The sequence below is a fragment of a genome, unplaced genomic scaffold (genome assembly GCF_019419815.1).
Source record: "Pyrus x bretschneideri cultivar Hongxiangsu unplaced genomic scaffold, Pyrus_bretschneideri_v1 Contig269, whole genome shotgun sequence".
In the NCBI taxonomy this organism is placed as follows: Eukaryota; Viridiplantae; Streptophyta; class Magnoliopsida; order Rosales; family Rosaceae; genus Pyrus; species Pyrus x bretschneideri.
In genome coordinates this window covers 141,351-213,439 of record NW_025999578.1, presented here as the reverse complement: position 1 = coordinate 213,439, position 72,089 = coordinate 141,351, and the positions used below count along the sequence as shown (strand labels likewise).

The window sequence follows — 72,089 nt, the reverse complement described above, 5'->3', positions numbered from 1 at the left end:
ATGTGGCTAAAGTTTAAGAAGGTTTCACATAATCGTTACTAACTTATACTTGAAAGTAGTGAAGGTCGCTTGTCACGATCGCGTTAAGTTAATTCTTAGCATGAGTAACATGATGTCATAGTTGCAAATGCTTTGTCAATGCTTATGGTTTTCATTATTCTTAATGATCTTCGATTGTATCTCTATTATGATGACATGTAGGGAACTTTTGAGAATGTTTTGGGTTGTCGAATGATGCCATCCAATCCAATAATATAAGGAAAATCTGAGGGTTAACTAGTGATGTCACGGTTAATTTGGGGCATTGTCGTTCATAATTCAATGAAGGAATAACTGGAAATTGATTCATATGCATAAATATCATGTGTAGAGAAAGAACCCTTAGCTAGCTTCCCATCCATTCATTTCCGTCAAATCCATATTTACAATTGGTTTTGTTTCCAAGTATTCATTTTAGTTTAAATTCGTCCAAATCCAATTCCCCCCTATTTCGTTGAAGTCTTAGTCTTAATCTTTCTTATTTTTAGTTTTGCTTTCTTCGAGCATTAAATAGTGTTTTATATTGTGTTTTTATGTTTTTAAGTCAATTTAGAAGGTTTTAGCAAGCCCTCCTAATCCCCGGTCTAGAACGATCCCTCACTTATCCATTCTACTACAATTGTCAAACGAGGGTTTAATTTGTGCGCGTATAAATCTCGCATCAAGCCCACTGGCTAAAAAACCTGTCTGACTTGCCGACACAAAGGCACACATCAAAGATCTCAAAGAAGCTATTTCTTATTTTAGTAGAATCAATTTGTATATTTTTCAAAAAAACTACATACATGTCATCAATCTAACCCATTCTCAATTATTTTTGCATAATCAGTTTCAAATGCATGCAAGATCAGTTTTGTATACTTTTTAGCAGAATCAGTTTGATATTTTTAGTAGATTCAGTTTATATATTTAAAAAAACAAAAAAAACTACATACATGTCATTAGCCTAACCTGTCCACAACAATTTTTGCATAAGCAGTTTCAAATACATGGAAAAAAAAGTTTTGTAATTTCTTTTAGTAGAATCAGTTTGTATAATTTTAGTAGAACCAATTTGCATATTATCAACACACACACACACACACGCGCCATTAGTCCAACTCGTCCTTAACCATTTTTGCAAAATCAATTTCAAATACATGCAAAATCAGTTTTGTATACTTTTTAGTAGAATTACTTTTTATATTTTCAGTCTAATCAAGTTGTATATTTTCAAAAACACTTCAATAGATGTCATCAGTCTAACCTATCCTCGATTATTTTTGCAAAATCAGTTTTGTATACTTTTTAGCAGAATCAGTTTGTATATTTTTAGTAGATTCAGTTTGTATATTAAAATAAAAAAAATAAAAAAAATAAAAAAAACTACATACATGTCATCAGCCCAACCTATCCTCAACAATTTTTGCAGAAGCAGTTTCAAATACATGTAAAATCATTCAAAAAAACTTCATACATGCCATTAGTCCAACCTGTCCTCAACCATTTTGCAAGGTCAATTTCAAATACATGTAGAACCAGTTTTGTATACATCTTAGTAGAATCAATTTGTATAATTTTAGTAGAATCAATTTACATATATAAGAAAAAATTACATACATGCTATCAGTCCAACCAGTCCTTAACTGTAACATCCCGTCCCGAAACTAACGAGACGTACATTTAAAATGACAATTTTACCCTAATTTGTTTGTGTACGTTAAGTGTTGTGTAGTGTGGTGTTGTAGGACCACACACACACTCACACCTCACCCTCACTTTCCCGGGATTCCCTCCCTCATTCCCTCACTCTTTGTCTCTCTGTCTCTGTCTCAGTCTCTCTCTCTCTCTCTCTCCCCCGAGCCCATTTCTTCTTCTTCTTCTACACACAGACAACACACACATATACTCAAACCTTCACCAATCCAGGAACCAATTACACCATTGAACTCGTGAGGTTGTGAGGAGCACAACCATACCAATTCCAGGTAAGAATTCGAACGTTTTCACGTAGTTTCAACGAGGTCCGATTATTGCACTGTTCATGCAAACCTAAACTAGTGTGTTTTTGGAATTTCTGAGCTTGTAGAAGTGCTTGTGAGGTCCCAAGGAGCTTGGGAGTGGTTCGTTGGGTGAATTTGGACGTCACGATTGTCCTGTGCAAAGTTGGCCGAACTTGGATCGTTGTTGTAGGTGAGATTTCATGGTTTTTAGGCCTTAAAACTAGTCTAACGTTGTTCTACTAGTCCTAGGCTTCATTTTGGTATAAAGAACGTGAAATTTGGTTGAAAAACGAAGGAGAAAACAAGGTTTGAAAAATTCCCAGTTTTCCGGCGACGGCGCCGGCGACGGCGGCGGCGCCGGCGACGGCGACTGGCCGGAGAAGGAAGGGGAATATTCCGTTAAGTTTAACGGAATATTCCTAACGGCAGTGGACGGCGTCAGTTAACGGCGTCAGTTAAGGTTAACGGAATATTCCGTCAGGTTAACGGAATATTCCTGACGGCGTCTGTTGACACCGTCAGTGTGCAGTGCACGTGACTGCGCGTGGGGGCGCGTGGGTCAGTGACTGTTCAGGCGCGTGGGGGCGCGTGCGTGGTCCAAAAATTATTTTAAAAATATGGGTGTGATCCTGAGGTTGTGTAGATCACATTGGTATATTCAATTGTCCAATTTGAGCAATGTATGAGAAGTTATTACGAGAAGTTGCTTAGGTGCTTTTAAATTAATGTTTTCGTAACTTTGTCGCGTATAGGTGATTCGTTTTCCGAGGACGAGCGTACGCACTCGAGGCAGGGGGGCTACGACCCTTCTAATTATCAGTGAGTGGGCTTTTGTTTTCCGTATATACCTATATACAGTTATATTCCCAGAAATTAAATAGAAAATGTTATTTGTTTTATGCCATGCATTATATGAATGTTGTTTACGCATCATTGCATGTATTATTGGTGATATACATACATATATACATGTGTATTTGGTGCGGTGGATGCACAGGTAAGTGCTAGGTAAGCGGTATTCAGGTGGTTATGCATTCCTGTTTATTATGCAATAGTAGTTTGAAATGCTTAGAGAGCTCATAATCTGCACCCCCGGTGTTAGTGCTCCCGTCCAGGGCCAGGGCACAGCCTTCACGTGTATGTTCACCAGCACCGCATGCTCGTCTTGGATCCAAGTTAGGTGCAAGCCTGTCGTAGAGATCACATTAGGTGGTTCCGACTTGTAGGTGACCCGCGATTTATCGCCAGCTTCACGTGATCGTAGCACTAGAGCATACATATATATTACACCCAGCTTGTCGTGCAGACCACGTTAGGTGGTTCCGACTCGTGTGCAGATTCAGTGATTGAGATGAGCGTGGAGCTCTATATGCAGCGGTACATGTCACGTTAGGTGACTCCCGGCTGCCAGTTTATATGTGATTGATGTGAATTACGCTTGAGCATTTATATTTGATTATGAGATTCTGTTGTGACATATTCTCAAGCATGAATGGCATATTGTGAGCATAAATGGCATATGTGGAGCATGATTGACATACCTATACATACGTATATATGTTCATTTTCTGGGAAGTATACAGGTTTTACGGCGAGGGGTTAGAATGTGTTTTGCTAAAGAGTTTTCAAAGAACTTTGTTTTTGCCCACTCACGCTTTTGTTTTTCGCCCCTCCAGGTTCTAGTGGTCTAGCAAGTTCGGTGGTTTTTCCCAGAGGGCGTCCCGGCATTTCTGACAGACACTCACCATTGTAGGGTCACCTTCGGGTGTAAATACATCGTATCTTTTCCTTTTGGACTGTTGTAGACTTGCTCTGAATTGTGTCTCACATACACTAGTACTTTGTATGCTTTTAGGTTTTTAATTATTCGTACTTTTATATTACTATCTTAATAGCTTCCGCACGCGCACATGGTTACGTCACCTTCGTGTGACGGCCAGCATGCCCTGATCTCGGTTGGGGTGTGTCAGCTTGGTATCAGAGCGTAGGTTTGGCAGTCCTGTGTCTTTGTGAGTATTCTAATAGTTGGTGTCTTCTGTCAGAATCATGCCGCCTCGTCGGGAACCACGTCGCTCAGATGAGCCTAGTTTCCCTGATCTTACTCAGTTGGGGGAAGTGATTGCTACAGCCCTTCAAACAGTGATGCGCCCTCCCCAGAGGACTCCTCTGGAGACTATGTATAATTTGAAGTTGGATAAGTTTAAAGGTAATGAGGGTCATGAAGGCGCAGAACGTTGGTTGGAACACATAGAGAAGACTTTCCGTGTGTTACATAACCAGGGGAACCTTCCTATGGAAAGGTGGGTTGAGACAACGTCATGGTTTCTGGAGATGGAGTCTGCAGCTTGGTGGGAGCAAGAACTTCGTATGTTGACTCCAGCTCAGAGGACCGATTGGAATGTTTTCAAGGACGTGTTTCAAAGGAGATTTGTACCCCCTGAGTATATCGATCGTAAGAAACAGGAATTTACTGAGTTGAAACAGCGAAAGATGACGGCTAACGAGTATTATCGTAAGTTCACTGATTTGTCTCGTTACTATCCTGATGTCGCTGGTAATCCGGCGGAGATGCTTCGTCGTTTTCGCTTGGGCACTAAGAAGAGATGGCGTTCTATGGTAACTACTACTCACTGTGAGTCCTACCAGGAGTTCTATGAGATATTGTTGAGGGTTGAGGACTCAGAGAATATGTCAAGTGATAGTGACGAAGAGAAAAACGGTAATCAGAAGAAAGACGACAAAGGAAAAGGTCAAACATCGCTTGGGCCTCGCCAAACTCAGAACTTTAAAAGGGGTGGTGCAAGTTCAAGTTCGTCTAGTGGTGGTTTTAGTGCCTCTGGACAAGGACGCGGAGGTAGATTTTATGGTGGTGCTCGAGGCCAGAGACAAAGTGATGGTGGCCGAAACCGACCCCCATTTTGCCGGAGGTGTAATAACCGACACTTCGGCGAGTGCAGGCAGATCAGCGGTGCTTGTTTCACTTGTGGACAGGTGGGACATAAAGCAGTGAATTGTCCCCAGGGTCAGCAGCAGAAGCCGCAGCAGACCTTTATGCCGCCACCTGCACCGATTCGGCAAATCCAAGGTCCGAGTAATTATGGTCAAGCAGGTAGAGGTGGTGCCTATCACTATCAAGGTGATGTTGTTCCCTATGCTCCAGGACCGTATCAGTACCCCCAGGATCCGTATTCACAAGGTGGTTATCCCCCGTATCCCAGCAACTACATGCCGTATCCTCCAGCTCCAGTTGGTGGTTCTCAGTGGTACCAAGGAGGACAATATCAGCAGAGTGAGAATGCCACTAGTAGTGCAGGATCTTCGAGACAGATGGGTCAGCCCAGTCAGGGGCGTGGAGCTCAAGGTCGCGGTGTTCAAGCGAGCAGAGGTCGTGGAGGACGACAGCAGGGCCAGGGGCGTATTCACAATATTTCCCTGCAGGATGCTCAGAACAACCCGGACTTGATAATGGGTACGTTAAATATTCTTGGTTATTTTGCTAGAGTCTTAATTGATTGTGGAGCTACACATTCCGTTATTTCTCATACATTTGCTCAAGTAACGCAACCTCGCCCCACACCTCTAGGGTACGATTTAGAATTCGCTATGCCTAGAGGAGAGAGATGTGTCGTAGATTGTATGTACCCAGGATGTCCAGTGATAGTAGAGGATGTGGTTATGCCAGCGGATCTTATCCCGTTAGATATTGTTGATTTTGATGTGATTTTGGGCACGGATTGGTTGCACTTCTATCGTGCTAACATTGATTGTTACGGGAAAGTAGTTACTTTTCACCATCCTGGATTACCTGAGGTTACTTTTGTGGGTGAGCAGAGTGGAGTAAAACACGGCGTTATATCGGCTTTGCGAGCGAAGAAGATGTTGTCTAAAGGTTGTCAGGGGTATCTAGCTCATGTGGTGCTAGAGGAGGCCGTTCCTAGCAGAATTGAGGATGTGAGAGTGGTTAGACACTTCCCTGATGTTTTTCCGGAAGATTTACCTGGTTTACCCCCAGATCGAGATGTGGAGTTCAATGTTGAGTTACTTCCAGGTACTAATCCTATTTCTTTAACTCCTTATCGTATGGCTCCTGCTGAGTTAAGGGAATTGAAAGTTCAGTTACAGGAATTAGTGGATAAGGGATTTATCCAGCCTAGTACTTCACCTTGGGGCGCTCCAGTGTTGTTTGTGAGAAAGAAAGATGGAACTTTGAGGCTGTGTATCGACTACAGACAATTGAATCGGGTGACGATTAAAAACCGTTATCCATTGCCTCGTATCGATGATTTGTTTGATCAGCTGAGAGGTGCTTGTGTATTTTCTAAGATAGACTTGAGGTCTGGGTACTATCAGCTGAAGATTAGTAGGAATGATGTTCCTAAGACGGCGTTCAGGACTCGTTACGGTCATTACGAGTTTCTGGTTATGCCATTTGGGTTGACGAATGCACCAGCAGCTTTTATGGATTTAATGAACCGGGTATTTCAGCCTTACCTGGATAGATTTGTTATTGTCTTCATTGATGATATTCTGGTGTATTCTACGTCCAAAGCAGAGCATGTTCGACATCTTACTTTGGTGTTGAAGAGGTTGAGGGAACACCAATTGTATGCTAAGTTTAGCAAGTGCCAGTTCTGGTTAGATCAAGTCGCATTTTTGGGGCACATCATTTCTGCTCAAGGTATTCTTGTTGATCCTCAAAAGGTTGCAGCTGTGGAGAGTTGGGAGCAACCACGAACCGTCACTGAGGTGAGAAGTTTCATTGGTTTGGCGGGATATTATCGGAGATTCGTTAAGGATTTTTCGGTGATTGCCTTGCCACTGACGAGGTTAACAAGGAAAGACGTTAAGTTTGAGTGGAATGATAAGTGTGAGCAGAGTTTCCAGCAGTTGAAGCATTGTCTTACTAATGCACCTGTTTTGGCACTTCCGGACGATAGTGGTGATTTCGAGGTTTATAGTGATGCTTCATTGAATGGTCTGGGATGTGTATTGATGCAGCATGGTAGGGTGATTGCTTATGCTTCGCGGCAGTTGAAACCTCATGAGACGAATTACCCTACACATGATTTGGAGTTGGCTGCTATCATCTTTGCGTTGAAGTTGTGGAGACACTATCTTTACGGAGAGAAGTGTAGGATCTTCACAGATCACAAGAGTCTTCAGTATCTCTTCACCCAGAAGGAACTTAATCTTCGTCAACGGAGATGGTTGGAGTTGCTCAGCGATTACGATTGCACGATTGATTATCACCCAGGTCGTGCGAACGTAGTAGCCGACGCACTTAGCAGGAAGTCACATGGCCGTATCAATGCGTTGTACGCTAGTCGTATTCCTCTTTTGGTAGACTTGCGTGCTACGGGAGTAAGGTTAGAAGCAGAAGATCGAGAAGTGGCATTACTTGCTAATTTTCAAGTTAGGCCAATCTTAGTTGATCGGGTGCTTGAAGCTCAAGTAGCTGATGAACAGACTCAAGAACTAATTCGAGCCCGAGATCAAGGAAGGAGGCGAGACCTCAGAGTTCGTGATTCTGATGGCATGTTGATGTTAGAGGGTAGAATGTTCGTGCCTAGTAATGTGGATTTGAAGAAGGAAATTCTCGATGAAGCACATATCTCGGCTTATGCCATGCACCCAGGGGCAACTAAAATGTATCATACCATTCGACCATTTTACTATTGGCCGGGTATAAAAAGGGAGATAGCTGAGTATGTGAGCAGTTGTGCTGTTTGTCAGCAGGTTAAAGCAGAAAGAAAGAAGCCGTTTGGATTGTTGCAGCCGCTTCCCGTTCCAGAGTGGAAGTGGGAAAATATCACTATGGATTTTGTGTACAAGTTGCCGCGTACACATAATGGCTTTGATGGCATTTGGGTGATCGTTGATCGGCTCACTAAGTCGGCACATTTCATTCCAGTGAGAGAGAAGTATTCTTTGAACCGGTTAGCGGAATTGTTTATCTCGAAGGTTGTAAAGTACCATGGTGTCCCTGTAAGTATTGTCTCGGATCGTGATCCACGATTCACATCGAAGTTTTGGGTAGCTTTTCAAGAAGCTTTGGGTACGAGACTACTTTACAGTACGGCATATCATCCACAGACGGATGGACAGTCCGAGAGAACTATTCAGACTTTGGAAGATATGCTACGAGCATCGGTGTTACAGTTCAGTGATGCTTGGCACCAACGGTTGGATTTGATGGAATTTGCTTACAACAACAGTTTCCATTCGAGTATTGGCATGGCGCCATTTGAAGCCTTGTATGGTAGATCTTGTCGCACTCCGTTGTGTTGGTCAGAGGTTGGCGAAAGAGTCTTGGTAGGTCCGGAGATTGTCGAGGAGACTACTCAAAATGTTCAGGTAATTAGATCTAACCTGAAAGCAGCTCAGGACAGGCAGAAAAGTTTAGCAGATCGACATGCTACGGACAGAACGTATAAGGTCGGAGATTGGGTATTTCTGAAGCTTTCACCGTGGAGAGGTGTTGTGCGGTTTGGAAAGAAAGGGAAGTTGAGTCCCAGGTACATTGGACCGTACACGGTCACAGAACGAGTTGGTGAGGTAGCTTACAGGTTGGAGTTACCTCCGGAGTTGGCTAAAGTACATAACGTTTTTCACGTGTCTATGCTCCGACATTACGTTGCTGATCCATTACATGTGATACCTCCTCAACCGCTAGAGATAAATCCAGATTTGACGTACGACGAGGAACCGTTAACGATCTTGGATTGGAAAGAGAAGGTTCTGAGGAACAAGACGGTGAATTTGGTGAAAGTTCTGTGGAGGAATCACTCGGTTGAAGAAGCGACATGGGAGACAGAAAATAGAATGAGGGACTTGTATCCTAGATTGTTCTTTGACCAGTAAGGGTGTATTTTGGTTGTTTTGAATTTCGGGACGAAATTCTATTAAGGAGGGTAGGTTGTAACATCCCGTCCCGAAACTAACGAGACGTACATTTAAAATGACAATTTTACCCTAATTTGTTTGTGTACGTTAAGTGTTGTGTAGTGTGGTGTTGTAGGACCACACACACACTCACACCTCACCCTCACTTTCCCGGGATTCCCTCCCTCATTCCCTCACTCTTTGTCTCTCTGTCTCTGTCTCAGTCTCTCTCTCTCTCTCTCTCCCCCGAGCCCATTTCTTCTTCTTCTTCTACACACAGACAACACACACATATACTCAAACCTTCACCAATCCAGGAACCAATTACACCATTGAACTCGTGAGGTTGTGAGGAGCACAACCATACCAATTCCAGGTAAGAATTCGAACGTTTTCACGTAGTTTCAACGAGGTCCGATTATTGCACTGTTCATGCAAACCTAAACTAGTGTGTTTTTGGAATTTCTGAGCTTGTAGAAGTGCTTGTGAGGTCCCAAGGAGCTTGGGAGTGGTTCGTTGGGTGAATTTGGACGTCACGATTGTCCTGTGCAAAGTTGGCCGAACTTGGATCGTTGTTGTAGGTGAGATTTCATGGTTTTTAGGCCTTAAAACTAGTCTAACGTTGTTCTACTAGTCCTAGGCTTCATTTTGGTATAAAGAACGTGAAATTTGGTTGAAAAACGAAGGAGAAAACAAGGTTTGAAAAATTCCCAGTTTTCCGGCGACGGCGCCGGCGACGGCGGCGGCGCCGGCGACGGCGACTGGCCGGAGAAGGAAGGGGAATATTCCGTTAAGTTTAACGGAATATTCCTAACGGCAGTGGACGGCGTCAGTTAACGGCGTCAGTTAAGGTTAACGGAATATTCCGTCAGGTTAACGGAATATTCCTGACGGCGTCTGTTGACACCGTCAGTGTGCAGTGCACGTGACTGCGCGTGGGGGCGCGTGGGTCAGTGACTGTTCAGGCGCGTGGGGGCGCGTGCGTGGTCCAAAAATTATTTTAAAAATATGGGTGTGATCCTGAGGTTGTGTAGATCACATTGGTATATTCAATTGTCCAATTTGAGCAATGTATGAGAAGTTATTACGAGAAGTTGCTTAGGTGCTTTTAAATTAATGTTTTCGTAACTTTGTCGCGTATAGGTGATTCGTTTTCCGAGGACGAGCGTACGCACTCGAGGCAGGGGGGCTACGACCCTTCTAATTATCAGTGAGTGGGCTTTTGTTTTCCGTATATACCTATATACAGTTATATTCCCAGAAATTAAATAGAAAATGTTATTTGTTTTATGCCATGCATTATATGAATGTTGTTTACGCATCATTGCATGTATTATTGGTGATATACATACATATATACATGTGTATTTGGTGCGGTGGATGCACAGGTAAGTGCTAGGTAAGCGGTATTCAGGTGGTTATGCATTCCTGTTTATTATGCAATAGTAGTTTGAAATGCTTAGAGAGCTCATAATCTGCACCCCCGGTGTTAGTGCTCCCGTCCAGGGCCAGGGCACAGCCTTCACGTGTATGTTCACCAGCACCGCATGCTCGTCTTGGATCCAAGTTAGGTGCAAGCCTGTCGTAGAGATCACATTAGGTGGTTCCGACTTGTAGGTGACCCGCGATTTATCGCCAGCTTCACGTGATCGTAGCACTAGAGCATACATATATATTACACCCAGCTTGTCGTGCAGACCACGTTAGGTGGTTCCGACTCGTGTGCAGATTCAGTGATTGAGATGAGCGTGGAGCTCTATATGCAGCGGTACATGTCACGTTAGGTGACTCCCGGCTGCCAGTTTATATGTGATTGATGTGAATTACGCTTGAGCATTTATATTTGATTATGAGATTCTGTTGTGACATATTCTCAAGCATGAATGGCATATTGTGAGCATAAATGGCATATGTGGAGCATGATTGACATACCTATACATACGTATATATGTTCATTTTCTGGGAAGTATACAGGTTTTACGGCGAGGGGTTAGAATGTGTTTTGCTAAAGAGTTTTCAAAGAACTTTGTTTTTGCCCACTCACGCTTTTGTTTTTCGCCCCTCCAGGTTCTAGTGGTCTAGCAAGTTCGGTGGTTTTTCCCAGAGGGCGTCCCGGCATTTCTGACAGACACTCACCATTGTAGGGTCACCTTCGGGTGTAAATACATCGTATCTTTTCCTTTTGGACTGTTGTAGACTTGCTCTGAATTGTGTCTCACATACACTAGTACTTTGTATGCTTTTAGGTTTTTAATTATTCGTACTTTTATATTACTATCTTAATAGCTTCCGCACGCGCACATGGTTACGTCACCTTCGTGTGACGGCCAGCATGCCCTGATCTCGGTTGGGGTGTGTCATTAACCATTTCTGCAAAATCAGTTTCAAATACATGTAGAATCAGTTTTGTGTACATTTTAGTAGAATCAGTTTCTATAGTTTAGTAGAATCAATTTATATATTTTGAAAAAAAAAAAAAAAAAAACCTACATACATGCCATTAACCCAATTAAGGTGGTGATGGGGAGGGACGTATACGTAGCTATACGAGGAAGGAGGCTGATGCTTCATCCCCAAGAGTGAGGGTTTGGAGGAGGAGTCAACGGGTTTTAGATGTGAGGCGATGGCAAGAAAGGAGGGAGCAAGGATGAATGATGGAGATAGAAGTGGGTGTTTTCGTAACATTTCTCTCTCCTTGAAAAGTTAGAAAGTGTTGTCATAATATATAATTAAGTATTAAAAATATACTTTTGTATGTATTTTTCTTACAATATACACACTATGGCTATTGAATTTTATAGTAAGTTTTTTTAGTAGTTTAATTCTAAAATCATCAAAATAATTTTTTCTTTTCTTAACAGGTCGAAACAGGTTACTCATAGATTATTCGCGTGTAAACCCGTTATTAACGGATTCTTAACGAATGAACCGATAGCCACTCAATAAGTTATCATGTTGATCCGAATCCGTTATTTTTGTATTATTTTTGTATCGTGTTAACGGATTATGTAATAAAATTGCCTGTTTCCTATCTCGTTTCCATATTTCCCATTATTTTAGTGGGGGAAAAGAAAAAGACTACAAAACAGCAAACAGGGGACGCCCGTCTCTTTTCTTCCTTTGCTTTTCAAAAAAGCAACAAAACCAGGCCCATCCTTTCAATTTGGATAACTAATAAAAAAGTAGGGGGACCACACCAAATTGAGGGCCCAATCTTGGTTTTTTTTTTTTTTTTTTTTTTTTAGTTTAGAAATGGGTGAGCCCCATTTTTTTATTCCAAAACATGATTTTAAAGGTTTATTTTTCAAACGTTTAGGATTTTAAAAGTTTATTTTCAACTACTTGTTTGATTAAGAAAACATATACAAATGACTATTTTTTGTGTTATTAATTAGAAAAAAAATGTTGTGCTTCATGTTTAATATTCTAGAATGAAAAATTCATATAAAAAAAAAAAATGGATGAAATTTAACATTGGTAGTTTAGAGATCCTAACCGAAAATATAAACAAATAACATAACTAAATTGTGATTAGATAATCCAATCCAATGATTGTTATGAAATGAAAATCTTGTTTGATTTTGGAGAATGTGTCAATCAGAGAAATAAACCAATGGTTGTTATGAAATTAAATTTTATCTTGTCTGATTTCATAGAAACGAACCAACAAATAAGATTGAGATAAGATAATCAAAATCAATGATTGTTATGAAACGAAATCTTATCTTGTTTGATTTCATAGAAACAAACCAACGGATGAGATTGAGATAAGAGAACCTACAACGGTGCATAAGTAATGAAATCTAACTTTGTCAGAATTTGAATATTTTTAGGTTAAAAAGTTCATAAATTAAAATTTAAGATAACACTTTCAAAAATCAAGTTTAAAGAAGTTAAGACAGTAATAAATTTATTGCGTAATCAAATTACTGCATAATAAAATATATAGTCCCATATAGAGCTTGAAAGATATATAACCCCTTATTGGGAGATATTCTTTTTTAGAGCCAAAAGATTCCTCGGAGCTCTAAGTTGAGCTATATCCAAATTTCATCCCCAATGGGCTGGAAAATGGGGCTACATCCACCACAAGGGCTAACAACTTCAATCATAAGGTAGCAAGAAGTTAGGCTATATCTAGCCCCAAAAAGTAGGGGGACCACACCAAATTGAGGGCCCAATCTTGGTTTTTGTTTTTTTTTTTTTTTTTTTAGTTTAGAAATGGGTGAGCCCTATTTTTAATTCCAAAACATGATTTTAAAGGTAACCGTTTAGGATTTAAGAGTTTATTTTAAACTTTTTGTTTTGATTAAGAAAACATATACAAACAGACTATTTTTTGTGTTATTGATTAGAAAAAAATGTTGTGCTTTGTGTTTAATTTTCTAGAATGAAAAATTCATAAAAAAAAAAAAAAGAAATGATGAAATTTAACATTGGTAGTTTATAGACCTAAACAGAAAATATAAACAAATAACAAAACTAAATTATGATAAGATAATCCAATCCAATGATTGTTATGAAAGGAAAATCTTGTTTGATTTCGGAGAATGTATCAATCAAAGAAATAAACCAATAGTTGTTATGAAATAAAATCTTATTTTGTTTGATTTCATAGAAACAAATCAACAAATGAGATTTGAGATAAGATAATCAAAACCAATGATTATTATGAAAAGAAATCTTATCTTGTTTGATTTCATACAAAAAAAACCAATGGATGAGCTTGAGATAAGAAAACCTATAATGGTGCATAAGTGATGAAATATAACTTTGTCAGAATTTGAATAGTTTTAGGTTAAAAAGTTCATAAATTAAAATTTAAGATAACACTTCTAAAAATCAAGTTTAGAGAAATTAAGATAATAATAAATTTACCGCGTAATCAAATTACTGCATAATAAAATATATAGCTCCATACGCTCGAAAGATATACAACCTTGTTAGAAAAGATTCTTTTGCAGTCCCAAAATTCTTGGAGCTCTAAATTGGTTATATTCCCCACTTTTCTAGCCTCCATCGTTGGGGATGCTCTAAATACGGGAGCCAAGCCTACATCTGATTCTGAATTCTGATCCAAGAATCTCTCAAATCAAACCCTCTTTGTCTCCTTCCCCATTATTTATTCCATTAAAGCTTCGTCCTCTGTAAGTCCAAGTTTCCCTTTTCTCTTCATTCTTCAATTTTTAACAAACCAAACACCACAGCCAAGGGTTAGCTAGGGTTTCAGCTGGCTTGTCTCTCTTCAAGCTCATTGCTCAATTGGGTAATCGGAAATGTTTATGTTTTCTGTCCTTGATCTTCCCTTTATCTTGTTTCTTAAATATATTTGCTTTTCGGTTGTGGGTTTTGATCAGCTAAGGGTTTTATTTTTCTTCTACATTTTCTGAGCAACTGAGGCATTATTTAGAAACTGATTACTTGAATTAAGTGGTATAGGTTGGTGGGTTCTGATCCACATTTGGTTTTAGGTAGGCAGAGATATCCATTTCACAATTTCATTGTGTGAATGTTCATGTGTACCTTTTGGTGCTTGACACAGTAATTGGTTTGGAGAAATGACGAGGGTAGGCGATTTTGGGGACACAATGCAAAAGGATGCTGTTCCTGCGGTGTCCTCTGACGTTATTTTTGATTCGAGTCGGTTTCCTAATTACAGAATTGGAGCTAACAATCAGACTGTAGAGGGAAAGGATGACCGAAAGGTACTGTCAATGAAGGAAGTTGTTGCACGTGAGACAGCACAACTGTTGGACCAGCAGAATCGCCTTTCCATCCGCGACCTTGCTAGTAAATTCGAGAAAGGGTTGGCTGCTGCTGCTAAATTGTCTGAAGAGGTTAAATGCTTTCAAAATTATTGGTTTTTTTGATAGAAAGTTAGTTTGGTTTCTGACTGAATTATTAATAGTATATGATTTTTTCGTTTATGATGGATATCTAATTTTGAATGCTTAGTATGTTTATTTTCACTGTAGGCTGTAATTAATCTCATCCTAATTTCATTTTAGTTTAAATAAGTTGGAAAATTTTGTGTTAGGCAATGATTGTAAGCAGTGCTTCTTATGCTCTTGCTTGAAAAAATTGAAGGATTAACATCCGAATAAAGTGGATGATTGCAAAATTCTAAACCATTCAGTTATTGAATACAGGCTAGACTTAGGGAGGAAGCATCTTTGGAAAAACACGCCCTTTTGAAGAAGCTGAGGGATGCACTAGAATCACTAAAAGGACGTGTGGCTGGTAAAAACAAGGAGGATGTAGTGGATGCTATTTCAATGGTTAGTTCATTTTGCTTCCCTTTCTTTTTTTGATAATCTGAATCGTTCCTTTCAGAAAACTTGTTCCAGTTGTTAAACTGTTCATAGGTCAATAATTCCTGTCTTATATAATGCAAAATTTTTGAACTTGGGTACCAAATGTAGTATTTGACTATTTGGCTGGACTTCTTGCTTGCAAAAGTATAGGACAGCGTCTGTTTGTACAAACACTGTGTTAAAAAACTGTGGCATTGCAACTTCAAGGGTAAAAGAATCTCCTTAAATTTTAATGTGCAAGCCATTTCAAGTTTTTCCCATCTTGACCTCTGTGACATGCAATACCGAATGATCTTGTTTTATCTTTTCCGACTTTGTCTTACAGGAAAATCATTCGATTTCATGTGAACTTAGCAAATCTCAACATTTTGTTGGAAAAACCAAGCCCAACTTTTACCACGGATCTTCATCTCTTCAACTTTTCAATCATTCCATATCTCGGTTGTGTTACAGGTTTTTTTTGGGATTTTTGGAGGTTCCTGTTTGAATGAAATTATCCGGAACTGCCTGATGCAAGTGACCGAACGAAACAGTGGGCATACCTGTTCCACTCCAATTTTTTCTTCACATTGGTAATTATGTGTGAGGATTAGAGTGATGTAGAGTAAGCATAGTTAATATTTGGTTGAGCATTTTAGACCTAAGTATGGTCTATTGTCAGGTTTTTGGTGGAGGCGCGGGGGGGGGGCGGCGGCGCTGCGAGGAAGGAGTCGGGGTTTGGTCTGGACAAGTGTAAATATCTATAATAACTCCTGCAGTATTTGAACATGAACATGTTATTTTCCTGATTTTTGAATTCCTGACATAAAATGTAATAGGATAACCTATAGAATTTTCGCTAAATAAATTATGACAAGAAAAAGAAGACATATGTAACTACATGTGAAGGCTTATCCACATTATGAGTGATGGAGGAGAGGGTGTGGGGAAAAAGAGAGCGAAGATACGAGAGAAGAGAATCAAAGAAGATTGGCTGATGTGTGGGCGAGGCGTCGGAGGGATAGCCCCGCCTAGGTGTGAGGTTGGATTAAATTTTTTTAATATATATGTTTTATATATTATACATATAATTGTAAAATAATACTTCGTAAAATGAACATCCTTTCTCAATTTATCATTCAAATCCATAGTCATTCAAAAGATAATATCATCGAATTTCATCATTCAAAAAGGTAATATCATCCAAATTCATCATTCAAAAGGTAATACTAACATTAACTAAAATTGAATCAAAAGCTTACATGGAATTTTCTGTTTTTGCCATACTCTTTAGATAGCAAAGAAATGCAGCTTTTTTTTTACTGCAAAATGCCTAATCCTTAATATTTATGCAAGAATACTCTACAGAATTCATAAATAATTGAAAATAAAGAAATTATGTGCATCCTTCAAGATCTCAGGAAAACCAAGATTTTCAAAACCAATTCAATCAGATCTCAGTCAAGTCCAAACCTTTTAAGCAATTTGCTACCTTTACACATTACAGACAAGCTTAACCATTAAAATAAACTAATTTAATCATATAATTCAACTTAATAAACCATTAAAAAATTAGAGACAGAAAGACATAGACAGAGAATACAATAAATTCAAAAAGAATCAATAGAAAAAGGAAATAGAAAGTGAGGATCTAGCATAAAATAAACTATACTACCTTAAAATCCCAGTTACAAAATCTCCAAGAAAACAGAACCGACACACTTTATTTCGACAAATTAAGGAAACCCAGTTCCAGAATCTCGCAGAAAACAGAAAAGACACTTTATTTCGACGAATTAAGAAAATCCAGTTCCCTTTTCAAGCTGAAGAGTCAACAAACATCGAACAGATACTTCTCTTGCACTCTTTCTCTCTCTCTAGAAAAAGCTTCAGCAAGTACAAAAAGAAACAGCCTTGGAAGCTCAAATTACAGACTATGGCTTATACGTAGCTGGTATTAGTTCGAGATTACTTCCATTATATTTAAATAATAAAAAAATAGAGGAGGAGGAGGAAGGAGTTGGGAGTTGAAAGGTTGCATCAAGATAGCTATGGCATTATTGGAAGATGTAGCATGAGAGAGACTATTGTAAAGAAACAAAATGAAGGAGAAGAAGAAAAATGACACCGGATTTGAGATGATATTTGGGTTTGGGAGGGTTTTTTTTTCCAAAAAAAAAGCCAAACACTCTGGCGAAGCCTTCTGCTCACTCCCTCAAAACAAAGGTGGGAACACTAACGCCCAGCCTCCGAGGACGCCTAGGCGCGCCCTGAGGCGAGCCTTTTAAAACACTGGAGAAGATTTATGGGAGTTTACATCCCTCGAAAGAAGCATTTGATGCCACTATTCATATTCCCCACTAATATAATAAACTAATAAGCCTGGAACTAATGGATACTGTCAACGTTGTGTATTGCAACAATTGGTATAATTTCCCTCCTGCCAATTAGTGTCGCCTCTCTATCCAAGATGCTATCAATGCATTCCATTCAAATTGCTAGAATTTAACTTATTTATGTCAAATTACCTCATGGCCCCTCAAATCAAGCGATTTCATATGGAATCATATTAATCTATTTTATCAAAGGGTTATCAATTTATCTTTTTTGGACTTTAATGCCTTTGGGCTTGTTGTCTTATGGAATCGAACTTTTCCACCCATGTTTTCTCATGATAGACTTTCATTTTCCATTTCTGAGTGGGTTTATTCCTCTCAATATGATTCATTTGCCCCTCTGTTTTGATTTTCTCATGTAGTTATTATTGTTTCTGCTATCTTTCAATGAAGCAAATAATGACCAAGAAATTATGATTGCTTCTCTCAGGTTGAGGCCTTAGCAGTCCAGTTGACTCAAAGAGAAGGAGAGTTAATACAAGAAAAAGCAGAGGTGACAAATTTTCTTAAGCAGGTAATGGTTGATATAAGTTAAATGATAAGTTGCTCATTTCAGTTGTCCAGCTTGTGGATTTTGTAGGACAATTCTTTTGGAAGTTAATATTTGTCCTTACATGTCTTAGTCATTAAAAAGATGTAAGAATTTGGCAATGTGTTAAAAGCCGAAGGCGTTTCATGGCCTGGGAAAAAGCCCTGGGGTGTGAGGCTTCAACCCAAAATTTTTAATATAGATATTATATATAATATGTTATTTATATAAAATATAATACTTTGTAAAACAAATATCCATTGTCATTCAAAAGAGCACAAATCACAAGCAAATTTAAGTCACGTCACAAACAAGTTTAAACAAGCAATCAGATTAATTAACCAAGCAAGCATTCTTTGTTGTACTTTTATGCACAAGTGGAAGTGAATTCTAACAAAGTACCAAATATCAACATCGTAGGCTAAAGCTAAAACAAACAATCTCAAAATAAGAACACATGAGAGTAACGTGGTTCGGTGTAAAAGCCTACGGGTGAAGCACAACGATGAATTTCAATAAACAAACAGAGATTACAAAAGAGTGTTTAACTCTCACAACCCAAATTCCACAAATTACAAACCCTAAACAAACAAGTAGAGAACCAAAAACAAACAGAGTAGTGTCTCCCAAATTGCTCTCTAACTCTCAAACTCACAGATTTGCCAAATGAATGAACCATGAATTTGCCACACACTCATGACTCTAAATGGTGACCTCCAAACCGAAAGAGAAAAAACTCTCTAAACCATGGTGAGGCACGCAAAATAAACTAACCCTAAGGTCCTATATATTTATAGTGCATAGGACTTAGGTTACAATGGGAATTCTAATCCTAATTGGAAGTAAATCCAAATCCTAATCAAATAGGTAATTAACAAAATCTCTCCACCAAGCAAGGAATCTAATCAAGAAATCAAATCCAACCAAGAATAACATAACGTAACAGGAAAAAAAATAATAAAAACAAAAAGATGCTCATCTTTTTTTCCTGCTGGCCAGTCATCCTTATTTTTTGAGGTCTAACTTGTATATGAGAAAAAATAATATTGAAAACAAAAAGTCAACAGAAAGGAAGATGGTGGGGTAACAAATGTCAGCAAAAGTGGGGCCAGTTTAGGCCTATTCCTGCTGGGCAAAGGTGTTTTCATCGTTGCCAGCCTCCGAAGCTGCCTAGGCGTGTTTTTTAAAACACTGGAATTCGGTACTTGTTGATCCAACTTGTGTGGTAAATTCTCCTGTGTCAATGTTTGAGATTTGGGAGTACATTGTACATAACTGATGCAGTATAATACAACGAAGGAAGAAGGGGTCTAGTTGCTGCTTTCTGTATTTTTCCAGATTTGGCAACTTTGGAAATTTAATAAATATGGGGTCGTGTACCATCAGATGGTGATGCATCTTGTATCACATGGACCAAGGTGCATTGATGAGTCCATTTTAAAGAAGAATGGATCTTTTATGTTTGTTATTTTCGAACTTTTTAAACTCTACAGTCACATTGGTTTTCGGTACTAGTCATCAGGTTAAAGCTAGACATCTATTAGCACATGATATCTAAAGAATTCATGAATTCCTGCCATGAATTTACATTTTTATCAAATAGGTGACTAGAAGTTTCTAGGAGTTCCAAAATCTCATTTGAGTCACAAGTACTTATGTGGTCCATAAATTTGAGGTTATGGAGACTGCTTATCCGGTTTTCTACTCCAACTGTATACAGGGACTGGTGCACTGGTGCATACCTCCACCAACACTCATGTCTGTAAGGGAGGTCGAGAGTTAGATGTGTTCCACTTTTATTATTGCTATAAAGTACTCATCAATCATTTTTCTATGTACCACACAACAATTGTTCTTTAAACATTTCTTATTTGTTTGTCTAATTACTTAAATAACTTTTCAATTTGAGTCTCATTTTGCAGGCTTCAGAAGATGCTAAAAAGCTTGTTGATGGGGAAAGAGCTTTTGCTTGCGCTGAAATTGAAAATGCCAGAGCAGCAGTACAGAGGGTGGAAAAAGCCCTTCAGGAACAAGAACAAATGTCGTGAGCTTCAAGAAAGCAGGTTTGTGCTACTTGTGAAAGAGAGTTAAGATTGATGAGAAAAGGGAATAAGAGAATATTTATGGGAGCTTTCATTCCTGGAAAGAAGCATTAAATTACCTTGTTCGTATACACCTCTGATTTAATAAATTAACAAGCCTTGGAACTCATGGATTTTGTCAACGTTGTCTATTACAGAAATTGGTTTAATTTCCCTCTTACCTTTAGCTTTCCACCCTCCCCTCTAATCAAGTAGCCAGGCGTGATTTTACTGAAATTTTGGTGGGTTTGGAGATATTTAAAGCCTTGTTGGCATTAAAGACATCAATGTTTCATTGATTGTTATCACTTTTCTTGACATAAGAATGACATTTATGGACATAGTTGCATCTTTCATTTCATGTTCTCTTGGTTATTTTATGTTGAGACGTGAGTAGTAGTTATTGCATAATGTCTGGTGACAAGTCTATAATTTATCTTGGACGTGAGCAATTTCTGTATGATATTTAGGACTTGGAAGAATTGATGAAAGAGGTTCAAGAGGCTAGACGAATCAAAATGCTGCATCAGCCAAGCAAGGTAACTTTTAGATCATTCGTATTGGTTCTGTTTACAATTTTGAATGCAAGTATAGCATCAATTACTTTCATGAGATTGTGTGGTCTACGTAATTATTCATTCTTCCTTTCTACTTTATTGTAAAGAGTTTTTATATAGAATTCAAAACATTTGATGCTCACGAGTGCTTTCTTTGGATTTTCTTTCACAATGTCCTCTCTTTCTGTGGTGGTCTAAAGGTTCTTAGTTCTAAGTTCTGTAATTGTATAATGAATAATTTTATTGGCACCATTTGTAGTCGATTAGCTGTACATTAAAGGACATTTTAGGTTGATACTGTTCTTACTTGTTCCAAGTAGTCAATTGTATCTATGGGATCCTATTTCTGTTCTGAGCTTGACAGATTGAAAGTTGTCAATACTTGGTAATTTTCCAATTTTTTAATGCAAATGTACATGATGCAGGGGAGAATTAAAAAAAAAAATGTTTTAAAGGAGCAGATTTAGGAAAACGCTTTCTGAGATTTATAGATGGCATGAGGCTCAGTTATCCCTTTGATATTTGCTAGGCTTGAGTAATAATTATTCCTAAGGAAGGCCCAATGGCTAAATAAGGAAGTTTACCTGCTGGAGTGTACAATTGTTATTCTGGAGGTGGAAACCTTTGCTGCTTCTATTGGCAACCCTTAATCCATAAAAAGAATAAAATAAGCTAAAAAGCTATGATTTTTGCTGATTAATGTAGATTTGAGGAAGTGACCCAAAGTCAAATCCATTTGTACTGTCTTCTCTCGTATGCCTTGGAGATTTGGGGAGTTATTTGCACAATGTTTGCTTTGGTTTAGATGGAAGTATTCTTTCCTTCTATGGATTTTATGGCGGAGAGGATTTGTTGGTTTCATGTGTCAGGCAATTTCTCCTTGGGTTTTAAAGCTAAGCTGTTTTATGCGTTTCCAAGTTTGGTTCTCTCTATGGGGACTGGGCTTCAGTGTCCACATTATTTAAAGATAGTTCCCTTCTTGAATTGTTTTAGATTGGAAAGCTGCAGTACTATATAGGTTGGGATTGGGATCTTACTGTGTTGATTTTGTTCTGAAGTTTTTTAATTTTTGGATTACTGAGTATTGACAACTTCGTTGTACGAAGCAGAAGTTCCTGGGTTTCATGCTTCTATGCATAGCTAATATTGAATTCATGAACAACTGAAACTGAAATGAGGGGTAGAATTATACTTGCTTCTCTTTAGTCTTCCTTGTCAATACAATTCAACATTCCTTTTGTGTGTTTTCATATTGGTTAGGTTTTTTCATTGGGTTTCTGTGTTTCTTCTATTTGCTTTAGGTGTTTCATGGCCATTTTTCCATGCTTCTTATTCCTTGTGTTTCCCCATGGTAAGGTTTCTATATAATAAATAAATAATAAAAGAAAACCTACTGAACGTTATTTATTTTTATTCATGGATTACATGATAGCAAGTTTTTAGAGACACTTTCCTATTTAATAATGAAGCCACATCTGCATAAAATTAGTCTTTTTTGGACTTAGTGACTCTAGCTTGTGGTTATTTTTTTGTTTCTACATTTTATTTTTTGTTTAATACTTCTTGTACATGATTACATTACACCATTTTCTGGCTATGTTAATAATCTTTTTTCTTTTTAGGTTAATAAACTTTATGTGTAAGAATACTTGATGGATTGATCATCAATTTGTAGGTAATGGACATGGAACACGAACTTCAAGCATTGAGGGCACAACTTACAGAGAAATCTAAGAATTCTGTTCGACTTCAAAAAGAGGTTTATTTATTATTCTAAGTGCTTTTCCTTTTCTGATATATTTGACTTTTGTAATGTGCTGAGATGAGTTTCCATTGCATTACATATGTCAATATGCTTATTCTGAGTGGTTCAAACTTCCATGCATTTTTCAGTATTAGGTGTTAACAATGATGATTTAGTTTTCGATTTATTTTTTTAATCTATTGCATATGCATTCTTGGTACTCTTGTCTTCAAGGGTTTCAGACGTTGGAATTGGATCTATGGTGTATTGAATTCAGTCACTAGGATTTCTCGGCAATTTGGATATGCGAAATGAGGATCATATATGGGTTTTATTTTATGTTAGTCTCTGATTATTTTAGTTCTTAATGCAACTCCCTTGAGGTTTTACGCAGCGAGAATCAATTACTCTTTTGGAACAAAATATGAAGAAACACTAAGAAGAATTGTTTAGATAAAAGAACCCTTTTATCCTTTTTCAGGGATCTTGATGTGAATTTTTTTTTTAATATTATCTGATTCTCTGGTAAAGCAATCAAAAGATTTTTCTGTCAGCGAATACTAAATGCAAAACAAAAATAAGTTGATAGTGACCCCTAAAAGTTTAATTTTTATGAATATAAACCAAACAAACCAAAAAAAAAAAAAAACACTTTCTATAGTTGAGGAATAAGTTCTAAACTTGTGAAGCATAGGATAGAATACTTTGCATGTTAGCAAATTTTCATTTGTATTTTGTCTGCTCCATGTTCCAATTGAACTTGATTATATAATTAAAAGAATTATATTCGTAATTTTCATCTTCTTCTGATTATATAAGTGAAAACTTCCCATACATCTATTTCCGAATGAAGCCAGAAGGAAATGAATTTTCTTGGTCCGGCCTATTTCTGGTCAACCAGGTTTACATCAACTCCTTTATCAGATCAGTGTTCATTAATGAATTTAGACTTCTCAAGTCTAGTAGTATCAGTACTCCTTCGTCAGGGCAGAATTTAGAACTTTGGGACTTTAGTTAAAGAGTTTTGGTCCCAGTAATGCTTTTCCAGATCATCTGTGGATCAGGCTTTAAGTAGATGGGGTAAAACAACTCCATAAGTGAGCTGAGAGTCAGACCCATCCCCAAGCTTCCTGAGTTAATTCACTTATTTTAGTAGCCCATAGTTGCCTACTTCTATGAGGATTAAGATTTTTTCCAGTTTGATTAGGATTACATTTAGTTTCCTAATTCTCTTTTGGATTAGGATTTATTTCCTAGAATAGGTTTACTTTCCTGTGTTCATTAGTTTTAAGGCATTATAAGTATCCATTGTAATTCCACTAGCTGTATGAAAGAAGAGTTGATGAATAGAAAAGCTTTGTTTTTCAGAGATTGGAATTCCTATCCAGCGATGGGATTAATTTGGTGAGATGCCATAATTCTTGGTGAGAGGCCAAGAACGGGTGAGAGGCCCCTGGAGAGACTCTAGTTTTCCTTTGTTGTTATAATTGAAGTTGTCTTTGTTTTCGTTTCCATCAACTACTCTCATATCCCACTGCCCAACTCTGTCCTACATCAAATTGGAACCAGAGCCTAGTTATGTGTTTTTAGGGCTTGTAATCTGCGAGTCTTTTGCCTCTAAAACTATATTATGGATTCTGCCCATATTCAACTTATGGAACATTCGAAGAAACTAATGTCCGACTTTCAAGCCATTATTACTGAGCAATTGAAACAGCAACCTACTGCTGTTGATCATCATATGGCCGACAGAAGCAAATTTTGCTGCTACTGATAGTTGTTTTGCTAGAATTGCAACATATATTCGATGGAAAAAAGGAATTGTGGATAACGTTGAAGAATCGGATGTTTCTTGGATGAAATCAGAATCCCAAGAAAATCATTCACTTGATGAGTCAAAAGGTGATGAATGCGGAGAAGATTTTCAAAAGAGTATTGTGGAGAATCAAGAACAACAACCAGCACATCAAGAAAATGTTGGGTTTTTCAGCCCATGATGTGTTGTCCCAAGTTTATTAGGAATTATCTTAGGGTGCATTTGTTGCACCGGAGTACCTCAGACTGAACTAGCTTTAGGGACTAAGATGAGCTTGGCATGGACAAAGCAGTGTTAGAATTGTGATACGTTTGGTGTAGTACTAGACTAGCTAGGACTAAATTTTTATTTTTTATTTTTAATTATGAAAAATTCCAATTTTTGTCTAACTCTCTCTCCCCTCTGTCGCTGCCTTTCCTTTCCCTTGTCACTCCTTTCCTTTCCTTTCTTGCAGACTCAAAATTTTCAAGATTTCCAGTTAGGAACCCCGAAACCAAAAAAAGCCACGTCCTTGATAAATTTCAAAAAAGCCATGTCCCTGATTGATTTCAAATTTATCAAACCGGCCGCCCCGGAACACCTTTCGTCGTTGTGTCCCCGGTGAATTGAACAACTACCCATCACTATTAGAGGAGTTAGGTAGGGTTGTCGGTGCAAAGAGAGAGAGCAAGGGAGAGAGAATCAGACAAAGCAAATGAAGCAGACAAACGAAGTGAACATGATGAAGTAGGCGAGACAAGATGAAGCGAACCAAAGCGAAGGGGCTTAGCAATCCTCTTGTTTTTGGGGGGACTTGGTAAGACCTTTTAACAAAGGTGTTAGTCAAGGCGAGTCCCAGTTTATACTATTAGGGGGCGTTTGTTTGCCCTCACTAACTCGGACTGGACTGGACTAGACTAGCAATTAGTCCAATACTGTGTTTGTTCCATGCTGGGACTAACATTAATGAGACTAAAGGGGACTAGCATGGACAAAACCCTTCACTAAGAGGTCTTAGTGAGACCCCCCAATAACCATGGGACTAGCTAAGACTATCCTCTATTTCTCGTCCTTGTCATGCTCAACGACCACTCCCGACAGACTCCTCGTCATCGCCGGTCACCTAGATCAATCATTAACTTCCCGACTCTCTTTCAGATCCATTTCACACCAACTTTCATATAAAATGTACCAAATTGAAGCTGGGAGTGACAAGATTACGATTTTACTTGAATCGAGGCCAAAATGTGGTCGAATGTGGCCGGAAAATGGCCTGGAAGTCTCGGCCTGTTTGGGCTTCTTCAAATCCATGACAAATTCGAGCATGCAAGGCTAAGATCTCGGTCCAGGGATGGTGATGAATTTTTTGGCGGTGCTAACTTCATCCAATTTAATGAGGGTTGGCCAAAAAACACATCGGGAAACCTGCAACTCGTCGGGAAAATTGGAGCCGTGAGGTTCTGTTCGAACAACGCATAGCTAGAGAGGGAGGGAGGACAGAGAAATAGAGACTGGAATCAATAAGGAGTTTGACCAGGAATGAGAAAGAGACATGAATTGAGAGGTCTGAGAGGAAAAAAAGAGGGAGATGGTGGGACGATGAGAGGAGGAAAAGAGTGGGACGGAAATGGTAGGAAAAGATGGAGAAAAAGATAAGATCATAATAAAATATTAATAATTTATATATTAAATAAAATAATATTAGAATTTGTTATTATCCAGCTTCTTAGTCCAATACTGCACCAAACGCTTCACTAAGTTAGTCCAGTTTAGTCTAGTCTAAGCCAGTCCAGCTTAGTCCTTGAAGCTAATCCAGTCCGAGATAGTCCGGCGCAACAAACGCCCCCTTAAAGTTAGTCCTTGTGTATGAAAAACACGAGATTACCTTAGCTCTTTGTCTAGTTTAGTCTGGTGAAGTTTAATTAAGGGAAACAAACGTATCCTTAGAGGATTAGTCACTTTGTCAGTAGGGGTCAAAACCTTGCCTCACTCCTGTGACATGCTATGTTTCCCATCTCATTATGGGTGAGTCCCATACTTCACTTTGTGGATTGTGGTCTCACGCACTAATCCCTACAGGTGCCCATAATAGGCGGCTGCCCTACCTAGACCAATCATCATATCAGTCCTGAGGCCATATTGTTGGAAAGGCTTGACTTCAAAACTGTACGTGGAGGTTCCGACATAACTTTTGAGAATTCAAGAGAAGGTCATTGCTAGACAAGCCGTTTTTCATTACCATTACGATAGGTCAAGTGGAAGTGTAGTGATGTATGCAGCTAAGGCATCCTAACAAACAAGTAGACTTAAACCTTGTTCCTACATGACCTGATCCATTCGATTAGGCACTCGCCATCTATTTTCATTGTTCAACTCTTTGACAACATGAAAAACCATTATTCAACTCTTTGACAACATGATACCAAAGGCCTCTGCCCTTTTTCCCTGTTGAAATTGTTTTCCCAATTGGAGTTTGTTTCTCAATTAGAGAAGAATTGATAACTAGATTCCAATTAGGAATAGTATTCCTTGTTGAAGAAGACCTTTATTATGTCGATAAAGGGGCTATTGCACTAGTTTTGAAGTGGAGCAAAACAATAAGTTGTATATCATTGAAGGGGTTAAATGAGAGAATATTGTAAGGGCAAAGTGTGTGCGAGAGAAGAGAAAAGAGATAAAAGTGTATTTCTTGTTTTTGTTCTTTCAGGCTTTTCGTCAAGTTCTTAATTCTAAACACTTGGCAAGATTATTCGTTGTACTCATTATTGATATAGTGAAAGATTGTTGTTGCTGCTCCGTGGATGTAGGCAGATAGTAGAACCACATAAATTCTTGGTGTTATTTATCTTTTTTTTTTTTGATTTCCCGAGTTTGTTTTGTTTTTTCCATCTTTTTAAACCCGATATATTGGTTTTCCCAGTTTGTTTTGTTTTTCCCATTTGTCCTACATCAAGTTTCATAGAGTTGGTGGCAGTATGAGAGTTGATCAGATTTTTATCTTGTACACTTTATTTTTGACATCCTCATTATGTATGTTTCAGCTAGCAATGAGCAAGAGGGGCTTGGAGGAAATTTCCGAATTATTTGAATTAGATGGCCCCGAAGTTTTAGGTTCATATTTGCAGATTCAACCTTGCTCTGATGATGCTCCAGAACTCTCTAAATTTTTTATTCAATGGTATCATGTATCATCTCAAGGTGGCAAGGAGTCTATATCAGGTATTTCATCTTTTTTATGCTTTTTATGAGTTTGTGAAGCACATGATCATGATTGGTTTGAGTGTTATATAGATATGTTGGGGTCACAACATGCTCATTTGTATTCTATTCATTTTGTTTGGTGTAGCTCCAAAACTTTCTTCAGTGTGTATGAGGGTGCGCTCTTGCGATGTTTCTGTGTTTATTTAATAAGTATATAATAAACCAGTGCCAGGGCCACGTAACCATGTTTATCATGCAGACGTGCATATACTTGGTTGTCTTTGATATATTTTTTGTTGCTTCATGGTTCTAGAGTAAAGGATTTGTTTTGTGTATACATCTATATTCTTGGTAAAGAGGAACTAGCCTTCGGCATTCAGGACGGCCGCTACTTTCAAATTATCCGTCAGATGTCTAACTAATCAATTATGTCAAATCATGTACTGACTCAATAACTGTACTCAAGTCTATGTAACGTGCATATGACTAGTTAAAATGCTCACCCTAGTACTGATTTTGGCTAGGCTTTGCCTATTTAGTGTTGAGCAATCTGTGCTGAAACCTTGATTTATGAGCTAAACCTCATTGCTTAACATTGCTGGATGGCATATGAGCTGAAGCCTACCTACACCATGAAGAAAGTTGAGGTTTCACCATAAAACCAATTGGTAATAGGAGTAGCCCAACCTCTTATAAGCCCATGCAAGGTCCCTCCTCCCATCAATGTGAGACTTATTCTCAACACGCCCTCTCACGTGTGGCGAATTTTTGAGCCTAACACATGGACAACACAACGGGGTGACGTGGAGCACATGTGTCCGTTTGACTTTACACGTGGGACAACCTACTCTGATACCATGAAGAAAGTTGGGGTTCCACCATAAAACCATTTGGCAATATGGGGAGTTGCCCAACCTTGTATAAGCCCATGCAAGATCCCTCCTCTCATCAATGTGGGACTCATTCTCAACACAACTGTAGACATCGAAATTTCAGTAAAACAAATGTTCACCAATGCATTAAAGTTTTGACGTGTCAAGGCATACATGGCATACGCCACGTGTTGTACAAATTGTACACATGGCGTGTGACTCAACAAAATAGGAAGAAATACCCTTGAAGGATTAAACAAGTTTTTCTTCTCATTTTGGGCAATGACAAGGAAAGTACATTTCAATCCATTGAGGATCAAAACAAGTTTTTCTTCTCATGTTGGGCAATGACAAGGCAAGCACACTTCAATCCATTACGGATCAAAGCAAGTTTTTCTCATTTGGGCAATGACAAAGCATACACATTTCAAGTTTAAAATGGTATTAAGTGGGAAATTAGGCCATAAGTTACACCACTTCAATTTCAATATTGCATTAAGTGGGAAATTAGGCCATAAGTTAGACCACTTCAAGTTTAAAATGGTATTAAGTGGGAAATTAGGCCATAAGTTACACCACTTCAATTTCAATATTGCATTAAGTGGGAAAATTAGGCAATGGTGCTTGGAAAGGAAAAAAATATTTTGTGGTGGTGATTTATTCTCAAAGCCTATAAATAGGCTTCTCCATCAAGGTATCAAGCATCAAGGAATTCACAAATACATTTCTCTACTCCCAAAATGGAAGAGAATACTCCCCACAAGGGGGGGACCAAAACCTTGAAGCCTTAAAGCTCTAAAGCTCTCAAGAAAATCCCGAAGGATCAAGAAAGCAATCTTCGTTCTTCGTCAAATCCTCCTTCAAGATCAAGCCCCAACGGCCCTTGAAGAACTCCCACCAACTCAAGATCAAGCCCCGACGGGCCCTTGAAGAAAGTGTTCATCATTCATCATTCATCATCCGTTCATCCAAAAGATCAAGGAATTCACAAATACATTTCTCTACTCCCAAATTGGAGAGGGATCAAGGAATTCACAAATACATTTCTCTACTCCCAAATTGGAGAGGAATCAAGGAATTCACAAATACATTTCTCTAATCCCAAATTGGAGAGGGATCAAGGAATTCACAAATACATTTCTCTACTCCCAAAATGGAAGAGAATACTCCCCACACATCCAAAAAATCAAGGAATTCACAAATACATTTCTCTACTCCCAAATTGGAAGAGAATTCCCCAAATCCTTGAAGCTTTGAAACTCCAAAGCTCTCAAGCATCCAAATTCCCAAGAATTCCGAAGGATCAAGAAAGCACTCTTCGTTCTTCGTCAAATCCTCCTTCAAGATCAAGCCCCAACGGCCCTTGAAGAACTCCCACCAACTCAAGATCAAGCCCCGACGGCCCCTTGAAGAAAGTGTTCATCATTCATCATCCGTTCATCCTAAGATCAAGCCCCAACGGCCCTTTGGATCAACAACCTCAACAAACCCATACACCCATTCTTCAAGATCAAGCCCAACGCCCCTTGAAGATCCGTTCAACAACTGTTCATCCAAGATCAAGCCCCGACGGTCCTTGGATCAACAAACAAATCCACACATCTATTCTTCAAGATCAAGCCCAAAAGCCCTTGAAGAAAACCAACTGTTCATTCAAGATCAAGCCTCGACGGCCCTTGAAGAAAACCAACCGTTCTTCAAGATCAAGCCCAAAAGCCCTTGAATATCCGCTCATCCATCAACATTCAAGATCAAGCCCCGAAGGCCCTTGAAGAAACTTACAACTGTTCATCCAAGATCAAGCCTCGACGGCCCTTGGGTCAACAAATCTAGATCTTACGGAGATAGAATCAGAGGACCAAATTTGAGAGAGATCGTAACCCCAAAATCATAAACACAAAAATATTATTTTGTACACGTTATTCTGGTTTCTTGTTTCAAAGAAACTTTCGTGTTCACAAATTTGGCACGCCCAGTGGGACCATCTCTACCTCTCATCTCTGTCTCCGTTCAAGATATTTAAGCACAGTCCATGGCTTCAAACAAAGAACAAGTCATGACTATCGGCACTACCTCCATTGAAAAACAGTTGGTTCAGATGAAGGAAACAATTGCAAGGCTGCTAAAGACTGCAGAGGAGAAAAACTTGCAAACCGCCGGACTCATCAACCGTCTGGAGGCGCAACATGGCGTCAAAGTGAAACCAAGCTCTCTTCCAACTAAGAAGACCGAAGAAGGCTTTAACCCAAATGCCTACGAACTCATGTCAAAGGCTAGGCATGACTTTGCTTCCTCTTCAAATCTTGGAAAGAAGGTTTCAAACACCGTCAACGACAAAGATCGTGACCTCACCAAAACTCAAAAGAAGTTGAAGGAGCATGGTTACGGAGTTGACAACAACCAAAGCACACCTCCAAAATCAATGGCATCAAGCAAGGGACAAGCCGTTCTTGCAACCACCAAGGGAAGAAGCATAAGCACTTCCGCCGCAAATGGAGCATCCATTGGTGCCACAACCACTTCTCAACATGCCGCTGCAAAGTTGGTACTGCTAAGCAAGCAAGAGCAGCATCAAAGGCGCGAGTCGGTCATCCACCTGACCTTGATGAGGGCACCAAAGCATGCTATTGAGGCACACAAGATGACACCCCAAAAAGGCCAATGGGGTTCTTCATCAGCACTATGGATGTCTGAAGGAAAGTCATGTCTATTGGTTGCACAAGTCATGACCATCGGCGTCACCTCTGTTGAAGAACAACTGGCTCAAATGAGCGAAGCAATTGCAAAGCTTACACAGACTGTGGAAGAGAAGGACTTGCAGATTGCCGCACTTGTCAACCAACTAGATGCGCTGCCCGACGTGAAAGTTGACCCAAATGTTGGCCTATTAAAGAAAGAAGTCGACGACGAAGAGGAGCCTCCAGTGGAGAAAGTCGAAGAGAAGCTGAAGCTAGACCAAGCAACGGCGTTCATGGAATCTCTCTCTATCCAGCAGCTACAAGAGATGATCGCAAGCACTGTCAAGACACAGTACGAAGGAAGCTCGCATGACTCCGTACTGTACTCAAAGCCTTACTCCAAGAAGATTGATGCTTTGAAGATGCCAAGGGGTTATCAGCCCCCAAAATTCATGCAGTTCGATGGAAAAGGCAACCCGAAGCAACATGTCGCCCATTTCATTGAAACTTGCAACAATGCTGGGACAGAGGGAGACTACCTTGTCAAACAGTTCGTACGTTCGCTGAAAAGTAACGCTTTTGACTGGTACACCGACCTCGAACCCGAGTCTATCAACAGTTGGGACCAGCTAGAAAGGGAATTCCTCAACCGTTTCTACAGCACTCGTCGTACTGTAAGCATGCTAGAGCTGACCAGTACGAAACAGTGGAGAGATGAACCTGTCATCAACTACATAAATAGATGGCGCTCCTTAAGTCTGGATTGTAAAGATCGGCTTTCAGAAATCTCTGCCATTGAGATGTGCGTTCAAGGCATGCAGTGGGGACTACACTACATCCTTCAAGGCATTAAACCACGAACATTTGAGGAGTTAGCCACCCGCGCCCATGATATGGAGTTAAGCATCACCCGTCATGAGAAGAAAGAACAGATCGCCGACTACAAGAATGACAAAGTTTTGGGGCCCAAGGTGGATAAGGCTGCGTGGAAACCCACCAAGGAAGCAATGACGGTCAACACAACTCCAGTCAAAACCCATACACGAGGCAAGGCGATTCAAACCGAAGCTTTTCGTGATCAAGAGATACGTAGACGCACTTTGAAGGAGCTTGAGGAGAAGACATATCCATTCCCCGACTCTGACGTGGTTGCCATGTTGAAAGACTTGCTTGACAAAAAGGTGATCGACCTACCTGAGTGCAAACGGCCGGAAGAGATGAACCGTACTGACAGTCCAAGGTACTGTAAATTCCACCGCTTCATTGGTCATCCGACGGAAAAGTGCTTTGTGCTAAAAGATCTCATCATGAAGTTAGCTCAGAAAGGGATCATCGAGCTAGATCTTAATGATGTGGTGAAGTCAAACTATACCACCGTCACTTCTGGCTCTTTGAATTCAAAATCTTCACCTCAACCGCTGGGGGCATGCTCCAAAACCATGTCAGTCACGTCAAGTGAAGTTGAAGGATGGACTTATGTCACTCCAAAGAAAATGCACAAGAAACATAGGTCTCCTCCACAAGTTCACCAATCGGAAAGGGGGCAAAGCAGCTACCGTCAACCTTCAAAGCTACATGAAAGTGTTGAGGATGAGGAAGTTATGACACAAAGATCGTCCGTTGCCATCACAATGCGCGATTTCTTCCCCAAAGACTTCTTCAATCACTCGGTCAAGACTCCTTGCTATGAAGATTGCAAGGAATGCCTCTCTAAGATCGTTTGACAAATTCAACCAACGCTCCTCGTTCGCACGAGCCTAAAAGGCGACAACCAACGCTCCTCGTTCGCACGAGCCTAAAAGGTGACAACCAACGCTCCTGGTCCGCATGAGCATAAAAGGCGACAACTAACGCTCCTGGTCCGCATGAGCATAAAAGGCGACAACCAACGCTCCTGGCCCGCAAGAGCATAAACTGTGTACGGCAAAATCATAAAAAAAAACCATCACTCATTTGAACTACGTCATGACTTGATCCCTCCTCAACCAAGGGTACGTAGGCAACTTGAAACTTCAAAACTTCAAGTACAGTCACATCATCAAAATAAAAAAAAAAAAATAAATAAATAAAAAAAAAAAAAAAAAAAAAAGGAAATAACACATCTTGGTGATGTATATGTTTTATCTGTATTTAGCACAATACACTAAATAAAATAAAGCATGTTCATTGATCTCCGAGAAATTACAAGTGCGTACAAAAAAAAAAAAAAAAAAAAAAAGATGGAGCTTTCATAAAGGTTGTTCACGTGAAGCCCCCACTACTTGGGAAAACTACAGAAGCGGGAGGCATCAAAGAAGAGGCCTCAATACTTGGTGGAACGCTAGATGAGCCAGGAAAAAGGTGCCTCTGGAAGAAAGCAGCAAGCCTTTGACGGTCACTTTGACGATCACTTTGAATTCGACCACTGGATTCTTGCAGCTCATCAAGCTTCCTCTTCATGCCCGTCGAATAGTTATTTGCAAGCACATGCAAACTTCTATTCTCGTGCTTAAGCTGTTTGATCTCTTGCTTAAGAGTTTCCACCTCCGCCATCAATGATTCCACTTGGCGGGATCGAGCAAGTAGGCGTTGGCCCATGTTGGACACAGAGCCTGCGCACTGAACACTGAGAGTTAGGGACTCTTGAACGGCCAACTCATCGGACCGTTCTGAAAGCAGCCTACTATCTTTTGGAGTGAGGAAGTTCCTAGCTACTATCGTAGCTGTTGTTGCGTCCTTCATCACAGAATCTTCACCTGTCAATGGGCCATTAGAAGATAAGAAAGAAGGGCACCATACATTTACCTGACGAGGCGCACTCGGATCACTGCTGAGACTCAAATCTAAGCAAATGTTAGACGGGTTAGCCATTGTCAAAAGGTTAAAAGAGAAAGGTGGATGGAGTAAAATCAGAAAGGGTCGAAGACGATTTTCACAAACGGGCGATCTACAAAGTGTGCATGTTGGAGGTGATCGATACCTCTATAAAAAGCCAAGGCGACACGACCACCGATTCAAAAAAATCGGATTTTCCTGCGTGAAGTTCGGCGACGCTTTCGCGGCTTTTCAGATAACGCGTTCAACTTTGTCAAAAGATCTCTGACAAAGTTGAAAACACGTGAAGGTTATTATCCCAACTACGCGCCTTTGCCAACAAGCGTGGTGACAGAGCCGCACCCGTGACTACTTTTTCGAAGAGGCGCTCGCTCAGAAATCGAAGAGACGCTTGTTAAAAAATCGAAGAGACGTTTGTCGACAAGGGTAAAAGAACATAACCACCACTTGCTATTGGGAAATCCCTATATATGTCGACCTTCATCTTTTATGGCAAGGCAGACCTGAAAAAAAAAAATGCCCAACTCTTCCTCACCTCTGAGGGCGCACTCCCAGCAAAGCCTCTCGAAATACTTAATTTTTTTTCTTCTTCCCTAAAGAAGATACCAGATGCCTGGAATACAGATGAGGCAGGAGGAAACAGTAAAAATGATACATCGAAGCATGTGGAGACAAGCACAACAAATATATGTGCTGATTCATTCGCTGCTTCTTCAAAAGCAAAGGTATCTCATATCATGCCTTCTCCATGTCTTTTCCTTTGTCCTTGTTCTTACTCGCATGGCAAAGTGAAAGAAGCAATCAGCCGGCACTTGGAGTCAGTCTTCCAATCTGGAACCAACTGCCTGGAATCTATTCCCTGGTTGCTTACCTAGCGTTGCTCTCGAGTAGTCATCTTCAACGGTTGATACACTTCCAGAGAAGGGACCACTTCTGCAAAGGGGAGCAAGTAAGGCAAGTGAAAATGATACATTAAAGCATGTGGAGACAAGCAACAACTGTATATGCTGAGCTATCTTCTAACCCTCTTCAATACGAATTGGAGAGATTGAACAAAGAAACAGAAAAAAGGAGTAAAGCTCAGACCTTCGGGGGAGACCAAAAGAATCCTGCTGCCCAGTTCAAGAGTAGCACAAAGGAAAATCAACGATTGGAGGAAACCAGAAAATCTTCCAGTCGAACTCAAGATCAAGCCTCAATGGCCCTTGAAGAAATTTCCTGCCCAGTTCAAGAGTAGCACAAAGGAAAATCAACGATTGGAGGAAACCAGAAAATCTTCCAGTCGAACTCAAGATCAAGCCTCAATGGCCCTTGAAGAAATTTCCTGCCCAGTTCAAGAGTAGCACAAAGGAAAATCAACGATTGGAGGAAACCAGAAAATCTTCCAGTCGAACTCAAGATCAAGCCTCAATGGTCCTTGAAGAAATTTCCAACCCAGTTCAAGACTAAGCCTGTGGAAAATCAATGATTGGAGAAAACCAGAAAATCTTCCAGTCGAACTTAAGATCAAGCCTCAATGGCCCTTGAAGAAATTTCCAGCCCAATTCAAGATCAAGCCTCGACGGCCCTTGGGTTGACATCTACATTAAGGGACTTCAAAACGCATCTTCTACACGTGACAAGCACATGTCTACGACGCGCCTTGAAGTGGGGGCATTTGTAGACATCGAAATTTCAGTAAAACAAATGTTCACCAATGCATTAAAGTTTTGACGTGTCAAGGCATACATGGCATACGCCACGTGTTGTACAAATTGTACACATGGCGTGTGACTCAACAAAATAGGAAGAAATACCCTTGAAGGATTAAACAAGTTTTTCTTCTCATTTTGGGCAATGACAAGGAAAGTACATTTCAATCCATTGAGGATCAAAACAAGTTTTTCTTCTCATGTTGGGCAATGACAAGGCAAGCACACTTCAATCCATTACGGATCAAAGCAAGTTTTTCTCATTTGGGCAATGACAAAGCATACACATTTCAAGTTTAAAATGGTATTAAGTGGGAAATTAGGCCATAAGTTACACCACTTCAATTTCAATATTGCATTAAGTGGGAAATTAGGCCATAAGTTAGACCACTTCAAGTTTAAAATGGTATTAAGTGGGAAATTAGGCCATAAGTTACACCACTTCAATTTCAATATTGCATTAAGTGGGAAAATTAGGCAATGGTGCTTGGAAAGGAAAAAAATATTTTGTGGTGGTGATTTATTCTCAAAGCCTATAAATAGGCTTCTCCATCAAGGTATCAAGCATCAAGGAATTCACAAATACATTTCTCTACTCCCAAAATGGAAGAGAATACTCCCCACAAGGGGGGGACCAAAACCTTGAAGCCTTAAAGCTCTAAAGCTCTCAAGAAAATCCCGAAGGATCAAGAAAGCAATCTTCGTTCTTCGTCAAATCCTCCTTCAAGATCAAGCCCCAACGGCCCTTGAAGAACTCCCACCAACTCAAGATCAAGCCCCGACGGGCCCTTGAAGAAAGTGTTCATCATTCATCATTCATCATCCGTTCATCCAAAAGATCAAGGAATTCACAAATACATTTCTCTACTCCCAAATTGGAGAGGGATCAAGGAATTCACAAATACATTTCTCTACTCCCAAATTGGAGAGGAATCAAGGAATTCACAAATACATTTCTCTAATCCCAAATTGGAGAGGGATCAAGGAATTCACAAATACATTTCTCTACTCCCAAAATGGAAGAGAATACTCCCCACACATCCAAAAAATCAAGGAATTCACAAATACATTTCTCTACTCCCAAATTGGAAGAGAATTCCCCAAATCCTTGAAGCTTTGAAACTCCAAAGCTCTCAAGCATCCAAATTCCCAAGAATTCCGAAGGATCAAGAAAGCACTCTTCGTTCTTCGTCAAATCCTCCTTCAAGATCAAGCCCCAACGGCCCTTGAAGAACTCCCACCAACTCAAGATCAAGCCCCGACGGCCCCTTGAAGAAAGTGTTCATCATTCATCATCCGTTCATCCTAAGATCAAGCCCCAACGGCCCTTTGGATCAACAACCTCAACAAACCCATACACCCATTCTTCAAGATCAAGCCCAACGCCCCTTGAAGATCCGTTCAACAACTGTTCATCCAAGATCAAGCCCCGACGGTCCTTGGATCAACAAACAAATCCACACATCTATTCTTCAAGATCAAGCCCAAAAGCCCTTGAAGAAAACCAACTGTTCATTCAAGATCAAGCCTCGACGGCCCTTGAAGAAAACCAACCGTTCTTCAAGATCAAGCCCAAAAGCCCTTGAATATCCGCTCATCCATCAACATTCAAGATCAAGCCCCGAAGGCCCTTGAAGAAACTTACAACTGTTCATCCAAGATCAAGCCTCGACGGCCCTTGGGTCAACAAATCTAGATCTTACGGAGATAGAATCAGAGGACCAAATTTGAGAGAGATCGTAACCCCAAAATCATAAACACAAAAATATTATTTTGTACACGTTATTCTGGTTTCTTGTTTCAAAGAAACTTTCGTGTTCACAACAACATTATTGATTCAGTGGAAGAAGTATTCATGGCTTGTCTCTCTAAGCTTGAAGAATCGAAGATTCCTTTTACACTCCCAAACTTTACCATGCAATGCTGCACTAAACTGCCTATTGTTTCAGTGTCATTGAAAGCTTTGGCAAAAAAAAAAAAAAAAAAAAAAAAAAAAAAAAAAAAACACAGAAGAACGACACTTGTTAATATTTATTGGTTTTGAAGTTCATGATTATTTTTCTTTTAGTTCTTTAAATCTTGGCGCTGTGCTTGTAGGACAGAGGGTAGGGCCCCTTTTTATTCTTCATGAAGAGTGGCAGAATGGGATTCATGACCCCCTTCTATTGTTTAAGAATAAATGGTTGAATGAAGTTTAAAACTGATACCCTTAATATTTGTGTGTAATTAATTTATACTTCATTTTATTAGATCTAATAATACTGATTTTTAATGTCTGTATGCGTGTAATATATTTGTGTATGTATGAATTTGTGTGTGTGAACAATGTACTCACCATATAGGAACTACAGCGGAAAAGGATCCCTGCTAAGAAGGTGCTTATATGTGTGTAGATATATATTTCAGCTTCAGTTGAGGCATCCCTCAAATAAGTTGAGGGACACCTCTGTAGGGCCTACTTCAATGATTTGGACAAACTAGTTTTTATTTATTCAACAAATCCCTTTGCGCGTGTATGGGCTACGTGTGCATCAGTTATATTGAGAATTTGGAGCTCGTGCGACCAAATTCGGCCTAAAATGTGGATGAATTTCTCGCTGTTAAAATCTTGTTACAACCAACCCATAACCAATTCGCAAAAGGTGGCCTACGAGTTTACATATGCAAGGCTAGAATAGCATATCTGAGATTTACATGTTATATCTTTATTTTATTTCTCATTCAATTTTCCCTACACCAGGAGCTATAAAATCAGTTTATGCCCCAGAGCCTTTTGATGTTGGGAGAGTCTTGCAAGCTGATATTATTTATCAAGGACAGGCTAACGCTGACAACTGCTGGTCCCATTGATCCTGGTCTGGCTTACATAACTGATTCTTGTCTTTCATCAACTTTAAAATTTTGAATTACTAATGCATTGGGATAGCTGTTTATTTCATTTGTTCAAGTCTCTCAACATGTATGTCTTTTTATGATCTATACAAACTGAATGGAAAGGGGTCTGATTTCTTTGCTATCATCAGCTGCTGGTTTGGGAAGCTGTGGAGGCACTTGTACGGAAACATGGTATTGAATTCAATGTATATTATGTCATCCAAATATTTTCTCAGAATTATTGGTTTGGGTCCCGCATGTTTGCTTCAATCTTTATGTGCATGACAGAGTCAGGTTTCATGCTTGAATTATGAACGATATTGCTTATTTAGTGTTATTACGGTGATCTATTTGTCAGTGTTAGGAAAGAATCAGTGTTCACTTTCTTAAGAACTTTTCCATCAATCATGTATGAACTGACCTTACTAAGGTCATGCGATCTGCCCCGGTCCATGTTGTGCTTTTCATCTAGATGAAATGCTCAAAGTTTCTTATATGCCTTTTGGAGATAAAATTGAAAGAAGGATAAACATTTGGACGAAATTCGGTGTCACTGTGATGTCCATCAACTTTTCAGCTTTCCTCTCTTTCTTTGTGTCTTAAATGACATTTCAATTATCTAGCAGATAACTGTGCAGTCATTGTATTCATTTGTTCTTATAGTTCTGTAGCTGAAAAAAGAAAAGGGAAGTGTTATTTTCATCACCTTCACCCATCCGTTGCTCCCTTAGACGTTTCTTTTTCTCGTTGTTGCTTTGCAGGTAGTTATTACCCAAATGAATGGGGTCAATCATCTCTCGGAATCTATTCATGTATTTCATGTTGGAAACTACAATTGCTAAAGAGTACTTTTCTGCTTCAATGCAGGTATTGGAGATTTTTTCTTCGTTTTCCACATAACCAGTTTAACAAGTTCTAGAACAATGCAGTTGTTTGTTATAACATTTACCATTCAATTTAATTCTCCCTGAGTCTTCTGTTGTATCGCATTATTAACACATCACATGTGGTTTAGGTGTTGTAATAAGCAAAGCCATGAGTGCATAAATTGAAATGTACTATTCTACCAGCAATTTGTTTATTGTCATCTCAATTGAAATCAGAATAGAAACTGCACTGCAGTAGACAATGTTTTTTGTGTTAAAATGTTAGTTGCGTTCATATGCTTTAGCTATGCGGAGTTAGAGGAGGTGGGAATGCTGCCGCTCAGGTACTGTTTTGGCAAGCGAAGCAAGGGCTTTCTTACGTATTGGCGTTTGAATCAGAACGAGAGAGGAATGCGGCCATCATGTTTGCCAGGAGATTTGCTTTCGATTGTAATGTATGTAGAATTTTCCCTGCTGTTTCATGTTCCCTTGTTATCTTATATGAGTGATGAAGAGATTATTAATGGTAAATGCATAATATGGCAGATCATGCTAACTGGGCCGGATGACAGAACTCCCCTGGGAACCTGACAGACGTCGACTAATATCTTAGTCACTGAATGTAATTATTGAGTTTTCTTTTGTATTATAGGTTTGTAATAGTAGAATGTGGCCTTGTTTAGCTATGGGTGTAGGCGCTTACGTCTTTATTCTTCGTATCCTTTTACAACATCAAGGCATTTTTTTGTTTGCCTTTTTTTTTCCATTGTCTACAATAATCTTCCACGTTTGGAATTGGGGGTTGATTTGAGTGTTGACACCTTTCATACATGCAATTTGGGATCCGTTAAGCCTTTACTCGTGGGGGTGTGATTGGTGTGTATTCTTTGTTGATTGATTCGGGTAACGTGATAAGATAAGAGGACATAATCGGTTAAGGTGGTTTGGATATGTGAAACAAAGATTTACAAACGCTCCGGTTAGAAGACATGATTACAAGACACAGGCAGGGTCAAAGGAGTAGAGGAAGGCTTAGGAAAACTAGGAAAGGGACTCTAAGAAAAGATGGATTATTTGGATGTAATGGAAGATATGACAAAATCGAGCGTAGTGGCATTTTAGGTTTCATATAATCGACGTTAGTGAGATATAGCGTTTTGCTCTTGATTCTAGTAAGGTGATATTAGTGAAGTTGCAGTGTTTTGTCACGACATGATGGAACCTACATAAAGCTCGAACATGAAAAATACAACATGAATATTGAGTTCTAATCTTTACTATTAGTGGGATTAGAACTTTTTTTAAGGTTCCGAATTATCTATATTTCAAAATTTATTGTTACATAGATTATTTCTTAAACAAATTAGACATATTTAAAATTATTACGACGTTTATTTGTAATAAATAAAATGGACAAATACGGTTTTGCAAAAAAGGTCTAAAGTAAATACCACCAATCCAACTATCATATTTCTTTTAGATTTCGGTGATCTTTAGTAGACATAATCTTTGCAGGATGACCTAAAAGATAGGCAGTTGTATTTATGTAACCATTATTTAAAATGTGTGTCAAAAAGTGTCCCCCCGATTATAACCATTATTTATGTATTTATTTATCATTGCAAATTATATTGCAGCTGCAAACTAGAGTAAGGGTGTAACATCCCACATCGACCAACAGAAAGGGGTGATGTGCCTTACATGTAGGTGCCCACCTCCATATTGCACAAGGCCTTTTGGGAACTCATTGGCTTCAAATTCCATTGGAACTTCGAAGTTAAGCGTTTAGATGAGAGCAATCCTAGGATGGGCGGCCCACTGGGAAGTTCTCGCGTGAGTTCCCAGAAATAAAACTGTGAGGGCATGGGCGGGGCCCAAAGTGGACAATATCGTGCTATGGCGGAGTCGAGACTGGGATGTGACAAAGGGCCAATTTGGAATTATTGTGTGTTTTTTTAAATTGCTTATAATGTGCTTTAAGAATAATCAGCTATAAAGTAAATCAGTTAAATGTTTGATAAATTATGTTTTTAAAAGTGTTGTGAGTATGAAAAGTAGTAAAAAAACGTTTGATAAATTTTAATGTAAAAGTGATATAGTTGTATATGACAAAATGGACATGGTAATGGAGGTGTTGACGACGACGGTGGTGGAGTGGACATTGATGATAGTGGTGGTGGTTGTGGCGACAGTGGTGGTGATGGTAGCAGCAATGGTGGGGTATGGTGATGCTGCCAATATTGGGTTGTAGTGGTTGGGACGCAGAAGTAACAATGGTGGTAGGAGCAACGAAAACAATGTTGGTGGCAGTTGTGGTTATGGTGGCGGTGGTGGCGACGGTTGTGATTATGGTGGTGGTGGCAGTGGTGGTGATAGTGGGAATGGTGGATTGTGGCAGTGTTGGTGGTGGCAACAATGGTAGTTGGGGTTAATTACACTAAGTAGTGGTAGTATCGGGGTTAATTACACTCAACCCCTGAGGTTTATCGAGTTTTCACAAAACTCTCTCACGTTCAAGACATTACACAAACACTCCCTTAGGTTTTAATTCCCCTTCATATAACCCCTTAATTCAAAAGTTGACTTATAAATTTACTAATTTACCCTTACTAATTACTTGAAACATATAAAAAAAAACTTTACAATTATATTAAACATAGAAAATAGAAAAATTGTGTACTTTTGACATCCAATAAGTTTCTGATCTTTTGAGTACTAATTCTTATGATCGTAGCAGCACATTGTATGCTTTTATTTGCTTAAGTTCCAATGGCTTTCAAACACACACTTGTTTGTTTTTATTAAAGCTAAAAACAGTCCAAATGCACTGCAAATAGAAAAAACTGTGTACTTTTGACACTCAATAAGCTTGTGATCTTTTGAGTATTCAACCTTATGGTCCTAGTAGCGTATTATATGTGTTTATTTGCTTAAGTTCCAATGGGTGCCAAACGCACGTTCGTTTGCTTTTATTAATATCGAAAACAGTCCAAATGCACTAAAAATAGAAAAACTATCTACTTTTGACACCTAATAAGCTTTTGATCTTTTGAGTACTCATTTTTATGGTCCTAGTAGTGCATTATATGTGTTTATTTTTGAAGTTCTAATGGGTGTCAAACGCACGCTCGTTTGTTTTTTTTCGGGTAAATTACATTTTGCACCCTCAGATTTAGGGACAATTGCAACCTCATACATCTTTAAAACATTTCAATCTCATACATTAGGTATTATTTTATTTCAATTTCATACAACTGTTAAAAAATCTATTAAGTTAGTCGTTAAGTGATGATGTGGTAATAATGGATTCTATAATTTTGCTGACGTGCCTGCTAGCTTGTGCCATGTGACATCCCACATCGCCCAGGGAAGTGATCCTTATATGTATATTCCCATCTTTACCTAGCACGAGGCCTTTTGGGAGCTCACTGGCTTCGGGTTCCGTAGGAACTCCTAAGTTAAGCGAGTAGCGCGCGAGAGCATTCCCATGATGGGTGACCCATTGTGACATCCCACATCGCCCAGGGAAGTGATCCTTATATGCATATTCCCATCTCTACCTAGCACGAGGCCTTTTGGGAGCTCACTGGCTTCGAGTTCTATCGGAACTCCGAAGTTAAGCGAGTAACGCGCGAGTGCATTCCCATGATGGGTGACCCATCGGGAAGTTCTCGTGTGAGTTCCCAGAAACAAAACCGTGAGGGCGTAGTTCGGGCCCAAAGCGGACAATATCGTGCTACGGTGGAGTTGGGCCCAAGAAGTGGTCTCGCCCGGCCCGGGATGTGACAATTTGGTATCAGAGCCTAACCCTGACCGTGTGTGTGCCGACGAGGACATCGGGCCCCTAAGGGGGGTGGATTGTGACATCCCACATCGCCTAGGGAAGTGATCCTTATATGTATATTCCTATCTCTACCTAGCACGAGGCCTTTTGGGAGCTCATTGGCTTTGGGTTCTATTGGAACTCCGAAGTTAAGCGAGAAGCGCACGAGAGCATTCCCATGATGGGTGACCCATCGGGAAGTTCTCGTGTGAGTTTCTAGAAACAAAACCGTGAGGGCGTAGTCCGGACCCAAAGCGGACAATATCGTGCTACGGTGGAGTCGGGCCTGGGAAGTGGTCCTGCCCAGGCGGCGATGTGACATGCCACGTGACAAAACAACTAATAAAAATATTTAATTAATAAAATATCAATTTTTTTTGTTAAATTTAAAAAAAAAAAAAAAAAATGGAAAGACCAAACCCTACCCACTCCCAGGCCGTTCATCCTCTCCCCTTTGGTTATTATAATTAAAAACTTTAAAAATAGAAAGAAGAAAAAGGAAAACCCCAAATCCTCCCCAGTCCCCCGCCCCCCGTTCTTTACGCCCATTGATACAACCCAAATCTCAATTCCCTTAATCAACCTGCAAGTAGCACAAGAAAGTTATGGAAGAATGAGGAAGGAGAGATTGAGCAGTAGAGCTCCAAATATTTTTGTATTTAATTTCTTTTTTTAGAGCTCCAAATATTTTTGTATTTAATTTCTTTTTTTTTTATCAAATTTAACACCCGGCAAAGCCATTATACATTGGACTATTTATCATACTCAGAACCTCACTGCCAGCTAGCAGAATCTAACAAACTTTCCTAATTACTTGTAATAGTCTCATTTAACTAACTAATACAATGACTAACTATGATTAAGCTAATCAGGGTCATAACATTGCCTACCCCTTAAGAACAACCTTGTCCTCAAGGTTGAAGGATTGGAAAACTTGTTTGAAATGAGCAGCAACTGAGTCTTCCAACGTAAGTGTGAATTTCCTGTTTTCGTGAGGGGTGTGAGAATTCTTTTGAGCCAAAGTTGTGTTAACATCTCCAAAACAAGGGAGAGACTTGTTGATATACTGTGCTTTCCTCCTATCTCCTGTAACTCCAGAATTTTCCACTTTTAAACTTCCCGTAAGGTCCACTAAATGAAGGCAATTGCGTAGAGTGCCTCCAAAAGTATCTTTCCCCTTCACATGTACTATTAGGACACTTTAAGGACGATTGTTGCAATTACTAAATGTGGATGAATTGACCATACAATTCCCCTCACCAAATTTCATGAGCTTGAAGACATCAATGGTAGACTTCACTGAATGCATCATAGCATCTGAAATACTCCAACCATTATCCCCAGTGCGGCTACTTCTCTTTAATCGGGCAGTGTGCAAGTCTTCTGTCAAAATCTGAATCATGTTGTATATCTTCTGATTCTCGTTCACCACCTTGTGATACCAAGTGCAGCAGTAGACAACATCCCATGCATGTTTAGAAAAGATAATCCCAGATTGAATTTGAGTAGAACAATAATTCCACTGTCATGGAAATTGAGGTATGCAATGCCTACATTAGCCTTTCTTGCACATTTTTCAAGAATATCTGTAATCTTAATATTTTTGCACCATTTCACAAACCTATCAAAAAACTCCATCGACTGTAATTCAGTTTCTGTGTCGGTTATAGACTCCAAATTCTCATCAGCAGTATACATTTCAACCAATATGAGCAATTGATACCGATTGCACACAAAAGTCGGAGATCTCTAAAAATGGACAGGTGCATGCATAACAACTTCCAGTGCATCAGTCTTGGTGGCATAGGTCTCGTCTGTAAGGATCACAGGCCTCTTAGAAGACACAATGCTCAAGCTTACCGCCTGAGAGTTCGTAGTAATACATAGGTGTTTGCCATCTATCATCCCAGAGTCCACCAAATATATAGCACCACTGCAACAATCATTTACATCCTCAACTCCCTTTTTCTCTAGCAACATTTTGCAATGTTCTCTTCCATAACCAATTCTTCCACCATCGTAAAGCATTAAAGTAATAATTCTTTTGTTAGTGAAATATGCCAACACTAAAGCAATGGACTAAATGGCAGCCATCAATTTTATAGGTTCTTTTGAGCCTCCCACCAAATTGACCACATAGTGCATCTCAACAATTCCAAGAATAAGAATTAACAAGCAGCAGAATGCATATATAAGCTTCACACTAAACCATTGTTGGCCGAAGGCATCAAATAAGGAATCAACAATAGATATACTTCTGACAATTTTGAATGCATATTGTCTAACAGCTTCAGAAACATCCGCAGCCTTAGCAAAAACTCTTATGGATTTGGCTGATTTGGTGAAAAGGTGATTTTTCAATTGCTTCACTGTTTCAGCACTGTTTACCACTGACATTGCAATAAGATCAACACCTTTAGAGATTTTGAATTCAATGTCATGCCAATCTAGAGTAGACCGAGTTGGGCACTTATAGTTCCTCTTGACCAGCTTAAGTCTATGATCAAGCCACTGAAATTGCACTAACCCTTCATCATCCCTTGCTATGCAACCAAGTCTTTTAGGAGTATCAGGAGCAACCTTTTTTTACCTCAAAACCCATCTTATCAGCACGCAACTCCTGCATTCTTTCCATTATTGCTAGCTTTGTGTCATTATAAGATTTCCCAATAATAGTGGGGAATTTGGGTATAGAAGAAACCATAATCATATGCCTTGCCAATTCAGCCATGTATTGGGGAATGGAACTCTCTTGTACAATGGGAACATTTGTACTAACAATAAGGAACATAGCTATAGTAATATTAGCTCCATTGTGCTCTTTGGACCAGTTTTCTTCATTATTTGTTTCCAAATTGAAATCAGAACAATGGAGTTGGATGGCAAGACAACCAAGTTGCTCAACTAAGGCTTTCTTTTTGTACCGCTCAATCTCATAAAGAAATACCCCTTTTATGTTGCGAGGCACTGCTAACAAGTGCAAAAGTCTTTGAACATTGAAAAGATTATCCATGTGCTTGCCCTCCTTGTACTGAAGATAGAGCATCAGCTTTACAGCTTGAGCCAAAGCATCTCCAGGATCCCATACCGGCCAGAAGTCGAGATTACTAGTGAACAACACAGGGAAATCAGCATGTAGATCAATAGTCAAGGAACCAAAATTGATTTCTCGGTGATCCTTGAGAGAATATGAATTCAAAATAGGTGCCCATAGTGCATTCACCTTGTCTCTTAGACTTTTCATCAAAATCATGAAATAAGATTGAAGCAGTTGGTAGTGCTATCCGTCTAACCCCCACATTCTCAATTGCCTTCGCAACATGATCAAACTCCACATTTTGAAATTGGGAAAGCTCATCCCCAACTTGTGGTCCACCTGTAGCATATTGGTGAAAAGTAGCAGAGATACCTTGAAATTGACTTACTAAAAGCTCAACAACAAATGTGCAGCCACAGGAATTCCAGATACAACTAATGTTCCCGAAATTGTAGAGATCTTTCCAGTGAGATATTTCCATTTGGTATTCACTCCCTTTCTCAAACATTTTCTCAAACATTTCCAATGCATAAAAATCTTTCTTCACAAATTTTCCCGCAAGATACCAATTAACCTATCCAAATTTATCTTTCAGGTATGCATTATAGTTATCATTCAAAAGAGAAGAGAATTTAGCCTCCGAATTTGCTGAAATGATACTCAATTTAAGAACTACCTCAGGTCCAGTTTTTGTAGTATCAGAGAACGAGGGCTTATGGAGTAGTTGCGAACCAGAGGTCATCGTCTTCGATTCCGAAAGCAAGACTGTAGATGCAGCAGAGTTGTTCAAGTGTGGCTTGACGGTCAAATTTTCCAGTGCTCGCAACATCGGTGAAGATGAGAGCAATGCCGGAATGGAATGGTCGTGGATTGTTGATGGAATTCGCAATGGGTTGCAGTCGCCGTTTGGAGATTTGTGGTGAATGACCTCGGTCGATTTAGCTTCCTCAGAACACATCGAGGTTGGATTTGAATCCCCCACGACGCCGAGAGCCAAGTCATGGCGTAACTGAGCAAGGTTACTGCGGATTTCTTCGAGTACAGGATTCACAGCTTTGTGAATGGCGGCGAGTGTAGAAGCTACAGCTTCGCGGACCGCAGCGCGCACCGAAGCTTCAAAGGAGTTGATTACAGTTGAGAGGCGCGCATCTATGGCAGGAAGACGGGTCGGGTAAGCGTGCACAGAAGGGAAACCAAGATTCAAGAAGGATGATACCATTTATACAACCCAATTCTCAATTCCTTTAATTAGCCTACAAATGGCACAAGAAAGCTATGGAAGAAGAGGGAAGGAGAGATGGAGGAGCAGAGCTTCAAATATTTTTGTATTTAATTTCTTTTTTTTATCAAATTTACCACCAGGCAAAGCCATTACACATTGGACTATGTATAGTACTCAGAACCCCACTGCCAACTAGCAGAATCTAACAAACTTTCCTAATTACCTGTAATAGTCTCATTTAATTAACTAATACAATGACTAACTATGATTAAGCTAATCAGGGTCATAACACCCACGGCACCCCTGCCATTATCCTCTTCACTTCGCCATTCTCTCTGACCCCGACTGTATTCGCCGTTCATAACACCTAATTTCGAAACTGTATACTCGATTACAACGTCGCCTACTTCGTCACCAGTCTTCTACACTACTTCGTCTTCTTCCCCAGCGATATCCTCTTCTCCGGCAACCACCTCGCCACACTCTGATTGATTCCGTGGTGTGTTTGGGTTTCTTGGATTGAGGTGGTGATGGCTGCCATTTCTGTTAGCATTTTGTGGATTTAATCTCTGGGAGGAATTGGAAAAGAAAACTAGATAGACAAAAAATGAAGAAGAAGAGGAAGAACGGCGTGGGACTGGCGAATTGGAAAAGAAAACTGGTTGAAAAAACCAAAAGGGATGAGAGAGGATGAATGGCGTTGGACTGGGAAGGGTTTGCCTTTTCTTTTTATTTTTTTATTTTTTATTATACAAATTTTTTAAAAGATATTTTATTAATTATATATATTTTATTTGTTTTGCCACGTGGCACAAGCTGGCAGCCACATCAGCAAAATTGTAGAACCAATCACTACCACGTCATCACTTAACAGCTAATTTAACAGATTTTTTTAATAGTTGTATGAAATTGAAATAAAATAATAACTAATGTATGAGATTGAAATGTTTTAAAGATGTTGTATGAGATTGCAAATATGCCCAAACTTGAGGGGGTAAAATGTAGTTTACCCTTTTTGTTAATGTTGAAAACAAGTCTGAATGCACTCCAAATAGAAAAACTGTGTACTTCTAACACCTAATAAGATTTTAATCTTTTGAGTACTCATTCTTATATATGGTCCTAGCAGCCGATTATATGTGTTTATTTTCTTAAGTTCCAATGCGTGTCAAATGCATCCTTATTTGTTTTTATTAATGCTGAAAGCAGTCCAAATACATGGAAAATAGAAAAACTATGTACTTTTAACACTCAATAAGCTTTTTAACTTTTGAGTACTCATTCTTATAGTCCTAGTAGCACATTATATGATTGTCGAACATACGCTAGTTTTTTTTTTTTTTATTATTGCTAAAACAATCAATCAAAATACACTAAAAATACAAAAACTATGTACTTTTGACACCCAATAAACTTTTGATCCTTTGAGTGTGACATCCCACATCGCCCAGGGGAGTGATCCTTATATGTATATTCCCATCCTTACCTAGCGCGAGGCCTTTTGGGAGCTCACTGGCTTCGGGTTCTGTTGGAACTCCGAAGTTAAGCGAGAAGGGGGCTAGAGCAATCCCATGATGGGTGACCCACTGGGAAGTTGCTCGTGAGTTCCCAAAAACAAAACCGTGAGGGAATGGTAAGCCCAAAGCGGATAATATCGTGCTACGGTGGTGGAGCGGGCCCGGGAAGTGATCCGCCCCGGGTCGGGATGTGACAAATTGGTATTAGAGCCTAACCCTGGTCGCGTGTGTGCCGACGAGGACGTCGGGCCCCTAAGAATGGTGGATTGTGACATCCCACATCGCCCAGGGGAGTGATCCTTATATGTATATTCCCATCCTTACCTAGCGCGAGGCCTTTTGGGAGCTCACTGGCTTCGGGTTCTGTTGGAACTCCGAAGTTAAGCGAGAAGGGGGCTAGAGCAATCCCATGATGGGTGACCCACTGGGAAGTTGCTCGTGAGTTCCCAAAAACAAAACCGTGAGGGAATGGTAAGCCTAAAGTGGACAATATCGTGCTACGGTGGTGGAACGGGCTCGGGAAGTGATCCGCCCCGGGCCGGGATGTGACATTGAGTGCATACTATATGTGTTTATTTGTTTAAGCTCCAATGGGTGTCAAATGGACACTTGTTTGTTTTTATTAATGCAGATAAAGTCCATAAGCACTGTAAATAAAAAGTTTTTGCACTTTCGACACCCAATAAGCTTTTGATCTTTTGAGTACTCATTCTTATGGTCCTAGTAGCAAATTATGTATGTTTATTTTCTTACGTTCCAATGGTTGTCAAACGCACACGCGTTTGTTTTGATTAATGCCGAAAACAGTCCAAGTGCACTAAAATAGAAAAACTGTGTACTTTTGACAGCCAGGGAGCTTTTGATCTTTTGAATGTTCATTCTTATGGTCCTAGTAGCGCATTATATGTGTTTATTTTCTTAAGTTTCAATGGGTGTCAAACGCACGCTTGTTTGTTTCCATTTAAGTTGAAAACAGTCCAAATGCACGCTCGTTTGTTTCCATTTAAATTCCAATGCCCATCAAATGCACGTTCGTTTTTTTATTAGTACCGACTACAATCCAAATGCACTCCAAATAAAAGCTTTTGATATTTTGAGTACTCATTCTTGTGGTCCTAGTAGCTCATTATATGTGTTTGTTAACTTAAGTTCCAATGGGTGTCAAACTCACACTTGTTTGTTTCCATTAAGGCCAAAAACAGTCCAAAAGCACATCAAATAGAAAAACTGTGTACTTTTGACACCCAATACGCTTTCGATTTTTTGATTACTCATTCTTATGGTCTTGGTAGTGCATCATTCCAATGGCTGTCAAACACACGCTCATTTTTTTATTAGTACCGAATACAATCCAAATGCATTCTAAATAAAAACAGTGTACTTTTGACACTCAATGAGTTTTAGATGTTTTGAGTACTCATTCTTGTGTTCCGAGTAGATCATTATATGTGTTCATTAACTTAAGTTTCAATGGGTGTCAAACTCACGCTCGTTTATTTCCATTAAGGCCAAAAATAGTCCAAAAGCACTCCAAATTGAAAAACTGTGTACTTTTGACACCCAATAAGATTTTGATCTTTTGAGTACTCATTCTTATGGTCCTAGTAGCACATTATATGTGTTTATCTGCTTAAGTTCCATTGGTTGTAAAATGCACACTTGTTTAACACCCAAAAAGCTTTTGATCTTGTGAGTACACATTGTTATGGTCCTAGTAGGCGCTTTATATGTTTTTATTTTGCCTAAGTTCTAATGGGTGTCAAACGCATGTTCGTTTGTTTTTATTAATGCTAATAACAGTCTATGTGCATAGAAAATAGAAAAATGGTGTACTTTTGACACCCAATAAGATTTTGATCTTTTGAGTACTAGTTCTTATGATTGTAGTAGGCACTATATGCTTTTATTTTCTTAAGTTCCAATGGTTCTCAAACGCATGCTTGTTCCTTTTTATTAATGCCGAAAATAGTCCAAATGCAACTAGAAAAACTGCGTACTTTTGACACTCAATAAGCTTGTGATCTTTTGAGTACTAAGTCTTATGCTCCTAGACACACCCCGATTGGGATCAGGGCATGCTGGCCGTCACGTGGGAGTGACGTAACCATGTGCACAGTGCGGAAGCTAATAAAATAATAATAAAAGTAGTACGAATAAATAAAAACCATCTTTACACAAAGTAAGAGCATACATGTGCAAGCGTAAGTGTGACAACAAGTTCAGAGCTCGAAGACTTAATGCAGTCCGGGAGAAAATAACGCTACAAAAGCACACCCGAAGGTGGTTCTACATTGGTAATAAACTGTCAAATATGCCGAAGAAATCCTCAGGGAAGCCACCAAAAGTGCTAGCCAACTAGAACCTGGAGGGGCGCAAAACAAAAAGTGTGAGTGGGCAAAAACAAAGCTTTTCAAAAACCATTTCATAAACAAGATTCTAACCCCTTGCCGTAAAACCTGTATACTTCCCAGAAAAATAGAATATACATATATATATATATATATATATCATGCTCCGAAATATGCCATGTCAAATGACTCTAAATAGAATGCAAGTGCTCAGGAATGTCAAATCAATGCCATGTAATCTGTCAGCCGGAGTCACCTAACGTGACCTGTACGGCTGAATCTAGAGCTCAAATCTCCATCTCACTAACTATACCTGTACACGAGTCGGAACCACCTAAAGTGGTCTGTACGACAAGCCTGGATGTAATATAAGTACGCTCAAGTGCTACGATCACGTGAAGGCTGGGCGAATAATCGTGGGTCACCTACGAGTTGAAACCACCTAAAGTGGTCTGTATGACAAGATTGTGCACCTAACTTGGATCCAAGATGAGCGTGTGGTGCGGGAGGTGAACATCACGTGAAGGACTGTGCCCAACTCTGGGCGAGAGCACTAACACCGGGGGTGCAGGTTATGAGCTCTCTTTGCATCTCAAACCACTACTGAACGTAAACATAAATCATAACTCACCTGGCACTTACCTATGCGTCTGCAGCACCAAACATATATAAACATATGCAACTCATAATGCGTAAATAAATGGCAAACTATAGGCATGGCATATAAACGTATAATGTTTCAATTAAATTTCTGGGAAAAACGTAAGTATATAGGTATATACGGAAAACCAAAAGCCCACTCACTGGTATGTAGAAGGGTCGTAACCCCCTTGCCTCGAGTGACCGCACTCGTCCTCGGGATAGGTCTCACCTATATGCGAAACAACTAAAAAAATGTTAATTTTAAAACACATAACCAACCTTAAGAAATAACTTCTCATACAATGCTCAAATGGGGTGTATGAATACACCAACGTGATCTACTCAACCTCAGGAACATCCCCATATTTTTAGAAAAACTTTCCACCGCCGCACGAGCCCCCACGCACCGGCCACGCGCAGGCACGTGCCTGGCACACTGACGGCGTCAGTTAACGCCGTCAGAAATATTCCGTTAACGCCGTTAGGAATATTCCGTCGTCTTCTCCGGCGAGGCTCTGGCGCCGTCCCCGGCGCTGGAAAATTGTGAAAAGTTCAAAACTTCGTAACTTCTTCGTTTTTCAACCAAATTTCACAAAATTGGTACCAAAATGAAGCTTACAACGAGAGGAACAAATCCATACCATTTTCAAGTGCTAAAACACACGGAATCTCGCCGGGAAAACACCACTAACTCCGGCCAACCTTGTAACTCACGATCCCGACGTCCAAAACCTTCAAACGAACCACCCCGAGCCTCCTAAGGACCTCACCAAGCTTCCTACAAGCTTGAAATTCCCAAAAACACAAGAATTAACGTGTGCATGAACAGTGACAAAATCGGGGTATCCTGAGTTCGACGTGAAAACGAAGGTATCCTTACCTGAAATGGGTATGGTTGAACTTCTACGGACCTCACGAGCAAGAATATATACTTTGTTTCCTCGATCTGTGAAGATTTGGAGGGTTCCTGGGTGTGTCCGTACAAATGGAATAGGAAATGGGAGAAAGAAAGGCTCGGGATAGGGGTGTAGGGCAGGGAAAGGGTGAGGGAAGTGTGGGGGAGTATGTCTGTGGTCCACAACCTGCCAACAACAATCCAAAAACAACCACACAACAAAAGGTCACATTAGGGGCAAAATCGTCATTTCACCCTTACGGTTCGAAAATTCCGGAACGAGCTGTCACACTAGTAACGTATTATATGTGTTTATTTGCTTAAGTTCCCAAGGGCATCAATCGCATGCTCGTTTGTTTTTATTAATATCGAAAATAGTCCAAATGCCCTGAAAATAGAAAAATTGTGTACTTTTGATGCCCAATAAGCTTTTGATCTTGTGAGTACTCATTGTTATTTTCTTAGTAGCGCATTATATGTTTTTATTTGCTTAAGTTCCAGTGGGTGTGAAACGTAGGCTTGTTTGTTTTTATTAATGCCGATAATAGTCTATATGCACACAAAATAGAAAATTTGTGTACTTTTGACACCCAACAAGGTTTTGATCTTTTGTGTATTCATTCTTATGGTTCTAGTAGCACATTGTATGTGTTTATTTGCTTAATTTCTAATAGTTCTCAAACACATGCTTGTTTGTTTTTATTAATGCCGAAAACAGAGCTACTTTACCATATTCTGAATTCAATGGTTTCAATAAACTCCCTGCATTAGTTCGTTTTGGATGGCCAAAATGAATGATTTACTATTAACTTGGTTTTTTGGCCATACTCATTATGTAGGAGAGGTGGCCGAGTGGTTCAAGGCATAGCATTGGAACTGCTATGTAGAATTTTATCTCCCGAGGGTTTGAATACCTCTTTTTCCAAATGCACTACAAATAGAAAAATTGCGTACTTTTAACACTCAATAAGCTTGTGATCTTTGGAGTACTCAGCCTTATGGTCCTAGTAGCGTATTATATGTGTTTATTTGCTTAATTTCCAATGGGCATCGAACTCACGCTCGTTTGCTTTTATTAATATCGAAAACAGTCTAAATGCACTGAAAACAGAAAACAAACTATGTACTTTTGACACCATAAGCTTTTGACCTTTAGAGTACTCATTATTATGGTCCTACTAGCGCATTATATGCATTTATTTTTTTAAGTTCCAATGGTTGTCAAACGCACACTTGTTTGCTTTTATTAATACCGAAAACAGTTCAAATGCCTAAAAATAGAAAACCTAAGTAAGTTTGACACCCAAGAAGCTTTTGATCTTTTGAGTACTTATTCTTATGGTCCTTGTAGCACAATATATATGTTTATTTTCTTAAGTTCCAATGGTTGTCAACCGCACACTCTTTTGTTTTTATTTATGACGAAAACTCTCCAAATGCTCACCAAATAGAAAAACTGCATACTTTTGACACTCAATAAGTTTGTAATCATTTGAGTACTCAGTCTTATGGTCTCAATAGGGTATTATATGTGTTTTTTGCATAATTTTCAATGGGCATCAAACACATGCTTGTTTGCTTTTATTAATATTGAAAACAGTCCAAATGCACTCTAAAGAGAAAAATTGTGTACTTTTGACACCCAATAAGCTTCTGATCTTTTGCGTACTCATTTTTATGGACCTACTAGTGCATTATGTGTGTTTATTTTCTTAATTCTAATGAGTGTCAAATGGATGCTTGTTTCTTTTTATTATGTCGAAAACAATCTGAATGCACTCCAAATTGAAAAATTGTGTACTTCTGACACTCATTAAGCTTTTATGTCACATCCCGGCCCGGGGCGGATCACTTCCCGGGCCCGCTCCACCACCGTAGCACGATATTGTCCGCTTTGGGCTTACCATTCCCTCACGGTTTTGTTTTTGGGAACTCACGAGCAACTTCCCAGTGGGTCACCCATCATGGGATTGCTCTCGCACGCTACTCGCTTAACTTCGGAGTTCCTAAGGAACCCAAAGCCAGTGAGCTCCCAAAAGGCCTCGTGCTAGGTAGGGATGGGAATATACATTTAAGGATCACTTCCCTGGGCGATGTGGGATGTCACAATCCACCCCCCTTAGGGGCTCGACGTCCTCGTCGGCACACACGCGACCAGGGTTAGGCTCCGATACCAAATTGTCACATCCCGGCCCGGGGCGGACCACTTCCCGGGCCCGTTCCACCACCGTAGCACGATATTGTCCGCTTTGGGCTTACCATTCCCTCACGGTTTTGTTTTTGGGAACTCACGAGCAACTTCCCAGTGGGTCGCCCATCATGGGATTGCTCTCGAGTGCTTCTCGCTTAACTTCGGAGTTCCTACGGAACCCGAAGCCAGTGAGCTCCCAAAAGGCCTCGCGCTAGGTAAGGATGGGAATATACATTTAGGGGGCGTTTGTTGCGCCGGACTATCTCGGACTGGATTAGCTTCAAGGACTAAGCTGGACTGGCTTAGACTAGACTAAACTGGACTAACTTAGTGAAGCGTTTGGTGCAGTATTGGACTAAGAAGCTGGATAATAACAAATTCTAATATTATTTTATTTAATATATAAATTATTAATATTTTATTATGATCTTATCTTTTTCTCCATCTTTTCCTACCATTTCCGTCCCACTTTTTTCCTCTTCTCTCATCGTCCCACCCTCTCCCTCTGTTTTTTCCTCTCAGACCTCTCAATTCATGTCTCTTTCTCATTCCTGGTCAAACTCCTTATTGATTCTAGTTTCTATTTCTCTGTCCTCCCTTCCTCTCTAGCTATGCGTTGTTCGAACGGAACCTTACGGCTCCAATTTTCCCGACGAGTTGCAGGTTTCCCAATGTGTTTTTTGGCCAACCCTCATTAAATTGGATGAAGTTAGCACCGCCAAAAAATTCATCACCATCCCTGGATCGAGATCTTAGCTTTGCATGCTCGAATTTGTCATGGATTTGAAGAAGCCCAAACAGGCCGAGACTTCCAGGCCATTTTTCGGCCACATTCGACCACATTTTGGCCTCGATTCAAGTAAAATCGTAATCTTGTCACTCCCAGCTTCAATTTGGTATATTTTATATGAAAGTTGGTTGTGAAATGGATCTGAAAGAGAGTCGGGAAGTTAATGATTGATCTAGGTGACCGGCGATGACGAGGAGTTTGTCGGGAGTGGTCGTTGAGCATGACAAGGACGAGAAATAGAGGATAGTCTTAGCTAGTCCCATGGTTATTGGGGGGTCTCACTAAGACCTCTTAGTGAAGGGTTTTGTCCATGCTAGTCCCCTTTAGTCTCATTAATGTTAGTCCCAGCATGGAACAAACACAGTATTGGACTAATAGCTAGTCCAATCCAGTCCAATCCGAGTTAGTGAGGGCAAACAAACGCCCCCTTAAGGATCACTTCCCTGGGCGATGTGGGATGTCACATTTTAATTATTTGAGTACTCATTCTTATGGTCCTAGTATCACATTATACAGGTTTTTTTTTCTTCTTAAGTTGCAAAGGGTTTCGAACGTATGCTCATTTGTTTTTATGAATGCCAAAAAAGGTCCAAATGCATGGAAAATAGAAAAATTGTGTATTTTTGACACTCAATAAGCTTTTTATCTTTTGAGTACTCATTCTTATGGTCCTAGCGCATTATATGTGCTTGATGCGAGATTTATACGCGCACAAATTAAACCCTCGTTTGACAATTGTAGTAGAATGGATAAGTGAGGGATCGTTCTAGACCGGGGATTAGGAGGGCTTGCTAAAACCTTCTAAATTGACTTAAAAACATAAAAACACAATATAAAACACTATTTAATGCTCGAAGAAAGCAAAACTAAAAATAAGAAAGATTAAGACTAAGACTTCAACGAAATAGGGGGGAATTGGATTTGGACGAATTTAAACTAAAATGAATACTTGGAAACAAAACCAATTGTAAATATGGTATTTGACGGAAATGAATGGATGGGAAGCTAGCTAAGGGTTCTTTCTCTACACATGATATTTATGCATATGAATCAATTTCCAGTTATTCCTTCATTGAATTATGAACGACAATGCCCCAAATTAACCGTGACATCACTAGTTAACCCTCAGATTTTCCTTATATTATTGGATTGGATGGCATCATTCGACAACCCAAAACATTCTCAAAAGTTCCCTACATGTCATCATAATAGAGATACAATCAAAGATCATTAAGAATAATGAAAACCATAAGCATTGACAAAGCATTTGCAACTATGACATCATGTTACTCATGCTAAGAATTAACTTAACGCAATCGTGACAAGCGACCTTCACTACTTTCAAGTATAAGTTAGTAACGATTATGTGAAACCTTCTTAAACTTTAGCCACATATTCATGCATGCTAATTAAGTGTCGACCCTCAATCAACAAACACAAATAAGTTAATCATCAAATAGTTAAGCCAATTTCATTCACAAATCAAGAGTTCATAACCGGAATTCATCAATTCATATCACATAAATAATCATGGTATTGAAATCACCCCTAGCCAAAAAGGGTTTAGTTCCTCATAACTTTGAAATCAAAGAAACACCTAAACATTCCAACAACTCAAACTTGAATTGTATGAACGTTTAGGCACTCTTCTCTTCCATTCCTCATATTACAAAACAAAGAGAATTGAATTTAAACATTGAAATCAAAGAAACGCGTAAACATTCCAACAACTCAAACGTGAATTGTATGAACGTTTAGGCCCTCTTCTCTTCGTCTTCGTTGTAGCACAAGGACTAAGGGATGTTGTTGGTGTGTTGAATGGATTGGGGGATTATGGAAATGGAAGAAATGGAGGAGAAAGGGAAGGAAATGGTGCAGAAAATGGAGAGACTCACGGCTAGGGAGAAGGGAGAATGTGTTTGTAATGTGTTGTGTATGAAAATGAGATGTTCATGAATGAATGAATGCAAGGGTATTTATAGGAGTAGTGGAGGGAACATATGGCTATGTCATTTGTAGGTGAAGTAGGTGGATGTTGTAGGTGAATTAGGTGGATGTTGTAGGTGAAGTAGGTGGATGTTGTAGGTGAAGTAGGTGGATGTTGTAGGTGAGTAGGTGGATGTTGTAGGTGATTATGAGTGATAAGTGATAAGTGTATGATATGTTAAGTGATAAGTGAATGATTATGATAAGTGATAAATGAATGTATGATATGATAAGTGGTGAATGATATGTGGTGAATGATAAGTGGTAGTGTTTAAGTATTTAAAATAGGGAACAAAGCCCTTCCTTGCATGGCAAGGAAGGGAGACACAAGGAAACACACGACAATGTCCTAAGGTTGCTAGGAATGTTGTTTTTGTGTTCTAAAATGCGTAGGAGTTTTCAATGATGCTCAAACATGAGGTCTTTTTAGGATTTAACTTTCCTACTTCAAGTCTTCAATTTCGTCCAAACTTTGGCTCCATGGATAAGCTATCCAATCCATGCCCAAAAATGCTCCAAATAGCCTCAAAATGCACTTTCTTGCTCCCTAAGCCCTTAGAACCTGAAAACACACAAAAGAAGCATAAAGAACTAAAATAACTAAAGAAACATAACGTAAATGTACGAGAACAAGCCATTTAAGTCGCATGAATATGCTCCTATCAGTGCTTTTTTCTTAAGTTCCAACGGGTGTCAAATGCATGCTCGTTTGTTTCCATTAATGTCAAAAACAATCCAAATGCACTCCAAATAGAAAAACTATGTACTTTTGACACCCAATAAGCTTTTGACTTTTTGAGTACTCATTCTTATGGTCCTAGTAGTGCGTCATTTGTGTTTATTTGCTTAAGTTCCTTTGGTCATCAAACGTATGGTTATTTATTTTTATTAATGGCGAAAACAGTTCAAATGCACTGAAATTAGCAAAACAGTGTGCTTTTGACACCAATAAGCTGTTGATCTTTTGCATACTCCTTCTTATGTTTCTAGTAGCGCATTGAATGTGTTTATTTTCTTAGGTTATAATGACCATCAAATGCGCGCTCATTTATTTTTATTAATACCGAAAACAATCCAAATGCATAGAAAATAGAGAAACTGTGTACTTATGGGATCGAATAAGCTCTTGCCCTTTTGATTGCTCATTCTTATGGCCCTAGTAGTACATTATATGTGTTTATTTTCTTAACCTCCAATGGGTGTTACACGCATCCTCGTTTGTTTTTATTAATGCTGATAATAGTCCACATGCACTAAAAATAGAAAAATTGTGTACTTTTGACACCTAATAAGCTTTTTATCTTTTGAGTACTTGATAGGAGCATATTCATGCGACTTAAATGGCTTGTTCTCGTACATTTACGTTATGTTTCTTTAGTTATTTTAGTCCTTTATGCTTCTTTCGTGTGTTTTTAGGTTCATATGGCTAAGGAAGCAAAAAAGTGCATTTTGAGGCTATTTGGAGCATTTTTGGGCATGGATTGGATAGCTTAATCATGGAGCAAAGAGGATGGACGAAATTGAAGCCTTGTATGCTCTTTGGGACATAAAACAAAGGGCCTAGCCCAATCAAACAAATCCTTTGAGCCATGGAAAACCTCTAGCCCAATCAAACAAATCCTTTGAGCCATGGAAAACCTCTAGCCCAATCAAACAAATCCTTTGAGCCATGGAAAACCTCTAGCCCAATCAAACAATCCATCAAAGCCATGCAAAACCACCAACACATGCACCCATCACCAAACACTAGCCTTGTGCCATGCATCCCTTATGCCATTTTCAGATTTCCACCAACTAACCTAGTTGTCAATCACATGCATTCCCTTCAAATTAACCCACATGCACCCTTTATTCTTCATCATTCCAGCCATGCACATTTAATCATTCAATTCCCAACTCAATGCCATGCATTCACATGCATTTCCAACACCAAACACAACCATTGCCGTGCCTTCCACACCAATTCCAGCTTTTCTTCATCATTGCAGTCACTTTGCCCTTTTATTTCTGCATTAAACCTATTTCCTTTCCCTAAATTCCAGCCATCCTCCACACCTTTCCAACCTAGCTAACCCTACATGCATTATTCATTCACTCTTCATCATTGCATTCATCACCAAATAACATTCTCCATTGCCGTGAGTTCCCATTTCCTTTCCAGCTTTTCCCTTGTGCAATTCCAGCTTTCCACCAACTTTCCTAGCTGTTTTTCCACCACATTCCAGCCACATGCATGCTTAAACAAATAGCCATATACCCCTCCATTCCTCCTATAAAAACCCTTGCATTCTCATTCAATAGACACCTCCATTCATACACAACACAACACAAAACACATCCTGAAAACCCATTGCCGTGGCCTTCACTTCCATTTCCAGCAACTTCTCTTCTATTTCCACCACTCCCCAACCCTCCAAAACACTATCCAACCATTCCTCCATACAAACACCAACCCAAAATCTCCTTAGACCTTGTGCCACAACGAAGAGGAAGAGAAAAGTGCCTAAACGTTCATACAATTCAAGTTTGAGTTGTTGGAATGTTTAGGTGTTTCTTTGATTTCAATGTTTAAATTCAATTCTCTTTTTCTTGTACGTATGAGGAACTAAACCCCCTTTAGCTAGGGGGTGATTCGAAACTATGTTTATGCTTGCAATATGAATTGATTACCTTTGGTTGGAATTTCATAAGTTGTGAATTCAATTTGTTTAACCGTTTGATTGATGACTTATTTATGTATGTTTATTGAGAGTGCACGCTTAATTTTCATGCATGAATATGACGCTAGAATATAAGTAAGTTTCACCTAATCGTTATGAACTTATATTCACAAGTAGTGGAGGTTGCTTATAAACAATCGCGTTGAATGAATTCTTGGCACTAGTTTCATGCTCATCATAGTAACGAATGCCTCGTCAACACTTATAGTTTTCATGATGCTTAATGATCTTTGATTGTATCTTTATTGTGCTTTTCACGTAAAGGACTTTTGAAGAATGTTGTGAATTGCGTTGCGCAAACCCATCCAATTCATTAACTTAAGGAAAACTTGACGGTTAATTTAAGCGGATCTAATTAACCTAGGGTGTTGAGTTTCATAATTTATCGAAAGACCAACTGAGAATCAATCTTGTATGCAAGTGTAACATATGTGGAGAAGAACCCCTTGGCTATTCCATCATCCATATTTTCATCACATTCATATTTACGTTTTGCCTTTAAATACAATTTGTGCATTTAATTTAATCTCGTCCAAACACAATTCCCCCTCCATATTTTGTTAAGTTTTAATTACAATCTATCTTAATTTGTGTTTTTAAGTATTTGGAGTCTTGTGTACTTATTTTGAGTTCTTGTTAAGTAAGTTAAGTGTTTTAAAAGTTAGTTTTATTTATTTGAGTCAAGTGTTTAGCACCCCTAGTTAATCCCCGGTTAGAACGATCCCTACTTACATCATTACTACAATTGTCACAAATAGGGTTTAATTTGTGTGCGTATAAATCAAGCATCAAATTTTGGCGCCGTTGCCGGGGATTGGCAAAGTTGCTAATCCCTTGTCTTGAGTCTTGTTTAAATTGTTTAAGTTTATGTTTTGTTTTAGTTTTTGCACCGTGTGTATATGTTTTGTTTTTGTGCCGAGTGTGGCAACTTGTTTTCTTACTTGTGCCGAGTCTATTAAGTTGGTTACTTATCATGTTTACTCTTGTATGTAGGTACTAGTTTATGACCCGTAGCTCACAAACTGTTCGTGAGCATATCTCCGACTTTGACGGTGATTTCGAGAGGACTTTGAGAAGGAAAAAGAAATCACAAGCATCTAATCCTCCTAGTCCCGAACCTGAATTTAAAGAGGAAGTACCAACCATGGCAGTGGACAACCGGACACTCAAGGAGCTTTCTGCTTCGGGATTGGATAATACCGCACCCTTGTGTATCCAATATCCCCCACCGGCCGAAGGCAAGACCGAGGAGTTTGAGTTGAAGTCAAGCTTGCTCCACCACATTCCGAAGTACCATGGATTGTCCATAGAGGATCCGAACAAGCACTTGAAGGAATTTGAGGTAGTGTGTTCAAGCATGACTCCCGTCAACATCGACGGAAGTATTTTAAAGATGAAGGCTTTTCCATTCTCTTTAATGGACAAAGCCAAGGATTGGTTGTACGACTTAGCTCCCGGAACCGTCACATCTTGGGAGAGCATGAAAAGGGCATATCTGGAGAAGTTTTTCCCAACTTCTCGAATCATCCTTTTACGAAAAAGGATAAGTGGAATCCAACAAGAAGAAGGTGAGTCATTTCCTACGTATTATGAACGTTTTAAATCTCTTGTTGCTTCGTGTCCACAGCATCAGATGAAGGAGGAGTTGCTTCTGCAATACTTCTATGAGGGACTCCTACCAATTGAACGTCAAATGCTCGACGCCTCGGCGGGTGGAGCATTGGTGGACAAGACACCCAGGGATGCCAAGGTTTTGATTGCTAACCGAGCATTGAACGCTCAACAATACGAAGGAGTAGGCCAAAGAGGACCCCCACGGCAGCAAGTACATGAGGTAAGTTCCACACCCGACATTCATTCACAATTAGCTAATCTTACTTCCATCGTGTCTCAGATGGCCGAAGGAATGAGGGTGCAAGGACCAATTGTATGCGGAGTGTGTTCTATCCAAGGACATGCTTCTGAGAAGTGCCCACAACTCATTGAAAATGGTGGATGGGAAAGCGCAAATGCAATAGGGTTTCAAGGCCAAAACCAACCGAGGAACGATCCATATTCGAACACGTATAATCCAGGTTGGAGAGACCACCCGAATTTCAAATGGAGGGAGCCCCAACAGCCACCACAACAAGGAGGCTTTAGGCAACAAACCCCGGGCTTCTACAACAAGCCATACGTCCCCACACAAGCACCTCCACAATCTGCCCAAACAAGTTCAGGTAACACTTTAGATAATAATACACTTCTTAAGTTACTAACGAATTTGTCTCAGGGGCAAGAAGATCAAGCCAAAGCCATGCAAAACCAAGACAAGAGGGTGGATCAATTGGAGAAACAAATTGGGCAGATTGCGGAGTTTGTAGGCCAATTCCGAGACCAAGGCAAGCTCCCAAGCTCAACCATCCCAAACCCAAAGGGAGGGTTCGAAACGGCCAATGCAAACATCTTGAGAAGTGGAAAAGATGTTGGGGCAAGTCCTACACCATCACCATCAGGTCTTAGCGAGGATGAAAAATTGAGAATTGAAGAGGAGGAAGCAAGCCACCCCACGGAAAAGGTGGAAACACCTTTGCCGCCAGCTTTTATTGATCCAAAAATGTCCAATTCGGCCAAAAAGGGTAAGAATGTGTCAAATTCGGTTCCTACTAATGTTTTTCCTTGCAATGTGCCTTTTCCTAGTAGGTTCATGCAAACAAAGAAGGAGGAGCAGGAGAAAGACATTCTTGAGACGTTTAGGAGGGTCCAAGTAAACATTCCTTTACTTGATGCCATTAAGCAAGTGCCCAGGTATGCAAAGTTTTTAAAAGAGTTATGCACAACTAGGAAAAGAATTGCAAACAAAGAAGTTGTGAAAGTAAGTGAAAATGTATCCGTGGTTTTGCAACGGAAGTTACCTCCAAAATGTAAGGATCCAGGGAGCTTTACTATCCCATGCATAATTGGAAACACTAAATTTGAACAATGCATGTTAGATTTAGGTGCTTCTATTAATGTCATGCCATATTCCATTTATGCATCTATGAACCTGGGTGAGTTAAAACAAGATGGCGTTGTAATTCAATTGGCCGATCGTTCTAATGTTTATCCCAAGGGAGTCCTTAAGGATGTTTTAGTGCAGGTCAATCATCTCATCTTTCCTGCAGATTTCTATGTCTTAGAAATGGAGGAGTCGAGCCATGCTCCATCATTGCCACTCTTGCTAGGCCGTCCGTTCATGAAAACAGCCCAAACAAAGATTGATGTGGCCAAAGGAGCACTAACAATGGAGTTTGGTTGTGATGTAATTAAATTCAATGTTTATGACTCTATTAAGAATCCTAACGATAGTCATTCTTGTTTTGTCATAGATGTGCATAAGGACATAGGGCCGAAAGGATCCACACCTAGCCCAAAGGATGTATCAAGAACCACCGTGGGAGAAGAACTTGGAGTGATTGCCCTACAACCACCCAATATGGCCGAAAGTAGCCATGGTGATATTGTAGATAGGGCTGCCGATCTTGAGCCTTCACTACAATATGTTTGTAAGTCGTCATGCCCAATTTCAATTCCCATTTCAAATAATAGGTTGTTACCTTCTGTGGTGCAGGTGACCAACCGATTTGAAGGTGATGGGAGCATGTACATGGACTTTCGGAACCACAACACCACCATCAGGGAAGATCACTATCCCCTCCCATTCATTGAGCCATACTACGAGAATTTCAAGGAGCATACCGTGGAGGACATACCCCTCCATACCGTGGGCTCTAAGTAAGAAATGAAGGTTTCGTCCGGCTGCAAGACGTAAAAGAAAGCGCTACTTGGGAGGCAACCCATGCATTCAACAAAGGAAGACTTAGAAAGCACTCCAATTCCAGACTTGCATTCCTAAACTCTTCTCTTTGTTGTTATTTCGTTTCTGCCATGTTAGGTTGTTTAGTTGTTGTTTTGTTTGTTTGTTTGTTAATTATGTAAGTCTATGATTCGAACATTGAGAAAATGCTTGATTTATTGATAGGCACGGCTAAAACAAAGAAAGATGGAGCCCTTACAAAGGTCGTTTACTAGAAGCCCCACTACTTGGGAAAACTACAGAAGCGGGAGGCATCAAAGAAGAAGCATCAGTACTTGGTGGAACGCTGGATGAGCCAGGAAAAAGGCGCATCTGGAAGAAAGCTGCAAGCCTTTGACGGTTACTTTGACGGTCACTTTGCATTCGACCATTGGATTCTTGCAGCTCATCAAGCTTCCTCTTCATGCCCGTCGAATAGTTGTTTGCAAGCACATGCAAACTTCTATTCTCATACTTCAGCTGCTTGATCTCTTGCTTGAGATTTTCCACCTCTGCCATCAACGATTCAACCTGACGGGAGCGAGCAAGTAGGCGTTGCCCCATGTTGGACACAGAGCCTGCACACTGAAAGTGTTAAACCGCTCCACGAGATAGAAACTAGGCTAGGACTTCACCTTTTGTGTCACTATCTAAGTGGTTCACTAAGTTTATTGTAAACTATAAAGTGAATGATAATTGCACTCTTTCCAAATCTTTTGATGTGTGTAACACAATTGAAAAAGGTTTCAAGTGAGGTGTTGGATAAATTAGACAACTTAACTACGCTCTCCAAATTACACAAATTTTATCCTTGCAAGTGGACAAATCATAAGCAATAGTAGAGAGGCCAGCAAGGGTTGAACCCACAGAGACTGATAAACAACTTAGTAAAACCTTTGACTCGTACATATTAGCATTAGTTAATGACTCTTATGACTTAGAATGGAGGTTTTGAGTAAGTTTTGGCAAAGAAACAAGGATAGAAAGAAAAAGGAAAAATTAGAACTATCTAGAAACTAACCTAAGACATGAAATAGGTTAGAAACATTTTTATGAATTAATTATGACTTAAAATGAGCTAAGGCCTAACCCTAAATAGTCATGAATCAATGATATGATCTTTTAACTTATAAATTTCAATGCACAACTTAGATGCTCACAGATCTAGCATGACATATAACTAAATTGTATGAATCCTCACTTTCTTTGTACGTTAGATGCATGGCATATACATCAAACTTATATTAGTAGGTGCAACCTAGCAAGGCATGTACTCTGATTTGGCACCTAGAAACTCATTAAGAACAAAGAGGATTATGAACATCACATGAACCCTAGAACATGGCATTTATTCTAGATTTTCATGAAATCAGTTTACATGACTAGTTCTTAACCTAACCACATGTTGCTAATGAATGACAGAAGATATGGCAGTTGATGCGAGAATTTATATTCACACAAATTAAACCCTCTTTTTATCAATTGTAGTAAGTATGTAAGTAGGGATCGTTCTAGACCGGGGATTAGGAGGGCTTGCTAAAACCTCTAAATTGACTCAAAAACACAAAAACAAAGTGAAAAATGTTCACAAAGACTCAAAGGACTCAAAACAAGTTCAAAAGACTCAAAACTGCCTAAAAACACTAACTAGGCAGTTTCTGACCTTAAACCCAATTTTGGACGAATTTAAGATTATGGCTTGATTCAAAACACTTTAAAACATAAACTAAACAGATTCTAAGCACTAAAGAACAAGAAGGTAAATGGGGGGTTTTGATTTGATGAGAATTGAAATAACAAAGCAAGTTGTAAAACTAGGCAGGTTATAAAACGGATTTGAGAAACAAGATGATGGATGGATTAGTTAGAGGTCCATTCTCCACACATGACACATTTATATATGAATCGATTCTCCAATTGCTTTTCATTAACTACGATGCTCAACACCCCAAGTTAACCGTGATGCACTAATTAACTCTCGAATTTTCCTTGTGTTATTGAATTGGATGATGCATGCGACAATTCAAATCATTCTCCAATGGTTCTCAACATGAATGCATAGAAGAGATACAATGAGAGATCATTATGCTCTATGAAAATTATAAGTGTTGACGAGGCAATTGTAACTATGAATGCATGATACTCTTGCCAAGAATTCAATTAACGCGGTTGTGACTAGCAACCTTCACTACTCATGTTTATAAACTTGTGACGATTAGGTGAAACTCGTTTATAAACTAGCATCGAGTTTATGCATGAAGACTAAGTATGCATCCCTAATCAACATACAAAAACAAGTTTTTTATTAAACAGATAATTGAATTGCAATCACAACTTAACAAATCACAATTGGAAGAAATCAATTCATATTTCAAACATGTTCATGGCTTCAAACTTTCCCCTAACTAATTAGGGGTTTAGCCACTCATGATTACAACAAACTTAGAAGATAATAACAAAGTAACCATTGAAATCAAGGAAAGGAAGTACACCTAAAAATTCCAACAACTCAAACTTGAATTGTATGAACGTTTAGGCCTCTTCTCCTCCTCTTTGTTGTTGCGGCACAAGGGGTTTTGATGAGTTTTGGGGGTTATGGATGATGTAGAATGATGTGTTTAGGGTAGGGATGGATGTAGGGGACGGCAAGGAGTGTTTTTGGGCAGAAAATATGAAGAATGGTGAAGTATGGCTGTGTTAGAGAGAGGGAATGAATTTCTGGCGTGAATGGTTAATCTTGGTGATGGGATTGCATGGTTTTATAGGGAGAGAATGGCAGAGAATGTGAGAGAATGTGGATGAATGATTAAAGAGGGAATGCATGTGGAATGACAGCTAGGGAGTGAATGATTAAAGAGGAAATGCATGTGGAATTGCAAGGGGGAAAGCTGGAAATGGAATATGAAATGCACGGCAATGAAGGGAGAATGTGGCTGCAATGATTTTGGAAGAATGATATTGAAATGGGAAAGCATGTGGCTGCCAACTAGGGTGAATGATTGAAGTGGGAATGGAAGAATGTGGCTGCAATGATGAAGTGGGAAGGCTGGAAAGTGGAAGGGGGAGCCACGGCAAACAAGGGAAGTTGCTGGAATTGTGAATGAAGGCAGGTTGTGTGGAGGGGGGATGTTATTTATTTCTGAAATTAGGCAAGAACTTTGGAATATAAAAGGGTATGTGAGTTATGGCTGAGCTTGATATGAAAAAGGAAGGTTTTTAAGTGGTTTAAAACAGGAAACAAGGCCCTTCCTTGCACAGCAAGGAAGGGAAACACCAAGGGACACACGGCAAGGGCTTTAATGATGCAAGGGAAATTGTTTTGTGACCTAGAATAGGTAGGAGTCCTTGATATTGCTCAAACATAAGATCTTTAGGTCTTCAAATTCGTCCATTCCTTTTGCTCCAAGCATATGCTATTGATAGGAGCATATTCATGCGACTTAAATGGCTTGTTCTCGTGCATTTACGTTATGTTTCTTTAGTTATTTTAGTACTTTAAGCTATTTTCGTGTGTTTTTAGGTTCATATGGCTAAGGAAGCAAAAAGATGCATTTTGGAGCATTTTGGAGCGAAATTGGACTTGGAATGGATAGCTTATGTTTGGAGCAAAAGGAATGGACGAAATTGAAGGATTCCTAATCCATTGGAGCCACATGCACATTCAATCATTCACCCCAAAACCTTGCACATGCTTTCCCATTTCATTATTCATTCACTTTGCAGCCACCATTCACTCTTTAATCCACATGCATTCATCATCATTCACCACACCTTGCAGCCACATGCATTCCCCTTTTATATTTCCAACCCACATGCACTTCCCCCTTTATCATTTCAGCACATGCACTTCCCACTTCATCATTTCAGCCACCAAACATCCACATGCATTCATCCTAGCTGTTTTGCACATGCATTCACTTAACCTAGCTGTCATGTTCCCTCTCCCATCCAAACCTAGCTGTCATGTTCCCTCTCCCATCCATTCATCTCCCTATAAATACCATACACACTTCACACAATACTGATTCATACACATTTCAGTCACAAATTCGTCCATATTCAGAAAATCATCCAAAACACCACCAACACTTCCCCCTTTGTGCCGTGAGCTTCCCTATTAATCCAAACACCATTCCCCAAACCATTCACACCACCAAACCTCACCTTAGACCTTGTGCTACAACAACGAGGAAGAGAAGAGTGCCTAAACGTTCATACAATTCAAGTTTGAGTTGTTGGAATGTTTAGGTGTTTCTTTGATTTCAATGTTTAAATTCAATTCTCTTTGTTTTGTACGTATGAGGAATGGAAGAGAAGAGTGCCTAAACGTTCATACAATTCAAGTTTGAGTTGTTGGAATGTTTAGGTGTTTCTTTGATTTCAAAGTTATGAGGAAATAAACCCCCCTTGGTTAGGGGGTGATTCGAAATATATGTTTATGCTTGCATTTTGATTTGATTACTTCTAATTGCGTTTCATAAGTTGTGATTTCAATTTGTTTAACCGTTTGATTGATAACTTATTTATGTATGTTTATTGAGAGTGCACGCTTAATTTTCATGCATGAATATGACGCTAGAATATAAGTGAGTTTCACCTAATAGTTACGAACTTATATTCACAAGTAGTGGAGGTTGCTTATAAACAATCGCGTTAAACGAATTCTTGGCATAAGTTTCATGCAATCCATAGTAACGAATGCCTCGTCAACACTTATAATTTTCATAGAGCTTAATGATTCTTGCTTGTATCTCTTCTATGCATTCATGTTGAGGACTTGTGGGGAATGTTTTGAATTGTCGCATGCATCATCCAATTCAATAACGTTAGGAAGATTTGAAGGTTAATTAGTGCATCACGGTTAACTTGGGGTGTTGAGAATTCATGGTTTATTGAAATGCAATTGGAAATCATTTTATTATGCAAGTGTAACATGTATGGAGATGAACCCCTTAGCTAGGTTCCCATCCATTCAATTCCATCTATTTCATATTTACATTCTGTTTTAAATTGTAATCTGTGCATTTTATTTAATTTCGTTAAAACCTAATTCCCCCTTTACTTTATTGTCTAATTTAGTTAGAAAGTGTCTTAGTTTGTGTTTATAAGTGTTTTGATTCATTTTGTTACATAAATTCGTCCAAATTCACCAAAGTGCTCAAAACTGCCCAGAAAGTGATTTTAAGGCAGTTTTGAGTGTTTTGGGTGATGTTTGAGTCTTTTGGTTTGTTTTAATGTTTTAAGTGTTTAGTTTTACATTCTTTGAGTTAGTTTAGTGTTTTATATTGTGTTTTTACGTTCTTGAGTCAAGTTATTACTTAATTTCGTCCAAATTTGTGTTTGTGCTCAAATCTGCCCAGAAAGTGGTTTTTAGGCAGATTTGAGTGTGTTTGTGTTGTTTTGAGTCTTTTGGTTTGTCTTAGTGTTTTAAAGTTTAGTTTTGCATTCTTTGAGTCTAGTATAGTGTTTCATATTGTTATTTTACGTTTTTGAGTCAAATCCAAGTGGTTAACAATCCCTCCTAATCCCCGGTCTAGAACGATCCCTACTTGCATACTTACTACAATCGATAAAAAGAGGGTTTAATTTATGCGCGTATAAATCCCGCATCAAATTTTGGCGCCGTTGCCGGGGATTAGCAACTTTGCTAATCCTTTGGATTGTTATTTTCGTTTTCTTATTAGTTTTAGTTTTAGTTTCTGTTATGTATTTCAGTTTTAGTTTTTGATTTGTATTTTGTTTGTCGATTTTAAGTACTAGAGAAGCACAACATGGCACTAGATAATGCTTCTCTTTTGTCACAGCTCATGGAAAGGTCCCAAATGCAAAGCGTTGGTACATTTTCAAGGAATGATGGGTTTTCCAATACTTACAATTCGGATTGGAGTGATCATTCAAACTCTATGTGGTGGGAACCTCAACATGTTAAACAAGAAGGATATTGGCAGCCATATGAGGAGTTCTATTCAAAACCTATGCAACCACCACAACCTCATATTCAATATGCCCAACCAAACTCAAGTTCGTCAATAGATTATAATCAAAAGCTTAATGAATTAATTTGTTTGGTGCAGGGCTCACAAAATCAAGACAATGAGGCTCAACAAGGAGGATATTGGCCGCCATATGAGGAGTTCTATTCAACGCCTATGCAGCCACCACAACCTGCCCAAAGCGATGTAGGTAATTCAAGTGATAATGATAAGATTTTTCAATTACTTACTACTTTGACGCAGGGAGTCCAACTTCAAAACAAAGAGAGGGAAAATCAAGACAAAAGGTTGGACTACTTGGAAAAGCAAATTGGGCAGATAGCGGAGTTTGTAGAACAAATTTGCGACCAAGGCGAACTCCCTAGTTCAACCATTGCAAATCCGAAGGGAGAATTTGAAACCACCAATGCTATCATGTTGAAAAGTGACAAGGAGGTTGGAACGGACCCTCAACCATCAAAATCAAATCACAAGGAAGAGGAATACACCCAACCCACGGCAAGAGTGGAAACACCTTTGCCAGAGGCACCTATTGCTCCTATGCCATCTAATTCGGGTAAGGTTGTTCCAAAATTCATTATTTCTAACCCCGTTCCAACAAAGATCTCTATTCCTTGCAGGTTCATGACTTCCAAGGAAGAAGAAGGTGAAAAAGACATCTTGGAAGGCCTTCCAAAGGTGCAAAGTATGGAATATCAAGAATTCGTTAAAAAGGATATACTTGAGACAACAATTTCCAAACACGTTGGATTTTCTGGTCCTACAATGTTCAAAGAAGATGTGTTTATCCTTGAGTTCATGTCGGAGCACACAGGTAAGCCGCCTCCCCGAATTTCAATTTTCTTTATTACTAATCTGTTGTTAATGATTCAGGCACCCAATCTTGAATTTAAATTATTACCGGATCATTTCAAGTATCACCTTCCATTCAAAGATAAAATCCATGCCGTGAAATAAAAAAATAAAAAAAATAAAAAAAAAAAAAAAAAGATACTAAACATGGAGAAAGATGGAGCTTCACAAAGGTTGTTTACGTGAAGCCCCACTACGAGGCGTCGAAGCGGAAGGCATAGGAGCGGAAGGCATAGAAGCGGGAGGCATAGAAGCGGGAGGCATCGGAGCTAGAGCATTCCAGGCCTCAATACTTGGCCAAGCGCTGGATGAGCCAGGAAAAATGTGCCTCTGGAAGTAAGCCGCAAGCCTTTGACGGTCACTTTGACGGTCACTTTGCATGCGACCATTGGATTCTTGCAGCTCATCAAGCTTCCTCTTCATGCCCGTCGAATAGTTGTTTGCAAGCACATGCAAACTTCTATTCTCGTACTTAAGCAGTTTGATCTCTTGCTTAAGACTTTCCACCTCCGCCATCAATGATTCCACCTGACGGGAGCGGGCAAGCAGGCGTTGGCCCATGTTGGACACAGAACTCGCACACTGAACACTAAGTGCGAGGGACTCTTGAACGGCCAACTCATCGGACCGTCCTGACAGCAGCCTACTATCTTTTGGAGTGAGGAGGTTCCTAGCTACTATTGTAGCTGTTGTGGCGTCCTGCATCACTGAGTCTTCACCTGAAAGAGGACCGTTAGAAGATAAGAAAGAAGGGCGCCATACGTTACCTTGACGCGGCGCGCCCGTATCACTGCTAAGGCTCAATTCCAAGCTAAGGTTCGATGGGTTTGCCATTTTTCAAAAGTGTTCAAAGAGAAGGGGTGGATGGAGTTAAATTTCAAAGGGCCGGAGACGATGTTCAAAAATGGGAATTCTTCAGAGTGTGTTTGTTGTGGTGATCGATACCTCTATAAGAAGCCAAGGCG

General features: G+C 39.5%; 1 pseudogene; it reads left to right on the top strand.

Moving 5' to 3' along the window:
- The first annotated feature begins 14,461 nt into the window (after positions 1 to 14,461).
- LOC125478824 lies at positions 14,462 to 39,977 on the top strand (annotated as a pseudogene).
- Positions 39,978 to 72,089: the final 32,112 nt, after the last annotated feature.